Genomic DNA, 72,089 nt, shown 5'->3' on the forward strand with positions numbered 1-72,089 from the left:
GTTTGTTTATTATCCCCTAGGGGTGTTCATGTGCATTTCAGGTGTACACGCTCGTGCGCTCTTGAAGGGAAATGGGTTAAAAGTAATAGTTTGCGTATTTGCTCCTAACATCGTATCAAAATTTCTATACATAGAATTAAATGTAACACAACATTGCTGCTTGAGGAGAAATTTTCATGGATCATGACAAGGATCCATGAAAATTTCTAAAATTTCTCCTCAGGATTTCGATGGATTTAAACGACTACTCTCCAGGTAAGCTTGGAGGCAATTCACCCTCTAGAAGGTATCTACAGCTCAATAAACAAACGATATACAAACGGTACTCAAAACCAACTTGACTTGGCAAATGTACAAACACTAATAAAACTCTAAGCCAACGAATCATGGCAGATTGTGTCGATAAGTACCAAGAATATGGCAAATTTTCCATCGAATCCTTATTCAAAAACTTCAACGTTAACTTCCACCTAAGCAGCTTAACAATTATCCTAGATCTAATAGTCATTGTGAAGAATAATGACAGAGATCTAACACTAAGGACTTAACGAAATGAAATTAGGTGGTACTGAATTTTTACTGGTTAAAACAAAGCAACAGAAGTCTAGGGAAAAGAGGGATTTAGTCCTCTAAGTTACGAAGAGCTCAAGATAGAGGTTTTACCGCGCCTCCAGATCGCGTTCCTTTTGAATTTTCTTGGCAACCCCCTTTGACAACTGTGCATGATCCTTAATATTCGAATATCATGCGATTTCGCATTGGTAGAGACAGTTTGACTGTCGGCACTTATTCTAAACGATGTTTCTCTACGTATTTCATGGCTCTGGCCTCAGTAGGTCTCGTGATTCTTGTAGATGATATTGGCAGATTCTTGATTGGTTCGACGTCCAATTCCCTGTGACCTGTTTCCAGTCCACAGGGTGCGATTTTTCTCGCTTCGCGAACGGCGCACGCTATGGCGTGTCTAGACGCTTCAATCCGATAATGTCTCGGCTTCCTTGGCTTACAGTGGTAGTTGCCAAAGGTACCGAAGATGTCGGTGGACTTAGTCGGGAGGTCTTAATCAGGAGTTCTTTATCGGGAGTTCAAGATAAGTTGAAGATGGTCATGATCGGGTAGTCTTAATCGGGAAGTCTCAATCGGGAGTTCATGGTTGGTTGAAGATATTTTGATCGGGTAGTCTTAATCGGGATGACTTAATCGGGAGTTCATGGTTGGTTGAAGATATTCTTGATCGGGTAGTCTTAATCGGGTTGTCGTAATCGGGATTGTTTATGGATGTCACAATTCGGTTCTTCTTTCATCCAGGATGCTTGGTCGAATTATGGTCCTCCGGACTAGGAGAAAGTCAAAAGGAAACTTGCAACCTCTTTCAAGCAACACTGGGCGTTGTCCTGTTGATACTGTGCTTGTTCAGCAGTGTTCGTGTTTGTGGGATAAGATCGGATGTTGCTGCTGCTGCGAATGAGCTCCCTCAGATGGCGTCTTCTTCCGGAGTCGTCGAGCAAAGCAGATGGTTGTGGTGCTGACGATAAACGTGTTTTTTGCATCGGCGATGCTTTTGTTGGCAACCTTGGGTGGCGGACATAGCTAGACTTGTTACTGTACTCACGAGGAGGTAGATGAGAGATATTGCTCGCTGCGTTTTCCAGATGCACGATTTTTCCCGATCGGCCTAACGGTATTTTCTGCGCTGTTGCGCTTGGTTGACAGGCTTTGGCTACAGGGTTTTTGTATTGATTCGGAGATTGTTAGGTTTGGTGGGTGATCTCCTGTTTGTGGTAGTAACGACTGGCGTGTTTTGACCTCGTTAGGCTGTTGTTGACTACCTTGGGTAGCGGTCATAGCTGGATTATGATAGGCGTGTGGATTTCGACAGTTAGCGAGAGAGAGTCGATATGGTAGTAGCGGCCGTCATGATGTCTACTCCTCACAACTTCTTCGCATAACTGTATTCTATGGTGCTGAATCCTCTTCTTGATGTCCTGACAATCCTTTCAATTGCAGCGACGTGGTGTTTGGAGCTGCTGTACTTGACTTTCCGAACATTCCAATATCCCGAACCTGGATGGGTTCTCTGCGATGGTGTGTAGCGCCTGGCTACGGTGGCTCACCAGTACTACTATCCCCCGCGCTGCTACGCTGCTTCAAGATTACAGGATTGCATTCTGGACAATGAGTGGCGGCAATCCCACGCAAGGTTGCCAGCCCTCTCCAAATTCTGATGAACTTCCTGGCAGAGTTCTCAGAGTCCATTCAGCCGACGCTGGTCCCGCGCAAGGCCGTTGTCTCCTTCATAAACGCCTACTTCGTGGTGTTCGTCTGTATCCTAGTGACGAATTAGCATCCGCTGTGTTCCGTTGAATAGTTCGAATGGAAGAGTTCTGCATAATTTACTCCGAGTTGTTGGGGGCGAGGTTTCAAAGATGATGTTGGTCCTTCAGCCTTCTCCATTTCGTGTTTTGTGCTCCGAGTGAGCTTGTGGTCAGCGTTGTTGCTTACATAGCTTGAATATTTAATCAGGTTTGATGTCCTTCGCATGGTAGCGCCCACGCTTTCCTGTGACGACATCTTCTAACACATACAAATTCGCTCCCAGTTTCTCCTTCACGATGGCAGCGATGAACTTCGGATCCAGCTTCTTGTTTATATGATCCGCCTTCGACGATAGTATAAATGAACGACGCCATACTAGCTCGCCTGGTTGGAACGAGACAATCCGCTTTCGTAGATCGTAGCGTTCCTTCGTTTTCTCGTGGTTCTTCTTGATTCGCTGCTGGATGAACTTGTGAATCCTGTTGATCGTGGACAACCGCATCTCCTGCGCGACCTTTGGATCATCTGACACGTTTAAGTCCTGCTGAGTGTATAGATCCGTATGCAGCAAAAGTTCCCGGCCGAAGTTGGCGAAGTGTGGGCTGACCCCAGTGGATTCGTGCTTCGCACTGTTGATAGCGGCGGTAATGGCTGCCAGGTTCTTGTCCCATTCGCGGTGATCTTCTTCCAGCAAAGAACGAATGCATGTAATGAGAACTCTGTTCACCCGCTCGGCGTTGTTGACCTGCGGTGCGTAGAATGCTGTCTTCATATGGATAATGTTGTGACGGCTAAGCAGCGCTCGAAAGACTTGTGACTCGAACTGCTTCCCGTTATCTGACAGTACTATCCTCGGCCTGGAGAATTTCAGGAAAACCTTTTCCTCGAGAAATTCGACCATCTTAGTTGAATCGGCTGCTCGCATCGGGTGGGCAATGACGTATTTGGTAATCCAGTCGACGATGACCAGAAGAACTGTGTTGCCCTTCTTGGATCTGGTGAGTGGTCCGACGAAGTCAATGGATATTAACTCCCACGGTACCTTTGCTGGCTTGAGTTTCCCCATCTGCGGCATCATTTGTTTGTTGGGAGCTTTGCTGGCTTTGCACGTAGCGCAAGCCTTCACGTAACGAGCGACGGTGTCCTGCATCTTCGGCCAATAATAGTGTTGTTGAAGTTTGTGCCATGTTTTGTGGAAACCTAGGTGCGCGGCTGAAGGCGAATCGTGAAAACGACGAATCAATTCTGCTCGCTCTTCCTCTGGAACGATCTTCTTCCAACGATGACTGATGACACCCATTTCGTCTTTGACCTGGCAATTCTTGTAGAGTTCTTCGTTTGCTATTCGGAAGTCTGGATACTTTCCGCCTTGATTCTGCACCTGCGTGATGAGGTTTTTGTACCATGGATCGTGTACTTGCGTGATTGAGAAGACCAACGAACAAACTATCCTGGACAATGCGTCTGGAACGATATTACAGCTGCCTTTCCTGTATCGTATCTCGAAATCGAACGCGTTGAGCCTCAACAACCACCTGCTCATCAGGGCCGTTGGATTCTTCAGAGTCTTCAGATAACTGAGGGCGGAATGGTCACAGTAGACCACAAAGCGTACTCCTTCGACGTAGCCACGGAACTTTTCAATCGCTCGTATTACGGCCAGGCATTCCTTCTCAGTTACGGTGTATTTTCTTTCCGAAGAAGAGAGTTTTTGTGAAAAGTAGCAGATTGGGTGTTCGCCTCCGTCGATTGTCTGCGTCAACACGGCTCCAATTGCCATATCGCTGGCATCGCAAGAGATAGAAAATGTCTTCGTATAGTCCGGCATGGCTAAGACCGGAGCTGTTACTAGGGCCGACTTAAGTTTTAGAAAGGATTCCTCGGCTGCTGCTGTCCAACGAAACTTCGTTTTGGTTTTCGTAAGCTCGGTGATGGGAGCGGCAATACGGGAGAAATCGGAGATGAAACGACGGTACCACCCACACATTCCCAGAAACCGTTGGACTTCCTTCCTGGTTGTAGGTACGGGGAATTTGACAATACACTCTACTTTCTCGTCGTCCACCTTCCAGCCTACTTCGCTGAGAATATAACCGAGATACTTTATCTGCTGGCGACAAAACTTGGACTTCTCGGCCGAAATAGTAAGCTTAGCTCTATGTAGTCTGGCTGCGACTTCCTTAAGAGCTGAGATGTGTTCCTCAAACGATTTCGAACATATAATGATGTCGTCTAAATAATGGAAGACGTACGGCTCCATGTCCGCGAACAAGTGAGTCATAATCCTCGCAAGACCTTGGCTGGCTGTGCAGAGCCCAAAAGGGACCACCTTAAATTGAAAGTGCCCTCGGGAAGGTACAGTAAATGCCGTCAATGGCCTTGATTCCTTGTGAAGCGGCATTTGCCAAAAAGCATCTTTGAGATCGATCGAAGATATGAATGAACAACCTCCTAGATTGTTGATGATCGAAGAAATTTGTGGGATGGGGTAGCCCTCGTTGACCATAATGGAATTAAGATGCCTTGCATCCAAGCAGACGCGGTAGCTCCCGTTTTTCTTCTTAACTGCCACAAGAGGGTTGTTCCATGGCGAGAAAACTGCCTCCTCGATCACATCCAGCGAGATCATCCTGTCTACTTCACGGTTAACCTCCTCCAGGACATATTGAGACATTGGATAATATCGCTGCTTCCGTGGCGTGGCGTTGCCCACATCTATACGGTGTTCATAAAGCTCCGTTCTTCCCAATTTCCCCTCCTCGTCTTTCGGGAATAGCTTAATTGTCTTGTTCAGTATCTGGCGTTGTTCTACCGATAGTTCCTTCATCGGCTCTGCTTCAAATTCTTGCTCAGTAATCATTGAACAGCATACTGCTTTGACTCCGAACGTTTGCCAAAAGTTCATGCCCATGATGGCGCAGTCAGGCAGACTTGGCACAAGAAGGACTGGTAAAATTTCATTTCGATTATTGTATGATATCGGTAGACGTGTGAAGTGATTGATTTTGTGTGGAGTTCCATCCGCTGTCTTGATCCCACTATTCAGTGCTTCTTTTCGCAGTCCAAGCTCTTCTACAATCTGTGCTTTACTGCCACCTAACAAAGAACAGTTCGCACCACTGTCCAACAAAGCTGTGATTTTCTTTCCTAAGATGTCCAGAACGGCGTGTGGACGATTGTCATGTCCGGGATTAATTATAATAGAGTTGATGTTTTGTAAATCGGGAGGTATTGAAGGTTGATTGATGTGTTGCGAAGAATCTGGCCCTTCATCTACCACTTCCTCGCTGCAGCGTTTTCCGCTTCGCTGTTACAAACACGACAGCTGCGTAACGTGTAAGCTTTTCGACCGCATCTGTAGCAAAAGAGAATTGCCTGTGCCTTCGTGCAATCCGGAAACCTATGCCCCTCCTCATCGCAGTTCCAGCAAAGCGCTGGACGGTACGCTGTATGCTGAACAGGATCTAGATCGTACATGTTGCTAGCTGCTTGCTGAAGCTGCTGGTTCTGGAGCTGTGGTTGATGGTGCTGTTGGAAATGCCGTTGAGGCTGCTCCTGTTGAGGCTGCTGCTGTTGAAGCTGCTGCTGCCGCGGCGCCCATTTAGCTTGTTGTTGCAACGGATGTTGTATTCGATAGTTTTCCGCTTGACTGCCTTGCCGATTCGAAAAATTGTTCTGACCTGTCGAAGTTGTAGGCGGTTGCAAACGTTGTTCCTGACGCTGTGGAGAGTTTTGCTGCTGTAGCCCTGTGTTGAAACGATTCGGTCTGCGCTCCAGTTGAAGCTTCATGGCACAAACTTGCTCGTACAACTGTTCGTATTTCTCCTGCCAATCGACGAAGTCTTGTGGAGTCGTGTGCTCCTCTGCCTGTTGATAAGACGTATTCGGTTGCTCCGTTACAACTCTTTCTCGATTATCGGCTTCCACTGCATGAACCCTGTTGAAACGCTGCTGTTGATGCTGCGTCGCTTGTGCACGACCCGGCGCCGGTGTAGCGAAGTTTGGTTCCAAAAGAGCTGTATGGGGTATTGGAATCCTGCGCTGTCTGCTTAACAACAGCCTGGTCTCATCGAAGTTGCTGCATACATCCAATAACTCCACCAGTGTTCTCGGTTGCCGTGCTGTAACGATGGTAGCGTACTCCATGTTCATGTTCTTCTTCACCATGAACATCATTTCCTCCTCGGTGAGTGGCGGCTCGATGAAACGAAATAATGTTGAAATGTCACGGTACAATTTGCCAAAGGGTTCATCGGGACCTTGATATCGAAAACTGGCTTCTTGACGCAGTATTTGTGCATATCCACTCGGCAAGAACTCACGACGAATCTCTCGCTTAAATGCTGACCACGAAAGAAGAAGACCTTGGGCTAACGCCCTAGAATACCAATCAAGTGCGTCCTCCAACAGAAGATGCTTTACTGAAGCAAGAATGGTTCGATCGCTGAGCCCTTCGGATCTGGCAAACGTCTCGACCCTGTCGAGGAAGATGTTGAGTGAAGTTGTGTCCTTTTCACCCCGGAACTTGAATGGCCAGTTGTGAATCGCCTTCACCATCCGCTGCTCCTCGTGTCCGAAGCTTCGGCTGGAGTGTGGAGAACTGCCACCCAAATTTCGCTGCCTCCTCTGCCGATGTTGAAGATCCACACGCAGCTCGTCGATAACGTCTACGGACCTTGAACACCCTTCCGCTTCAATGTTGAAGTTCGTTGGACTCCGGACGTCCTCCTGCGCTTGCTGCTTTCCAGCTAACCCTTCGACCTGCTCTCGTGCTGGATTCTGTTGACCTGTGGCCCCTCTTCGTCGATTTGTAACTGCTTGACCCCAGCTCGGATTGTCGTCTTCATCTCTGCCTTCCGCTATCTCACTGCTAGGCTCACTTAATCTACCACTTAAATTTCCCGAATCACTGCGCACCACTTTGTTGACAGCGCTGCTGATTTCGGAAATCAACATCTCGACCAAATCGCTTAAAATCTTCCGCGCTTCCTTCACCGAAGAGACCGGAGGTATTATTGACAAACGTTGCCGGTAATGTAGCAGCCTCGACCGAGCGCAAGCCATTTGCTCCGAGTTGCCATTCAGTATTGCCGAATCTACAAGATTTTTTAATTCCTGAAGTGCCATCTGACAGGCTTCAATATTTGATTCCGGAGACACCGCGTATTCAGAACTAACGTAATTGGTTTCTCTTAAAATGTCCTCTTGGACCAGTGCCTTTAATTTGACCACCTTAGCACGTCTGGTGCCAGGGGCTAGGTTTGTTGCATGGCGCAAGGCCAATTCATATGATATTTCCTCGTCATTGAGGTGCAGTAATTCTATTCGAGAATTCATAATAATGGATCAAAACACCAGTAAAAGTGTGTTACTAAACGAAATTTAACGACGAACGATACGATGTTTTTCAAAAAGAGAGCAATAATAATAATAATCAACGAATAATAATAATGATTATTAATTAATGATAATAATCATAAGTATTCATAAGCATCCCGAATAGAACAAAACCATGGTATCACATTCATTTTCCATTGAATTTAAATGTGACCATGAACTTAATGGTAAAAAGATCATCCGGCGAGCGTAATTTTTCAAGAATTTACATTTCCAGGTTTATCGTGTATGAGTGGTTTTTGACAACTTCAGCTTGCGGCACGTTTTTTTTCGTGCCGGCAATCATTCTCGGTTGGCAATCGGGTTTTCAAGAATTTTTCGGAGATGGGCGAAAAGGTGAGTTAATAAATATCCAATTTAACAAGAGACAATCATGTTTATAATATTTTTCTATCGATTCTAGCTAAATACAACCGAAACACTGCGCATATGGCACAGGAGGCGATTGCCAATGGATACTGGGGGCGGCTACGGAATGCTGGAATTCACCTCAGAACGACGGAATGCCGGAACTCGCCTCAGACCGGCCGTTGAATAATGAAATGTGTGAGTACGGTGTTAAATTATTAGAATAAATAATAAATGTTATTAAATTCATTTGTATTTCTATTAACACAAAATAAGAAAATGATGACAAAGCCAAAAGAAAATGATGAAAAAACCAAAAACCCCACCATGAGCGAAAATTTTCATTACAGCGGTTTAACAATGAAAATCATCGGACTTTTATGGTTTTACTATGAAAAACTGGAAGTTGTTTCAACCATGAACTTTATATTTTTAGGCTTCTCAATGTATGGAAAATCGCCATTTTTTTCATGGTCACGCTGCATAACAATCCCCATTTTTCATGGTTATTTTCGCCAAAACGATGAAATGTATGGTCGAAAACTATGAATTCCAAAGTGCATTCACGGTATCGAGGACTATTATAATCATTGTGTAAACCATAAAATTTATAGTTTGTGAACATGGAATTCATGGTTTTTTCACGATGCAATTCTATTCGGGATATCCACAAAATAATTACAATATTTGTGACTAGCTCATAGTAAATTAATCGAACAATCAAAACTTAACAAGGTTCGATTTAGTTGGGCGCCATTTGTGACGGGATAATAAATGGCTTTGTGCCACAAATAAAACAAACGCAAACATAATTATGATGGCAACATTAATGTGTTGCTAAATTCAGAAAAGCCCATTATATTTCCCTTAAAAATGATCAAAAGACGAGCGACTTACATTGTTTCCTTTCTGCATGCTGCTGACCCGACTTCCGGGAACCTTTTGTCGGAGCACCTCTCCGAGTGCCCTGCCATCCGTAACCGTGACGATGATCAACTCGTGGTTCGCTGACACGCGACCCTGCGCGTTCCGGCTTGGGCCGCTGAACCCGCAGTTCCTCCTGCTGGATCCTGTTGATCCGGTGGTTCTCCGGAATAAATGCCGCTTCTTTGTTGTCATCCGATGACCAAGGATGTTTTCCCCGGTTGCAACCATGAACGCCTTCCGCTGATCCCTCGACGCCACTCGCTCCTCTCGCGCGTACCTTCCCTTGGGGAACCTTGGCGCTTCTCGACGCCTTGGGTGCAATGAGCACCGCGAGCACAACTGCATAGGCGGCAAAAACTTGAGGTTTTCCGGCAGTGGCTTTCTGGCCAAAAAACGCTCCCCCGACTGGCGAAGAGGATAGCGCACCAAGTGCTGAACCCGGAGCCGATGTGTCACCAGAGGGTGCCAAAAGGTGTCAACAAAAGTGTCCAAAAAATGTGGTGTCAAAAGGTGTCAAAAAAGTGTCCAAAAGGCGTCGAAAAAAGGGGTCCTATTGGGACGGAAAAGTGGGGTTAGAAAAAGGATTTGTTGAAAGAATCCAACCTCTACTCACTTCCGACCCCTTTCCGATATTGCTGTGCCGAGTGCCTTTGCTGGCGGATGGTGATTTTCGGCCTATGGTGCCTTTTGGTGCTTTTCGGCACTTTCCCCTTGGGGAATTTTCTTAAGCCCTGTGTGGCTGACGCGTGAGCGCTACCTGCAATTGAGGGCTGTAGTTGGATGTGCTGGGGATTTTTTTTTTTTAAGTTTTCGGCCGCTTACCTTTCTCCGGGTGGTCCTTCTTGGGCCTTCTCCCCTCGGGCAATTTCCGATGCGGGTGGACTTTTGCGTCGGCTCTGTAAAGGAGATTTGGTGAGCCTTTTCTTAAGTGCATTTTGCTGTCTGTCGCTTACCTACACAGAAAAAAATAATGACAATTACGTGTCATTGAAAACGGTGACCTGTAAAATGAAACATCCTGTAATCAAAAAAACATGTAATGTTAAGTTGATTTGGTTGAAATCTAATGAAAAATCATTAATAATTATAGCAATAGACCTGTAACAAAAAGGAGCATGACATTTACCGTAGTTTTACAGGTCACAGTCAATTATTTTTAAGTGAGCAGATTATTTTCAGGTTAGTTTCAAATAACAGGTCTGTGAAATTTATGAGATTGGTAATCAAAACAAAAAAGAATCCTTTGTGTTAGCAACTGTTCGTTCCGTAAAGTGGAAGTGCTTTGAGGATGAACCGGAATTACATCCGGTGGATAAGCTTCGCGTATGCGTAGCGATAATACGTTACACAGCCGTCATCTTGACAAAAAAAAACAGCTCCTGACAAAAATGGTCTTGCTCCGCAAAGAGCAAGCCAAAAACGACAACATCAACAAAAAGCTAGCGATCAACTAAACTCGACGGAATCCTTCTGTGCGCTCTCTTTTCTTCGTTTTCTGAACTGGATGGACTTTGCGTAAGTAAAATATTGGCTGCGAACCAAGTCCTAACAATTTCATACGCCACCTTTGTCCAGAAATAATCAGATTCCTATATTGTTTAGCATTCGTGGCGTGATAAAAACAAACACCTCAGCGGAAGTGTTATGCAATACCCGGGATTAAACTGAACGCGATGTCCGACAAAGGTCGCTGGAGTTTGCCCTCGGGCATAGGAGTTATCGATTGTCGACTCCCAGAAGCACTGGAACTGCATCGGTTGGAATTCCCTCTCAAAATTTACCGGGAGATATTCCCTTTATATCAAGGCGTACGGTAATGGAGAAGTGCTTTCAAAATTGGCCGCGAGTAAGTAGCTTCTAGCCTCAATTTTGTTAAACTATTTTGAATTTAACAAATGTTAATCAATTTTAGTTTTAACCAGTACGATCGAGAATTTGGTACTGAAAAGGAATTTGGAAACAGTTTAACTGGACCTACGACTATCGCTGCTCTTCATTACCGGGTGTTCAGAAGTTATTTCGATACCCCCAAACTCGTCCATGGCAAATGAACCGGAATCCAGTTTGTGGAAATCATTTGGTTGTTTTATTGAATAAATACCAAAGTGAAGAGCAGGAGGAATTTTCTGGTGAATCCAGAATGAAGCAGCTAGAGATGACGGTCATTATTCAACGAGCTCTTGTGTGATGCCGAATTATAACAAGCATCACCATCGTCATCATTTCAACAATCAATTTCACGAGATAGACCAGACTGGTAATTTTTTTTCCCCAAATTTTTTAATTTCATATAACAAAATCATAACATTAATTCATAACTCATCTTACTCACAGTGGATCAGTATCGACCTGGATAGTGAAATCAAAAAAATCCATTTCACACTCCAATAACTTCGCTGGAGGTCTCCAAGAAGCTCTCGCGGAAGCAGCTGGGTCAACCTCATCTGTACTATCCGATATGACGAGCACAACATCGCAAATGTTGCTTTATCAACCGCCTAAATATTTTGATAACAACAGCTAGCAATTGAAGATTTTCCCGTACAATCGCCCGTCCATCCACCCCAGGCCAACATTCTCCACAATAGCGAAAGAAACACATAAGTCATATTTATAATAGTGTCAACTATCCAGAAGCGAAAGTGACAATTACTCCGAAAACAGCAGATAGATCAATTGGTTAAACCAATGAGGAGAAAAAAGAGGTAACTTGTTTTTTTTAATTAAAGTTCATAACAGGCTGATAACTTTGAAAAAAAATTTCTAGCTCAAAATAAACCTGATGAAAGATGAATCGGAAAAAGTGTTTACGGTTGGCCTTTTCAAGAGTCTTTCCAATACGTTTTCTACGCTCGGTTCGACGCATGGATTTATTTGCACGTTGGAGATAGTCTGACGACCGACAACCTACCTGATTTGGCTAAATTCTAGCGGATTTTTACGTGTCCACCTGTATGAAGATAGATGCGTTCTGTTCAAGGTGGGATCCCACCCAAGCGTATGCTAAATCTGCATAGTATGTAGGAGGAAACTCTTTAGAATGCGATTAAATAAAAAATAATATTCATCACAAAAAGATTGTTTTTATTTTGAAAAGAAAAATCACCATTGAATGAGGAAAAAAATAAACAAAACAAATTCCAATAGGAATTTTCTTTCCACATTTACAGTCCTGTAATTTTAGAAAAGCCTGTAAAAAATTTCGTCACTTTAAAAATAAACAACACGTAAATTTTTTTGCGTCCTGTAAAATTACGGTAATTGTCCTGCTCCTTTTTGTTACAGGGCATTTACTGTAATTTTACAGAAAATAATTTTTGCTGTGTAGTTCCTCCTGTGCCTTACGCACTTTGTCCCTCTTGGAGGGAAGCTTTTTATTCCCCTTTGTGTCCTGGTGGCGGATGCACAAGGAGCAGCAAACAGGAGTAGTTGGCACCTCCTATTGAGCCAGAATAGGGTTTTTTTGTTTGATTTCGGCACCACAAAGAAATCACACCCGACGCACGCGAGTCTTTTTCCACGCCACTTTTTCCCGGTACGCTGGGGGAGGAAGACTGAATAAAAAAAGCAAAAAAAAATTCAAACGTCAAATTTCTCTCATTAATCTACCGACCAGTGCGAAGGTTCAAAATTTTACTTTCTTATTTAGTAATTTTTAATAAAAATTTTTTCATGCTGAAAAGCACTTGTTTTGCATAAAACAATGATTTAATTAGGTTTTGTTTTGCTCTGGCAAATTCCTGCATGATCAGGCGTATTATGTCGCTCAAATTTCGTCAAAGTTTTGGAGCTGATAAATAAAAATGGCTTGATTAATGGTTGTTCTTAAAATATAGCAAAATCTAAATTTAGCACCTAAACAACTGAGTTACATGACTCACTACACGAAACTGATCATCTAAAGTTAAAATTTGAACGATTACAAATCTTTTCAACAATTGCTGGTTTTTCCCGAACAGTGAAAAAACGATGCAGCAAATTTCAGTCTTCCTCCCCCAGCCGGTACGGTTATATTTCGCGGTTTCGTCCCGAACTTTCTGCCCAAGGCGGGTAAAGCTTCAGGTGTGTTCTTATACCAATGCACGGAATCGTCCATCTTGTGACAGGCGTGACAGGCAATCGTAATCGTAGGCATGGTAGGCGAACAATTCGCTGTCAAAAAGCGCACCGTCTCCACCCCCCACCAATGAGAAACTTTTGGTACCCCTTGCCTACTTTTCCTCAATATGCACCCACCCTACTGGAGGCACTCTGTTTCTGCCCGACGCGCAAGTACTGCCAACTTGCAGAATCAAAATCCTCCGCGGGTGAAAATTCACGCCTCCTTTTCTTGTGGCCGATATTCTTGTTGCTCAATCCAACAGTGTACCGATGTTTGGCTGACAAGCCATCATCCCTCTGGATTTCTTTCAGCTGTTTTGGTTCAGTGTCTGAGTGTTTGTTTATTATCCCCCAAGATAGGTAGATCAAAAGGTATGACATTGCGCTTAACCTCAATCGACAAAGCCGTGTAAACACAGGGTCAAAAATAGCTACGAAATTTCGAACAATATGTATGGGATTTGAAACATAATTTCAATTTATGGAAGATTGAGGGGTCTTATTGTCCGAATAAGTAATCAGTCGCATTCTTTGAAATACGTTGTGTAGCAATTCGTAAAATTTATGTTCAAATGCTTTCTTTATTTTGACTACGAGATAGTTTTTCTTTGGCAATATTGCAGTATTTCTGCAAAATATTCGTATTTCGGAGAGCATTTTTTCAGATGTAGTTGTAAACATATGGTGAAAAAATGACTTGTTATAACTTGTAATGATTGCTTCTTTATTTTAGATACTAAAAAAATTAATAAAGTTTCAGTTATAAGGAATTTAGCAAAAAGCAATTTTTTTTAACTGTATAAAAAATCCGCTTAAGAAATATATTTTCCATCCGCAGAGCGCTTAATGCATTGTAAATACTTTGGTAAACATTTCTATATTTTTTGCAGAATTTTAAAATTAGTAGTTTTATAATAAAACTAGTATTTAAAAAAATTTCCATACATTTCTGTGGAATTTCTATAACTATTTTTCGGTTGGCCTACTAATACATATGCAAGCAACGGAGTAGTATACCTCAGGAATCTAGCTATCCTGATTATCCCCTAGGGGTGTTCATGTGCATTTCAGGTGTACACGCTCGTGCGCTCTTGAAGGGAAATGGGTTAAAAGTAATAGTTTGAGTATTTGCTCCTAACATCGTATCAAAATTTCTATACATAGAATTAAATGTAACATATTCCCAGCCGATTCTACCAAACCAGTGGCATCCGGAACTGCATAACCTTAAAAAACAAAATAAATTTTCAATAACATTTATAATTAATTACTAACCTTACAACTCCTACCGCCATCAAAAGGTAACTCAGGGATATTTCACAGTGCCGATGAAGCCGATTCCCTTTCCTCGAGGATTCCGGTCTTCCGCGAGGTAACATTTTATTTTTGTTCCGTGCGATTCTCGCTCTTGCTTTTTGTTGACTGACAGTGAAGACACACGATACACTCGGATGCACTTATATTGAGTTAATATTTAAGATTATTACCCGTATCTTTCAATAATATTTTTATATCGTTTTTAGCGAAGACGCATAAAAACGCAAAAGATTGGTGAAAATGAGAAGATTCTAGAACGATTACACGGATAGTTACCATACATGTAATCAGAACAGAATAATATTGAAGATTAAGTGTATGATATTTGATTATGCGGGTTATCATAAACTTTTTTCTTCTCACCAAAAACTCACAATGAACTTTCAAAATGTCACCATATACTTTCTTCCTCTGAGAATAGGCGATGATAGCGAAATATTGCCTTTTCACTACTCAGGAAACACCCGTAAGATCTTCAAAAACCATCTATTTTTTATCCGACACAACAAAGATCTTGAGTAGACTCAGAACAATATGCAAACTTAAAACTGCTTTTTAGATTTTTATCAATTTTTCATATGTCCTTAGTAAGGCCCCCTATCACATAAACCGGCTGCCACTATGCAATTCACTTTTTCTCGCTTACCAATCGTAGCAAGCTTTGATTTTTTTCCCTTTTCATTGCTAGAATGAAACAAGCTTTTCAGCCAGCCGCGACTGTAGTCAACCTTTACAAACACTTGATGGTGGCTGTCTCCGTGCAATACTTCTGTGCTACGAAACATGTTCAAACATGTTTCGACTTTGCTGACGCTTGCCTCAAATGTTGCACACTCCCCCTCTTCACGACCCTCGACCATTCGCTACTCTCGCTTCGAAGAAACTCCAGTTTTTCCAGGCCATTTTTTCAGATCACTGTTATCCACCCACCACACAATCTTAAAATCCACTTTAAAATATGAATCAATCCGTTCATTCACCCATTGGTGATTGCAAATTTCGAGAAGCTCCTTGAGCAAAATTTTCAAACAAGATATAGGGCTGTATATCATGAATTCATGTCTATGCAGGTTAATCCTTCATCGTATTCTTCCATCCGTGTTTTTCTCCCTGATTACGACATTTCCTCTGTCCAGTTTGATTTGTCCATGCAGCAGGAAATCCGCGGGATCCCTGAACAACACCGTCCCTTCGTTGTTCCAAGGATTTTTTATGCAAAGTATGGACACGTCAATGCTGAACAAATGTACTTTACTGATGGATCTCTTATAAACGAGTGTACCGGGTTTGGAGTGTACAATCAAATATCCTGTGCATCTTATAGTCTGCAATCTCCATGCTCCGTGTATATCGCTGAATTAGCAGCCATTCATTGGGCACTGGATAACATAGCTACGCGAACCGTTGAACACTATTTCATTGTAACGGACAGTCTCAGCTCAGTTGAGGCTATTCGATCAATAAAGCCCGGAAAGCACTCACCGTACTTCCTTGAGAAGATACGGATAACGTTGAGTGCTTTATCAAGACGCTGCTTTAGCATCACCTTCGTCTGGGTTCCTTCACATTGCTCGATAGTGGGCAATGAGAAGGCAGACTCACTAGCGAAGGTGGGTGCAACTGAAGGCGATATTTATCAGCGTCAAATTGCCTTCAATGAGTTCTATTTTTTGATTCGTCGAAACGCTCTCGTCAACTGGCAGCGCAAATGGTACGAAGATGAGAAGGGCCGCTGGCTCCACTCGATTATTCCAAAGGTAAGCCTCAAACCCTGGTTTAATAGGTTGGACCTGAGTCGGGATTTTATTCGTATATTCTCCCGTCTCATGTCCAATCATTATTCCATGGATGCGGTACTCTATCGTTTAAATATTGCTGGCAGCAATTTGTGTGGCTGTGGCCAAGGTTACCACGACATCGAGCATATCGTTTGGTCATGTGAGGTCCATCTAGCCGCCAGAGCGGATTTATTGGACTCCCTTCGGGCCCGAGGGAAACCACCCTACACCCCAGTAAGAGATGTATTAGCTGCGATAGACCTTGATTACATGTTCGAAATCTACCTCTTCTTGAAAGCTATCAACCTCTGTCTTTAAACAATCCTTTACTATTTTCCCTATATCTATTCTAGTTCTTAACAATGAATTGTAAATACAAAAAAAAAACAGACTTTGGCTCCTTAAAACCTTCGGTATGAGCCGTTTCAAATAAACGATTTATAAAATAAAATCCGTTCATTCAATATCAGGCTACCAAAATTGCGACACGACAGCACACAGAAAGATCCTATGCCCAACGCAGCACGAATGCAGTGTAGAAAAAAAAAAACGACCGTTCGGCTAATCACACTGACATAAGACTTAGAACAAAATTCTTCTCAGTTTTTGGCTAGAAGCCTCCCATCGTCGACATTGCGCGGCAGCAATTCGAGCATGAAAAAATTTTACTGGTATCGACATTCTCGTTAATTTTCGAGCAGCGCCAAAAATTGAAATCGAGTGTCCAGTCAGTGTGGTTGAATTTTCATAATTTGATACTTGAAACATCTAATTTTCTTTTTAAGTTTATTTTTATCCCAAAATTGTGCTGAAAACTTTTGCTAAAACGTGTGATTGAGAATTGAATGAGGACACAAATGTTTGCTTTGTTTCCTCAGCGTGTAGAATTGGAAAATAAGGAATCAAAACAGGAATCGCGAAATGTCAAAACCAGTGAGGCCAGGCAGTGCGTGAATCGACCTATAGTCCTATTCGCCGCTGGTAGTGTTCGTGATATTGTGCTGGTTGTTTCACCAACATTTTTCAGTATTGGGACAATCAACCTCAAAAACTACCATGTGCGTCGGCCGGCTGCCCGTTTTTTGTACCGAGAGTTTTTGAGGTTAATTGTCCCGTCTCATCTGTACACGCTCAGCAAGTGTGCGTAAGAAATGTCAAAAACAACTCTATACCGCAGGAAAACCCTCCACCCCCTCTCCCCCCGCTCACAGGCACCGTCAAATGTCTTTGTTTAGTACCAAATTTGTGATCTTCCCTGTGCACAGACAAACACAGACTTTTTTTTCAAAATTGCCCAGATTTTTTCTCCTCAACACCTGGCATCCCTTTTGTCAAATGGCAATGATCACGCTCGTTTTCATCTAACCATATTTGGTTCAAAAATAACCATTTTATGACATTTGCCTCAGAACATATTGGGATTGGGCCTGCTAAAAAGAATAAAGCTTGCTCTTTACTCTTACAGAGATTTCCATAAGAATGACAGCTAATCGGAGTGAAATTGGAGTGAAGGCTGTAGCTTTCTCTGTTTAACACACGAGAAACCGTATACCAGGATTGCGAGCGCGCCCATCGCCCATAGGTAATATCCTGAATATGATATCTGTTCACCAACTGCTTGGCTTAGTCGTCCGTGATTCGTCGAAACTGACACTGTCATCACAGTGTCCACACAGAAAAAAATAATGACTATTACGTGTCACTGAAATCGATTGCCTTTAAAATAAAACAACCTGTAATCAAAGAAACAATTAATTTTAAATTAATTTACACGCAATTTAACCGGATATCATTTGATATTTCAGCCAATGCCCTGTAACAAAAAAGAGCACGACATTCGTCGTAGTTTTACAGGCGGACAAAAAATTACGTGATGAAAAATTACGTACCGTCCAATAATTTTCAAATTGCAAGTAGGAAATTAATGTGTTCCTGGTGTCGTAGCTACAATCTCAGATTTCACATTTGCGTCTCCCGGATGGAGAAAGCATCACTTCGGTCTAAAACTCGTTCAAAGACTGACTCGACCAACCGTCATCCAGCTCCCACCAATTTTTCCATCCACGATTTACTAAAGTAGTAGTGATACTTTGTGCTGTTTCTACGAGCTCACTACTACAAACAATATACATTCCGCCAATCATAGCAGTAGTTTCATTGCCACAGTTCATTCACATTCTCATCCGCCGTCCAAGTATGCGTTGTTCAAAGCATACACATTTTTTGCCAACAAGGAATGATAAGTCTGTTCATTGATTTTATACTATAGCATCTATCTACCACATTCGCCTACTACTCTACTCTAGTATTTTATAAAACTGGTAAATCTTGAGTGGTTGCTAGATGTTAATAACAATCGTCCTACTATAACAACAAATTTTGTTACACCGGAATCTGAAGAACGTGTCAACGAAGTTTTCCAAGTGCAGGTTATCTAACATTTCACAAAAAAATAATTCGAAACTTCATATACTAAATTCAAATCTGAAAATAATCAACTCCGAAGATTTTCAACAATTTTCACCATCTTAGTTTTTTTTTTACCATTCAAAGATTCTTAATAAATACGAAACAACTGACTTAATTAATCATATTTAGAAACAATACAGCACTTCTTAATCGAATCAAATGTGACAGACCAGACTTTTTCGTTTTAAGTAATTCTCTTCCGTCAGCAATGCATGTTTGCAACTCTATATAGTCATTACAAGACAAAAAACAACTCACGTTGTTGTTGACCTTCAATAATACAAATGCACATAAAATCAAATTAAATCTTTATTCTTCAGTGCTCTTCTATTCAAGATGCTTCAACATTGAAATATTTATTCATATATTGAACGTTTTAAATTTATATTTGACTACCCGCATACTAAAAAACTACATCTCAAATAGTCTGCACGATACATCTACAGCTCCAGAAATAGTGATTGTCTCTGAAAAAGTAGCGGTTATATTAAACTTTACTTCGACAACGTTAAAAACGAAACATAAACGTTCATGTGAAAAGGTGAATGGTATCTAGAAACGTGATCAAATGGTATTCACGATCTTTCACGATTAACTTCAACTTTTCTTTAATCGTACAAAAAAGATGCTGAACCGTTACCCATAGCGTTCATACCTTCTGTCAAACTCACGTCAAAAATGACCGAAATGCGGATCATAGATGCCATTTGATTTTGCAAAAAAACAGAACAAATTTATGAAATCTTTAATTTTTTTTATTATTCTTTTACGACTGTATAGAGTAGATTCAACGACGCAAAACTTGGAAATACTGGCTGAGGTACCGAGTGATTTTAAAATAATGTTTATTGATAACACCAACATATTCTTGATGTGAATATGTTCACGAAAACATGCCACAATGTTTAATGTAATTTCCCACATATTCATGAAGTAAATATGTCCACGAAAACAATCCCCTTTCCCACTTGCGTTAACAAGTGTGAACGTTCGAAAACTCTCTTATTATTAATATCTTCATTTGAAACGGCTCATACCTTAGAGTTTTAAAGAGCCAAACCCTTAACAATTTTTTACTTAGGTCAAAAAAAGAGTATAGAAAAAGATAGAAGGGGAAGAAAACTCTCTTTTTACCACTAGTTTTCCAGTAGTTGAAAGTCTCCTTACATAATTAGAAAATGTTTAAAGCAGTCTTAGATTGAAGTCGGAAAACTTTATTTGAATTTTAAAAATATATAAATAGTGGAAATAATAGAAAAACTCTTTGATATTTTATTCTACACTAAACTCTGCAATACAACATACGCATTCAGTTGACTTTGTTTTGTCACATTATACGCATTGTCAAATATATTGTCAAAAGTTTCCGAAATTTTTTTGACAAGAAAAATCTTAGTAATTTAAATTGATTTCATTTGTTATTTTTAGTCTCTAAATTCAAAAGTCAGCAAATCTGGCACCACTGACTATTTACCGCTATTAATTTGTTTTGTTCGCGGTAATTTTTTTGCTACTCTTCGGGATCGTGTGGCAAAAAACTGAAAGTTCTCTGTGCTGAAAAGGAGCAGCACCAGTACTCAGGAGCTCAACAACAGCACCGGCAAACTGGTACGCGAAAGATTGAAACACCCGCACCAGCTCTTCCGGATAAGGCAACGAAAATGCCCAAGAAAATATCAGCATCGCGACTACCGAGGCAGTACCGGAAATCATTGGACGGTTGTTTCAGTGGTTGTTTGTTACAGGTGGGTTTAATACAAAATTTAGTTGTTCTGAGATATTGATATATTTAAAAGTAGGTGGCCAATATTGGGAACTTTTTTTTTTGCTTTAGGTTATGGCTGCCCGCATACTAAAAAACCATATCTCAAACAGTCTATACGATACATCTACGGCTTCAGAAACAGTGATTTTCTTTGGAAACGTAGCTGTTCAACTAAACTTTACTTCGACAACGATAAAAACAAAATATGAACGATTATGGGAAAAATTGATGGTATCTGAAAAGGTAATAGAATGGTATAAACGATTTCCTTTCATATTGTCTTTAATCGTATGAATGATTTCGAACCGTTACCCATATCGTTCATGCATAATGTCAAAATCAGATCAAGAATGAAAGAAACGCCGAGCAGAGATGCCAACTGGTTTAAGACAACAATCTTTACATATTTATTTTTTTTGTCATCTTGTTTATTCTGATAAGACTCTATTCTCTCTCATTCACGTCTCACGTTCCGATTGTTGGTTTTATTACATCTGCTCTCCGCTTAAAAAGTGCCCGTTGGTGTTGCAAAACTTACCTGGCGCATAGTTAGCTGTTCCCATCTTGGTTCGTTGGATCTGAGGCCCATCATCCGTCCGGAATACACATGCAGGACATCCCATCGGACACTCTAACTGGATTTTGGTGCAGTACACGCTCATTTTTATTTAACCATTTATGGTTCAAAAATAACCATTTTATGGTTTTAGCCTCAAAACTGCCAATATGGTTATTTTTTAAGAATTTTTACAGCTACAAAATCAACCATAATTGAAGTTTTCGAGAAGTAACCAAATATGGTTAAAATCCGATAGGAAATCTCCGCCATTTTATTTTGGAAGTGGACAATGGCGAAGATGTACGCGTAAGTCTTTTTTAATCCAAGGTTTAATCAAGATTTGGATTCCACCGGATTTGATAAATCTAATGTCCTTCGACTGGAGAATGCGAACTCTACTGAAAGGTAATTTTAATTGATAGCTTATGGAATATGATTTTCTAATTTAATAATAAATTTTTTTGCAGGAAAACTGAACGAATCTTTATACCGTCTTCTGTTTCGTCGTCAGCTTTCAACGGATTGACGTTTCTGATAGTATCGGACACCCTGCTTGGGCTCAAAAACATTTACAGAATCGGAACGGGCACGCATAAAAGAAAACCGGCAGCAATCCTTGAGCCTCCGTCAATCCGCGCTAACCGCACCTCCCACCGGATGGTGCCACCACCGGAGACCGTGGTCGTCGTTACCAAAGTCTACAGAACCAAGTTCAACGACAGCGGTGGTGGTTTTTTGACCGAGCAAAGCACCTTCCCGGATCGCAAGGAAGATGCAATTTCGTATCGATGAGAAGAACATTTAACCGGGAGCTATTCCGGTTCCGATAGAGAACGACAAATTTATGTACAACATCCACAATGGCATCGATTGATATTCCTGAGAAACTCCGTGTACGGTACCATGGTAAGTAAAAACCTATCGTTAGACAACAACAATACTGATGCCATTTTAAAATACCTTTTGTAGAAATTCCGGTACTGGAGAAGGATAAAACGATAATTCCGAGATGGACGACCCGTTCGATCAGCTGACCTGTTCGCATGGCGCTCCGGATTGATGCTACCCAGCTATGATTCCAGTCCGACACCACTGCAGTTTGCCACCCGCTGGAACTCAACTTCAGCAGAAACATTCAAAATATTTCTACCACTCCCGGCACTTTTATGGTTTTGATGCCGTGGAGGAAACGGAGTAGTTCTTGTTCAGAGTGAAAATTGTACATATGCATGTATAACAATTAAGAAATCAAATAAACATTATGAAAACTCGAATTATTTCTTAATTTATTCCATAATTTGAAATTTGTGAAATCGTGCCAAGCTGCTATACAAATAAATAACCACTTTCGAACTTCTCCGCAATAATTCCTTGCGGTTAAAAAGTAACCACATTCCCACTTCTCAAGAGAAGTCAAAAAATGACTTCTATGGAAAAAGTCAAAAAATGACTTAACGCGGAAAGGTGTGAAAATGGTTACTTTTTAACGATAATTGGTTAAAGAATTTCGAGCGTGTATCAAAAACGAAATTTCTTTTCCGTCTCTTCTTCTATTGTAAACAAACAACTGCTGTCAACAATCTCACTGCTCACTTTCATCAGCGATCGTTCCCGGTAACTGAGTCAATCGGGTGTTGTGCTTTTACACTACCGGCCAAAAGTTTTTGCACATAGTGGAAATATTATAAAATGGAAGACGAGAAAAATATATTCTGTTTTATTTGCGAGAGTTTGGTGCAAGATACAACGAAAGTGGTTGAGTGCGTGCACTGCCACCGAGCAGTACACTTCCGATGTAAGAAAATTTATGGCAACAGTATTATGAAAACCAAGAAGAACCCGTTTTTCTGTTCACCGGAGTGCATCGATATGTTTACCCGTGTTTCCCAAGCAGTAAATCGTACCGATTCTGTTAGTGACGATATTAGGAAGCTAACAGAATATGTGCGAGGAATCAAAGAGGATCAGTCGTCAGTTCGGAGTGAAGTTCGAGATGAATTGCTGAAAACCCGTGCCGTAGTGGACAGTTTGGTTGAAACTAACAGAAATATAGAAGAATCGCAGGAATTTCTTTCGAACAAGTTTGAGGAACTTAGAGGAAATTTCAAATCTATTGGGAAGGCAATAAGAGAAATACAATCCGATAACGAGAAGCTTAAAAACACGGTTAGTGTCTGGCAGCAAAAACATTATGATTTGTCGACGAAGGTGGAACGATTAGAGATGGAAGTGGATAAAGCTAACAGAAGTGCTTTAGAAAAGAACGCGGTCGTGCTTGGACTACCGATGAGCGCCCAGGAGAATGCCATAGACACTGTTAAAAAAATAGCAGTTGCAGTAGGATGCCCCCTGAAGGATGGAGACGTTAGTGAGGCGAGACGATTGGTGAGCAGGAATTCATCGACCAGAACTGCACCGCTTCTTGTGTCTTTTGAGTCCACTACTACCAAGGAGCTCCTATTTCAGAAAAAGCGTGAACATGGAGTGTTGCAAGCAGCGCAGATTGATGGTGTATTCGCAGGATCGACAAACAAAATAACAATCCGAGATGAACTAACAACTTTTGGGAAAGAATTGTTGACGGAGACAAAAAACGTGCAGAACGAGCTCGGTATAAAATTTGTCTGGCCAGGCCGAGATGGAAAAATTTTATATAAACGCCACGAAGGGGCAAAAATTGAACAGATTGGGAACAGAAATGACATTCGCATGCTTGCCAAATCCACCCAAAAACGCTCTTTGAACCACTCGGCTGATTTTGAAACATCCAATACTACACTGCCAGAAATGTCTTCACCGAAGCGTGTCAATAGAGCAGGAGACGCGTAGAAAACCTGTTTTTTTATCTGCTTTTTATGATGCTACCTAAACTTTAAGAAAATAATGGAAAATAAAAATATATATCACGATTCATTAAACTCTTTACGTGAGAATAACCGAAATAAAAACAATCGTAATTTTATAAGATTTCTTCAGTTAAATGTGAGAGGCCTAAATGATCCCACCAAAATGGATTTTATTAAAATATTCCTAGAGCAATTCCCTGTACCAGTAGATGTTTTGGTCCTGGGGGAGACATGTTTGAAAGATGAAAGAAAATATCTAGCAACAGTTAATGGATACCGCAGTTTTCATTCATGTCGTCCTGAATCGAGCAGCGGAGGACTTGCAATTCTTATTAAAGATTCGCTCATATTTAGTATCAGAGATTGAAAATGTACACGATGATGGCTTTCATTACATACATTTGCGCATTGAACCTGGTGGCTCACCAATCGAATTCCATGCAGTTTACCGACCCCCTTCTCAAGATCCACGTATCTTTTTTGAAAAACTAGACTCCATAATCACATCTTTGAAGCCTCACTCCCAATTATTGATGCTTGGCGATGTCAACATTCCAGTTAATAAAACAAACTGTCCGGTAGTCGAGCGATACTTAGATCTTCTGAGATGCTACGGCTGCCAAGTCTCCAACACAAATATAACCCGTCCAGCAAGCTGCAACATTCTTGACCACGTTGTGTGCTCAGATTCGATAGCCGAAAAAACCTTAAACGAAACAGCAGCACTCGATATAAGCGATCATAGCCTAGTGTTGACTACAATAAATTTAAAAAAACCAATAGCTTATCGAAAACTAGAAAAGGTTATTGTCCAGCATGAACAGATCAATGAGGCCTTCCAAACCGAGATCCATAACATACAGGCGAACAGTCCCGCAGAAAAACTAAAAAAACTCTGCTTGTTATACAATCAACTGAAAGATAGATATTCCAAGACAGTATCTGCCGAAGTTAAAATCAGGGGTTACTGTCCATGGATGACACTAGATGTATGGAAGCTGATGCGGATTAAGGAAAAAGCTTTTGCGCGATGTAAGAAGTACCCTACCAATGGCGACTTAAAGGACATTCTGTTCCAGGTATCAAAACAACTTAATAGTGCTAAAGCTGCGGCGAAGAAGAGTTTTTATCACAAGGTTTTCCAGAAATCCACCCATAAGGAAATATGGAAAAACTTAAATAACCTGATAGGAGCAAATGAAACACAAACAGAGAGGATTAGGATTGAATTGAATGGAGTAATCACGGAGGAAGGGAAAGCAGTTGCCGATGCGTTCAACCATTACTTTTGTAGCATTGGAACTCAACTCGCAGCTACGATTCCTCGAAATGTTCAGAGTGGTGTAGAACATACCACTAGCAGTAACAGTATATACCTTCGACCATCAACTGAGCAAGAAGTTATAATAAAAATCGGGAAGCTAGATCCTTCAAAAAGCCCGGGATCAGATGGAATTCCACCTCAGTTTGTTAAAACCAACCATCTTATTTTCGCACCTTTAATATGCGAAATTTTCAACCAATGTATTCAAAATGGAGAATTTCCGGAGTTCCTTAAGATAGCACGAGTTATACCTATCTTCAAAACAGGCAAGAAAACCGATTGTAGCAACTACCGCCCCATATCAGTACTTTCGGTTTTCAGCAAGATTTTGGAACAGCTTATAGCAGATCGTGTCTTGACATTTTTGAAGCACCATAGAATACTGTATAGTTACCAATACGGGTTCCGTGAAGGATCGAGTACTCTGACAGCTGCAACTGAACTGGTCGATACCATCCATGAAGCTTTTGACAATCGAAAGTTTTTAGGAGTCTTGTTTCTGGACTTAAAAAAAGCTTTCGATACGATTGACCACGCCATTATGCTTCGGAAACTGAGTGATCTTGGAATCAGAGGCAACGCGAATGCTCTTTTCGCCAGTTTTCTTGCCAATCGGAAGCAGTACGTGCAAACAAACCAGTCATCTAGTGACCTCGGAGACCTGTGTGTAGGAGTTCCCCAGGGCAGTAATCTAGGGCCACTTCTTTTCATTCTATATGTGAACGATTTGCACAAACTACGTTTGCATGGTAAGCCTAGGTTATTTGCTGACGATACATCGTTGTCATACGAGAACTCTGATGCTACGACAATAATTTGCCAGATGTCAACGGATCTAGAAAAGTTGAAAGCTTACTTCGATGTCAACCTTCTTTCACTTGACCTGGATAAGACCAAGTACGTTATCTTCAGCTCAACCAATCGGCTCTCTTCCTACCATGGACAGCTTCAAGTTGATACAACTGTCATAGAGCAGGTGAAAACCTTTAAATACCTGGGTCTTCATTTCGATGAACGCTTGAGATGGGACACACATATTGATTGTCTCAGAAAAGACCTTAGTGCCATACACAGTATTATATGGAAGATATCTCGATTTGTACCTACTAAACAACTAGCTACCCTGTATCATGCATTTGTGCAATCCAAGCTGCAATACATGGTCTCTATTTGGGGAGCTGCAAGAAAAAATGACATCAAACTACTACAAGCTATGCAGAACCGATGCCTCAAAGCTGTGTACAAACGCCCCAGACTTTTTTCCACATACAATCTATTCCACGAAGCCCCTCCATCCATATTACCAATAGCCGCATTACGCGAACTTCAAAGCGTAATTCAAATCCACAATAAGCTACACAACCCACTTTTCCACCACAACCAACAAATCCAGCAGCTAAATCACCGATTTCCCACAAGGTCAAGAGGAAATCTGATACATAGAAGAGCTAATACAGAAAAAATGAAGAAATCTCCAAACTACTTCAGCAAAATTAAGTATAATGCTCTACCAGCGTACTTGAAAGTCATATCAAACAAAATAAGCTTTAAACGCCAAGTCAAAGCTTACCTAAAAACCAACTTAGCAAGCTACTTAGTATGATGGAGAAATAAAACCAACAAAACTGTGAACTAGGTGACACACAGTCCGTAAAAAGCCCCCTTAACAGAGTGTAATCTCACTGGGGGCCTTGCTTACTCAAGTTCCTCACTCGTATTATATCCGTCACTAATCTCCACAATATCACTATTTTCTGTATTTCCTTCTCTGCCAGCCACCTCCGCCACAAAACCACCCGCCACGAAACCGCCCACCAACCCACCTCAACACCGCCTACCACGAAACCACCGACCACAACGAAAAGTTTACGAAAGAAGAAGAAATAGTGTAAAAAAAGAAAATTGTGTAATCCAAGATCTGTAAACCTTTATTTTTTGAAAAAAAAAAGATGAATAAATGTGAGGAGGTTTTATGCCTTCGGGAGAATGGTTGGAGAACAAGACCAACTCCCGGGGGCTTTTCCCTGCTCAATTAAAATAAAAAAAAAAAGTATATATATACTATACTTACGAATGCGTGAATTTATTGTACTTTTAAATAGTTTATTCCTGAATTAGGCTCAGCTTAATTGAATTTATTTGTCTAGTCTCTCAGTTTTTCATATCATATTTGACATTATTTACATGATTTTCATTGTGCTTTATTCACGAAAAGTTTATTTGAAAACCTTGCGGCTGAATTGAAACAAGGTAATCGATATTCTTTACACAGTACTTTGAAGAAAACTTTTAAATTATACTGTTCCGCTATGTTACTTGTTAACAAAAAAAAATAGTAGGTACATGTTACAAGACATAATACATTATAACATATTAATGTATATGTATGAACTTCATCCTTCTCAGGTTGATAATTCGAATAGGAAGAATAAAAATTTATATTTATACTCATATAAAAATAAGTCAAAACTCATAAGATCCATAAATCTGGCATCACTGTCTGAGCGCGCTTTGTTTTGTTTTGCTGCGGTGCAAATTTTTTTGCGTTATCGCGATTTCCGCTGGCGTTTCTGGAGTTTCTGGCCTAGAATCAGCCCCGCTTTCACCCGAATAGAAGCCTCGCAGAAGCAGCTACCCACTTGTGTGAGAAGAACCCGAACGGTGTGAGGCGGAAAAACTAAAAATGGATTTGTTAGTGAAGGACCCATCCCCCAGTAGCCGGGCCCGAGTGTGTCAGCTATATTTGGTTCCCTTTGAGCTACCGGATGATCACGTAAGTTGAAATGTTAAGTAATCTCTAGCGTGAATGTATATTGACTGTAAATTAATAATTTCAGTTCACCGATCAATCGTAATCCAAAGGAGGATAGCGCTGGAACAACGACGCTGGAGCAGCTATTCACCTATCGTGGGATGGAACCGTCGATCTTTGGCACTTTCTGTTCAAGACGGGTGAGACAGCAGCCGATTGGAACAGGTCAATTTCCGCGCACATTCATCGCCTGAAGACGGTGGAAACGAAGGTTTCCGGTAGCACAGGAGCAATGATTGCACCAATTCCGTGTACCCGCGACACAGTTGTCGGGTGGGACAGTTGAATTTGTAGCCGATAAAATGTCATTGAATGAAAATGTAAGTAAGAAATTTCAGTTATAAATAAATTCATTTCGTCAAACAAAAATGGCTTAATAAAAAGATCCGAAACCCCTGTATAAAAATTTGCACATGTGTGCGTGTCACGTTCCCGTATGATTCTATTAAACGTAGGCATACCTTCGGAATAAACGTTTTGTCAAATCGTATTGTACCTATTACTGGAAATGTTTGTTTACAAGAGAACTTTAAAAAAACTATAACGGAAACAGTTTGATGTCCAGAATACGTTTTCCACAAGCGTTGTTTGGACGTTATCTCAACCTTTTGCAAAACAGTTCTTCCATATAAGTGTTTTAATAGTTTTTAACAGTAACATAACTTAACGCCATATTCAACAGACCGTCGTTTTGGATTTCACAATTAGTGGAATGTTTTTTACGATGTCAGTTATCGTTTTCTAAAAGTATTTTTACGATGTTCCAAATAGTTTTATAACTATTTTAGTAACGGTTTGGTAACAGTATTTTTTTATTCGGGTGCTAGCTGCCTTCATAGCGGAAGTTCGGTTGGGGGAATGGTTGACCGGCGAACCAGACGAATAATAATTCCACATCAATCGAGTGTTCAGATTCCCCGGGGTCGTTATTAGACCAGATAATGTACTTCGAAGGCCCGCGAAAATTGCCGGAAAGGAAATCCCTCCACAATGCCTGCAGCGGTGATTACGGATAAATACATGTCCCATGGAACCTAGCACTTAGTGCATCAATCGCCACATTCATCCGGAATACAAGCAAATGTAAGTAGACACCATTCGAATAAATAAAAGTGAAAAACATTTTCGATTTAATGTTATTTTGAAATCCGAAAATCTCAATATTATTCTGTGTGTGTGCCATCCACGTACGATTCCAAAACCGTGTGCGTGCCCTTTTAACGAACGGTTCCTAAAACGGTCCGCATTGCGTTGGACTAAAAAAAGTGAAACCGATACGAAACTTTTAACGTTGACTCTTAGGCATGATAGCTCCTCAAAATAACTGTAATGAAACGATTCGTACAATATTCATTCCGATTTCTGTAACAGTTCGATTAACGGTTTGATAAATCGTTTAAAATATGCCTACACATGTTCATTCTAGAAACAGTTTAATGCCCTGAAAACGTTATTCATAAGCGTTTTATAAACCATACTCTGACTGTTACTAGAACAGTGTCTCCATATAGAAGTTTTAACAGTTTTAAACAGTAACATAACTTAACGCCATATTCAACAGACCGTCGTTTTGGAATTCAAGATAAGTGCAATGTTTTTTATGGTTTCTGATATCATTTTCTAAACGTTTTTTTACGCTGTTTCTAATCGTTTTATAACTACTACAGGAACTGTTATGTTACAATATTTTCGTATTCGGGTAGCTATAATCCAGATTTACTCGAGTAAAACTTTTCAGTATCAGTTTATTGATTGTTCCTTAGCTTACCAAAACATTGAGATTAAAAATTTATTTTTATTTTGCTTTTGATACTCAAAAGAAAATTAATCCATCAATTTGAAACTTTCGTTAAAAAATCCAATAGGCGCATGGAATTTAAAAAAAATTCTTTTCTCATAAACCAGATTTTACATTTATTTTGAGGTTCCAATTTTTTTTTTTTTTTTTACTATCACCAAACCATTTGCTTTTCTATCGGGTACTGCCATGCAATCATTTTTCCGCCTTTTGTATCTCGACCAGTTAGATTAGTTATTATTTCTTCTAGTTCTAATGTTTGGGACGCTCCAGAAGATCATTATTTATCGTAATGACACAGGAACTTTTTTTTTTTTTGCCACACAATTTTCCTCTGTCTGTCATAATTATTCTCATTTTATTTTCCAGTGAGTACTGACATTTTTTTAGATCTGCCACCCAACCATATCCATCTATTCACATGCCAGTTTATCATCAAACATCTTAACCATTTTTTTTTACTATTAAACTGTCACCCTCATATTTTTGTGTAGGTTCAACTGAGTTTTTATTTTAACTGGTTAATTATACAAAATTTTTTCCATAGTTTCTGTCAGTCCGTTTTTTTTTTTTTGCTTAGGTACCTCTTGGATGCCCCTTAGCAAAAAAAATCACCACTTTAACTTCAATTTTGTTTTTGTATGGATCTTTCCATAATTTTCTTTTTAAATTTCAGTATTTGTTTTATAACTTTTGCCACCCAGCGGTTTTCTTAAGCAATCTGAGATTCTATCACCCCATCAGCTTTTTCCAGGTATTACCATTCGAATTTTTTTTTTCATTAGCTGATTGATGCATCCTCTTATTCATTTTTCTTCAGCTTTTATGACATCCTTTCAGCATTTTTTTTATTGTTTAGGTTCTGCCATCCTTTCAAATTTTTTTTTTGTTTAGGTTTTGCCACCCAACAATGCTTTTTTTTTATAATTTAGGGTACTGTCACACTATTGATTTTCGTATGGGTACTGCCACCCAATATTTTGTTTAATTCAGGGGTTCTGTCACCCTATACTTTTTTCTGCCTGGGTACTGCCACCCAGCATTTTCCATTTTCATTCTTGGGTACTGCCACCCATTATCAATTTTTTTTTGTTCGCTCGGGTACTGCCACCCAGCAACTTTTAATTACGTCTCTGGGTACTGCCACCCAATTACACTTTATAGCCACAATAATATCATACATTATATTTACTACCATCGTTCTCAATTTCGGCGTTTCGAATTCACTTTATACTCACCCATGTTTTGAAGTTTTCATCCTTATTTAGGATACCTTGTTCCAGGGAGCGTAAACCACGCCATTGTCGTAGCTACAATCTCAGATTTCACATTTGCGTCTCCCGGATGGAGAAAGCATCACTTCGGTCTAAAACTCGTTCAAAGACTGACTCGACCAACCGTCATCCAGCTCCCACCAATTTTTCCATCCACGATTTACTAAAGTAGTAGTGATACTTTGTGCTGTTTCTACGAGCTCACTACTACAAACAATATTATAGCGCCAGCACTAAATTTTACTTCGGAAGTCCGGACTTCCGATCCCGAACTTACTTCCGAACTTTTGACAGTTGTGTTTAAAAAAAAAACAGTGTATTATATGCAACGTTGCCACACATAAATTTGTATCCACCAGATTATCTCTACATACATTAAGCGGGCCACAGACTACACAACATTATGTGAATTTGAAAACAGAAAATTTCTTGGCGCACGCTTAAATAAAACGACTCAATATGTTTTCGTCGGAAGTCAGCCATGATGCCAGTTCACCAACGACGTTTATAAAATTTTTATCTAAACGCACAATATACATTCCGCCAATCATAGCAGTAGTTTCATTGCCACAGTTCATTCACATTCTCATCCGCCGTCCAAGTATGCGTTGTTCAAAGCATACACATTTTTTGCCAACAAGGAATGATAAGTCTGTTCATTGATTTTATACTATAGCATCTATCTACCACACCTGGCAGCCCAGCCCATCAAAAAGAAAACGTCAAAAAGAGCGAGTCGAGCATTTTTTTGTTTTGATTTGGTTATTTATTGTTTTGTGCCGATGCAACTCCGCAGGAAAAGAGATTATTTACCGGATTTACCCGTTTTTTTCTTGTCGGTCGCGTTTCGGAGGACAACAAAGTATCTGCAGCAGCGGCAAAAAGTAAGGTGCGAATCAAAAAGTACGTCGGATACTTTTTCGCAAGCAGCAAAATCTGTTTTGATCCTGTTAAAACAATGGCCTGTACGAGTTCACCAGCTGTCGACCGCTAGTAACAGTTCCGTGGTTGTGGCCTGAGCTGGAGAGCATCGGGAACATGCATCTATTGGAATCGGGGCCTGCATCAAGCGAAAAAAAACTTGATCTTCCAGATTCTGCTACGGGAACTTTTCGAGTTTGTACCATCAGCGAGTTTTATTCATTGGCATGGTTTAGCAACACGTAGACATTGCGCTTGTTGCACTACCGACCGGGGGATGACGGTAAGTCTACACAAATTTAGTAGAAGAGAATATTCTGTCAATATTTGACAAATCCAAGCCAAGTTATTTACTCAATTTGTATTTAAATTCTCCCCACAGACCGGAATCTCGGAACAGCAAAAAAAAAAATCATTACCCAGACTACCTATTACTTTCTGAGGAGCACCAGCAACATGTTCTGATGATCGTCAACCAGGTGAAGCTGACATTATCTAAAATGCATGGGGGTGAGTTTTCTTTAAATATTTTATTTTTACTCCAGAAATATAATCCCTTCTTTCGATCACAGGCAGCAGCTACGGTCGGACCAGGTAATGATTTTTCCGTTTTTCAAGTACCGCACATCTACGAGACATTGGCTGGCACACGTGGGTCAGAACAATATCGCTCCGATTGCATCGGTTGCTCTGTGATCCAACATTGTTTAAAAAACGACTGTAACAACATGAGCAACATATAACACCCCACCTGCTGTATCTGACGCTTAGCCATCATTTGAAAATGCTGACAATCGATCCATCTTCATAGTGACGGTATCACATAAAGGTTTTATTTGAACCAATATATCCTGTCTATTAAACACCGGGATTAATTTTGGCTGCTGGAAGTAAATCGAAGCGATTGTTTCAGGTAAAGCATATCGATTAATTTACTTATTGGAATAATTATTAAACAGCTATGTTATTTTTTTAGGTGGCATCAACCAAAAAAGTGTGATCAGAAGTACCACTAGATCTTGTAAATGCGCAATCTGCGCATGATTCCTGTATGGAACATTTTACGGATCATTGGTTCGAAAATCATAACTCTCGAACCATGAGATTAAGAAGTTTTCCATTGATTCTCGGGATCGTGCACCGTACAAACGGCACCACACCAGTAGCAAAACTGTTGGCGTAACTACGAAAAACAAGGTACTGAATTTGATTGCTCAATAAGAATCCAAAATGATAATATCTTCTTTTACCCCTTCTAGTTGCCATGCGACTAAACATAAAACCGATGACGAGGAATGACAACTGGTAATTTCAAAGGAGGAGTCGAGCTGTGGCGTTTTGCTGCTGAATCCAGCAACTTGTACACCAACAATGCCAGTCTGCCAACATTCAGAGATGTAGGCTGTCTATTTCACTATTGACAGTATTTCAGTTTTTTTTATTTCGAAATTAATAACTACCGAAGCTTAAAACCCCTGATAAAATGAGGAAAAATTAATAGTCCATTTCCAATCGCTTGTTGCCGATTAAGTTGAAAATTCATGATAAGTAATGTTGCGAAGGGATCTGAAATATTGATAATAAAATAATCTATCATTGTTCTGGCATCACTGAGCCGGACAACTGTATCAGAGATGTTAAAATCGCGAGTCTACATACTCGCACTTTGCCCTTCTTTGCAGAACGATTTTATTTCGTTAAACTCAATCTGCAATGATGCTATCTAAAGTTCTACTCGGAAAGCATCAGGAAGCAAGCTTCGGGTAAACTCGGCAGGAGTAAACAGCAATCGGGGGGGAAACATCAGCGAAGCAAACGAACAGTTCTGCGAATTAAAAAAAAATCGTTTTCGTTCGGCAGCCGAACACATCAATCGGACAACGCATGGGGGCGTGGCTTAAATTGATAGATACAAGGGAACGGGAAACGAGCGAGAGAAGGGTGCGAGGAATGTTAACTCGGTCCGTCGGGCAACGATCGCTCGTGAGCATTCGTGTACGGTAAGCTTCGTTCTGTTGTTTCGTTGGTATGATTTTATTCCTGCGAGGCATGGGAAACATCAATTCGGAAATGTTCTCTTCGTTTTGTGTGCAATCGCGTCATTTTGGAACGAAGATAAAATCAATCTGCACACAACAAGTTAAACTCGGAAAAAATCAGCCGAATGATTCTTTCCGAAGCGAGTCTACACACCGCTGAACTGTATCTGATGATTGCGATCATTGTCATTGTTCTGATGCCGAACCTGTCAGATTGATCGAGAAGCAAGACTGAAAACAGGAAGTTTAAAGAACACTATTCGAAAGGCAGAAGTGAAGTGAATATTTTCCCAGTTGAATTATATAATTAAAATCCCTATTTTGTGAGTATTATATCATTTATTGTACGAGGTTAAAAACTACATAAAACTTTCTTAGGCTTAGAGTTTGGATTACTCAAAACGAAGGCAGGATTTAGTTTAGAGGCGACAGAAAGATTTAAAGGTTAGTTGTACATGTGCCTAGAAAAACTCTGTACTACTTTGTAATAATCATATAATCAAATCAGGTTCTCGAAAACACTGTCCCGGACGCCTAGATTACAAAATACCTCTCGAACAGATGAGAGCGAGACAATAATGTAGGTATTCAATCTTATAAGCCTGAAATGCGATAATTGAAATACAACTTCTTTTTAGCTTTGAGCTACTGTCATAAAAATTGCTACAAAGAATCTCGCTGATCTATCCGAACAATCTCAAAGATTATTCCGTTGAATAATGGAATCTACTGAGCCGGGAGGTATACCCAAAGATACCGAAGATGGTCATGATTGTCGGAAATGTAACCAACTGAATTCAGTTGAAAAAGAGATGGTCGCCTGCGATTCATGTTCCGGATGGTGGCATTTGGCATGTGCCAATGTATCGCCTGGTGTTTCCAAACGTCCTTGGGATTGTGAGGATTGTGTGAAGCTGAAGAGCCTACCACTGACTGTAACTAAGCTTACTTTGGCGAGGAACAACGGAACGAAAAAAAAGGAAACGAAAAAGGAAGTCCAAAAGTCTAAAACCGATCCTCGTAACACTATCGGCAAAATAGCTGGAGCGATAAAAGTACGAACTGCTGGTGGATCTATGAAATTGAAACCATCGAGCGACTCATGTTCGACCGCTGAGTCTAAGACGTCGGAGTGTGCTAAGGAGGCAGAAAATAAAGCGGTAATGCTGAAAGACACTTGGTCTCCTTCGAGCGACAACACTGTCAAACAAATCCCAAACAGCCAACGAAAACCATCGAGATCCGAAAAGTCGATCAAATCCAACGCCTCATCCTGTGCCCGGATGCAGCTTAAACTTCTACAAGAGGATAAAGAATTAGAAGATCGGAAATTAATGGAAAAGCGAAGAAATTTGGAAGAGGAAAAAGTTTTACGAGAAAAGGAGCGTGAACTGCGAGAAGAAGAGCTCAAGATTCAGGAAAAGTACTTACAGAAGAAAAGAGAACTTGAAGAAATAGTCGAAAGTGAAAATTCTATGAGTTCCGTATCCGTGTCCTGCAAAAGTAAAATGGCAGAAGAATGGATCAATAAGCAACGAAAATCGAACCAGACTATTCCAAATATTTCTGATGAATTAGAGTCTGACCACTTGGAATCAGACAACGAGGGTATGGGCAACAATCGCAGTCATCAAGAGCGGAATTTCAATCGTGGCCAATTATTACCAGTCAAAAATATGGATCCATTCAAGCCTGAAAAGAATTTTGGGCCAACGTTTGAACAATCCGCTGCAAGGCAAATATGGCCAAAGACACTCCCATCATTTTCCGGTGATCCCGAGGAGTGGCCAATCTTCTTAAATAGCTTCGAGGACTCCAACAGAGCCTGCGGATTTTCGAACGTGGAAAATTTGATGCGGTTAAGGGAATGCTTGCGGGGTGCCGCAAAAGATGCCGTGGCCACCAAACTGATGTTCCCGGAAAGCGTCCCCGTTATTATGGAAACTTTAAAGCGAATGTATGGGAGACCAGAGCTCATAGTGAAAACCATGTTAGCAAAGGTTCGGAGATTAGAAGCGCCGAAACCAGAGCGCCTGGATAGTTTGATTCGTTTCGGGACGTCAGTCGAACAACTTTGCGATCATCTAAAAGCTGCAAACCTTCGAAATCATTTCTCGAATCCGTCACTTTTAGCGGAACTGGTTGAGAAGCTACCGACCTCCAATCAAATAGAGTGGGTACGTTTCAAACGAAGTTTTGACGATCCAACGTTAATGGAATTTGGTCAATTTATGAAAGAACTTGTGATCGATGCTTGCGAAGTGACTACCGTTACTACCCTGAAGCATGACAATAGAAGTGAAAAAATGAAACCTAGAGAAAGGGGTCATTTGAATACGCACATTCAAACATCTGAAGAGTCACGAACGCAACACTGCGAAAAGAAGCCTTGCCTGGTCTGTGGGATGACCAATCATCGTCTGCGTAATTGCGAAAGGTTTAAAAAGTTGAGTCTGGAAGCGAGATTAAAGGTGGTCGAGCAATGGAAGTTGTGCGAAACTTGTCTCTACGACCATGGAAAGTGGAAATGTCGGTCGAGGTATTATTGTACAGTCGATAACTGCAAAAGAAAACATCATTACCTCCTTCATCCTGAAAATCGCCCAATAACAGCAACGACTGCGTTTTGCAATACCCACAGAGATGTCAATGCCTCAGTTCTACTAAGAATTATTCCAATCCTCTTGCGCAACGCAGATCGAGTAGTCGAGACATTCGGATTTATTGATGAAGGTTCGTCTCTGACCCTGATGGATTCAGAGTTAGCTGATTTCCTTAGATTGGAGGGATCAACAGAGCCATTACAATTAAGATGGACCTCAAACATCGTGCGTGATGAAAATTATTCGAAGCGTGTTAAAGTCGCCATTGCCGGAAGAGAATTTTCGAATAAGTACCATTTCATAGTAGCTCGTACAATTGCGAACCTTGATTTACCAGAGCAAAATCTACCGTACGAGAATCTGGTTGGAAAGTATGGGCACTTACAGAATATAGAAGTGTCTCCATATGTGAGAGCGAAGCCACAAATCCTTATTGGTTTGGATAACCTAGAAATGTTCGCACCTTTAGAGAGCCGTATAGGACATCGAGGACAACCAATCGCCGTAAGATCAGTACTAGGATGGTCGGTTTACGGACCTATCAGCTCCGGTTCTCAACACGGTGGCAGAGTTAACGTTCACTCTTGTAACTGTAACGCAGATTTTGAACTTACAGACCTAGTGCGCCAACAGTTCGTACTCGAAGAAAACATAACGTTTCATGGCACACTCCCACGATCAAAGGAAGATACTCGTGCTCTTGAAATCCTAGATCGAACGACCACTTTCAAAAATGGAAGATACGAAACAGGACTTCTTTGGAAGAAAGAAGAAATACGCTTCCCTGACAGCCGGCAAATGGCGATGAGTCGCCTGAAAGGATTTGAAGGCAAGCTGACGAAAAACCCAGATCTCCGATCTAATGTCCACGAGCAGATCAAAGAATATATACGCAAAGGCTATGCACACAAGACAACGGAACTTGAGCTAACGGAAGTGCCATCCGAACGAGTGTGGTATTTGCCACTGAACATTGTTAGCAACGCGAAAAAACCCAACAAAAAGAGGTTGATTTGGGATGCAGCAGCAATAGCTAATGGAGTTTCATTGAATTCAGTACTGCTTAAGGGCCCAGATCTCCTTGTCAATTTACCGTCTGTCATCTACAAATTTAGAGAAAAGATCGTGGGCTTTGGAGGCGACGTGAAAGAAATGTTTCACCAGGTTCGCATTAGGTCCGAGGACAAACATGCTCAGCGCTTTCTATTCCGGTTCGATCCTGAACACCCACCCGATGTTTACACGATGGATGTCATGATTTTTGGGGCCGCCTGCTCACCATGTGCTGCTTTATATGTCATGCAACTGAACGCCGACAACTGTCAAAAATATTACCCTGAGGCAACAAATGCTATCAAGAGCAATACTTACATGGACGACTATTTCGATAGCGCGGACACGCCGGAAGAAGCCGCTAACAGAGCAATGCAAGTCAAATTAGCTCTTGAGCGAGGTGGCTTCGAAATGAAAAATTGGGTGAGTAATAGCAAATGTGTCCTATCAAAGTTGGGTGAAATAGTTACCCCGGAAATAGTTCCTCTTCCGAATGATGAAGCAGGCCATTCTGAGCGCGTTTTGGGTATAACGTGGGACCCAGTAAAAGACAGATTTTCTTTCCCTATCCAATTCTCCGGGGAATTGACTCGATATATCGAGACCAGCGAGAGGCCCACTAAAAGAACAGCCCTTCGTTGCCTGATGAGCCTTTTTGACCCTCTGGGTTTACTGTCCCCTTATATGATACACGGAAAAATAATCATGCAAGATCTCTGGCGAAGCGGTGTTCAGTGGGATGAACAAATGCGCGATGCAGAATTTGAGAAATGGACTCGATGGACTCGCTTACTTAGAAAGGTGGACGAACTTACAATTCCACGACACTATTTTGGTGGAATAGCAGTCAACGACACCATTCAACTGCATATTTTCACGGACGCCAGTGAGTATGGCTACGGATGTGCAGCTTATTTCCGGATTTCCAATGGAGCTCGTGTCGTCGTAAACCTAGTGCGCGGAGTATCGAAAGTAGCTCCATTGAAACATCTATCTATCCCTCGAATGGAACTCCAGGCAGCAGTATGCGGTGCTCGATTGATGGCCAACGTTTGCGATGGACATTCGATCGAGATAAAAGAAAGATTCATCTGGACGGACTCAACCACTGTGCTTAGCTGGATAAAAGCAGATCAACGAAAGTATAAACAGTTTGTTGCTGTGCGTATCGGTCTGATACTATCGCTTTCCGAACCGGGAAATTGGCGTTGGGTACCGACCAAAGAAAATATAGCCGATTGCCTGACTAAATGGGGGAAAGATACGGAACCTGAATCGAACGGACGTTGGTTTATGGGACCTTCATTCTTGTACGAGAATCCGGAGATTTGGCCGAAACAACGATGTCATCGAGAAGATCCAACAGAAGAACGAAAGGTCCATGTTCTTCTACATCTTCCGCAATTTTCCTCGCCCTTGATAGACCCCGCTCGTATCTCTAAATGGAATGTTCTAGTGCGAACCATAGCAACTGTGCTCCGATTTATATCAAATTGTCAACGGAGAGTTAAAGGTTTGCCAATCGAATCCGTGCTGACCGAAGATAAAATGAAAAAGCTCGTCAAACGATTCGTTCCCTCAGTTGTTGTACCGTTGAAACAAACTGAGTACAGTCGAGCAGAAACCGTATTGTGGCGTATCGTCCAAGTGGAATCATTTCCTGACGAAGTTGAAATTCTTACGAAAAATCGTAATCTGCCCATGGCGAAATGGGCGAGAATCGAAAAATCTAGTCCCCTCCATAAATTCTGCCCATTTTCCGACGAATATGGGGTGGTTAGAGTCGAAGGAAGAACTGCTAACGCCAAATATGCCAGCTTCGATGCACGTTTCCCGATTATTCTGAACCGAAATCATATTATCACTCAACGACTTCTGGAACATCATCATTCAACATTCGGTCATGGTAATAGAGAGACCATATTCAACGAGCTTCGTCAGCGATTTGAAATAAGTAAGCTACGTACAGCTATCGATAGAGTTGCAAAAGGATGTCAGCGATGTAAAATAAGGAAATGTGAACCACGAGCGCCTCGAATGGCACCACTACCGCAGGAACGTTTAACCCCTTACATCAGGCCGTTCAAATATGTTGGGATAGATTATTTGGGGCCGATTGAGGTGACTGTAGGTAGAAGAAGAGAGAAAAGATATATAGCAGTATTTACTTGTCTTGTTGTACGAGCTGTACACCTTGAGTTAGCATACAGTCTCTCAAAAGATTCGTGCATTATGGCAATTAGAAGATTTGTACAAAAAAGAGGTCCACCTCTTGAGATTTTTTCAGACAATGGAACCAACTTTGTTGGTTCAAATCGAGAATTGTTAGAACAGGTTAAGCATTTACATGAATATTGCGCAGACACGTTTACCAACGCACGCACCAGCTGGCACTTCAACCCTCCCGCAACCCCCCACATGGGGGGAGTTTGGGAGCGGATGGTGCGAAGCGTCAAATCGGGTTTAGAAGCGCTCGACGATGGGAGAAAATTGAACGACGAAACATTAATAACTGCTTTAGCCGAAACAGAAGCGCTGATTAATTCTCGACCACTCACCTATATGCCTCAGGATTCCACTGAAGCCCTTACACCCAATCATTTTATTCGAGGATGCTCGTCGCAGGACCATGATCCTCAACGTGGTTCCATCTGCCTAGGAGAAGCGCTAAAGAGTAGTTATTTGAGATCCTTGTATCTGGCGAACGAAGCCTGGGCCCGATGGTTAAAAGAATACTTCCCTACACTCAACCGACGTCCTAAATGGTTCGAAGAAGCGGATCCTATAAAAATCGGAGACTTAGTTTACCTGGCCGAAGGTCCTCGGAGAACATGGGTGAGAGGAAGAGTAATAGAGTTACTCCCGAATCGTGACGGAAGGATACGAAGAGTTGTCGTACAAACAGCATCAGGAAAGCTGAAAAGGGCGGTGGCGAATTTGGCAGTGATGGAGATAAAGGATAGTGAACCTGGTTCCTATCAGGACGAGCTGGAACCTGCTTCACGGGGCGGAGGATGTTCTGGCATCACTGAGCCGGACAACTGTATCTGATGATTGCGATCATTGTCATTGTTCTGATGCCGAACCTGTCAGATTGATCGAGAAGCAAGACTGAAAACAGGAAGTTTAAAGAACACTATTCGAAAGGCAGAAGTGAAGTGAATATTTTCCCAGTTGAATTATATAATTAAAATCCCTATTTTGTGAGTATTATATCATTTATTGTACGAGGTTAAAAACTACATAAAACTTTCTTAGGCTTAGAGTTTGGATTACTCAAAACGAAGGCAGGATTTAGTTTAGAGGCGACAGAAAGATTTAAAGGTTAGTTGTACATGTGCCTAGAAAAACTCTGTACTACTTTGTAATAATCATATAATCAAATCAGGTTCTCGAAAACACTGTCCCGGACGCCTAGATTACAAAATACCTCTCGAACAGATGAGAGCGAGACAATAATGTAGGTATTCAATCTTATGAGCCTGAAATGCGATAATTGAAATACAACTTCTTTTTAGCTTTGAGCTACTGTCATAAAAATTGCTACAAAGAATCTCGCTGATCTATCCGAACAATCATAGAATTGGAATATGGTTGCGTTTCAGTTGAAATCAGTGTCATTCGCCATTTATTTCATCAATAAATTTAACCTATAAATTCAAAGTAAGCATGAAGCACGGTTTGAAATTTCAGGCCTGTAATTTCAAAGAAACCTGTAAAAAAATTGTTCACTGAAAAGTAAATGTCACGTGATTTTTTTCCGACCTGTAAAATTACGGTAAATGTCCTGCTCCTTTTTGTTACAGGATACTTGCCGTAATTTTACAGTAAATAATTTTTTCTGTGCAGATTTGCAATGGGTGATGACGGTGCCGGATGGTTTCTTCTCCAGCAACATAGCCAAAAAACCCCGCTGTTCGATCGTAATAGCTTCCGGAACTATTACGCAGCTGCGGTGAAGCGTGTGCACCGGGAGATGATTTTTCCACCTGGACAACCAGCCTGTTATCATTTCGGAGCTGTTGCAATGGACCTTAATGATAGCCAACATGGGAAAAAATCCCACGAGAAGCAACTACAGAGTCTGTTGAGTCCGGATTGAAAGGTATAGCGTCACATAAATATTTTTTGAATAAAAAGTGAATCGTACTCTGGGGTTTTTTATTTTTAATTCAAGTATCACGCATGATGACCATTTTCTGATGGAATTAGAAAATGTTGAGAAAATAATTCTCATAACTGTGAAGCATATTTTTGAATAAAAATACAACAACTCATCATATTCGCATACACATAGTATAAAACACTGACAATTTGAGCATATTTACAGGAATTTGGTGGTATTTTATTTGTTTAAAAATATATATTTATATATTTAAGTCTTTTATTTCGCAAAACTGCACTGGGGCGTGTATTTTTCACACCTTTTTCTAAAAATCAATCGATAAACTTTCAAGCGCATCAGATTTTTGCATGTTTGATGCGGGAAATATCGTAAATATAAATTGAGTTGATCGATTATTTATTATGCTGTTGATTCTTGACTAAATGAAACCATCTTATTTTGTTTGCAACTCAGTTCTCAGTTTTTTCCTTTTTTTAATCAATTCAAAACCGCTGTCAAGAAATTAAAAATTCAGTCAACTGAAATTTGACAGCTACCATCAGCTCTTGACGAAACCCTTGGTTGTATAAGGCACTTGTGAAATGTTCTCCAGAACCTTCTGTAGGTCCCGCATAAATGAGGATTGTAGCCAAACGATTTCTCAAATAGTCAAACGACAATAATATGAAGTGTAAAAAAACGTTAAACAAACGATTATTCAAACTGTGAAATACGTTGGATAAATTGTGAATTCCAAATTCACAGTATTTTTAATATGTCGTTAGGTTATGTAATTGTTAAAAACTGTTAAAGCACTTGTATGGAAGAACTGTTTCACAAGCAGTTCGGTTAAGGTTGAAAAACCGAACGTAGAAAACATATTGAGCTCATCGAACTGTAGTCGTTAATAGTTATTTTGAAGAGCCTTCATATCCCGAATAGAAAAACATTGTGAAAAAACCATGAGTTGCATTTTCACATTACCATGTATTTTATGGTTGCCGCTATGAATATCATGGTACAAGAAACCTTGAATATACTGTCAAATTCATCGTTTTTAACAGTGAAATATACGGTTTAGACCAAAATTACCATGAAAAAAGGGGGTTGTTAAGCAACTTAACCATGAAAAAATGGACTTTTTTCCATACAGTTCAGAGAACACATAAATATATAGTTCATGGTAATTACAGCTTCCAGATTTTCTCAGGAAAGCTATGAAATTCAATGTTATTTAATGATTTTTTATGGTTTTAAGGAAGATTAAATGCAATGTTATTTCGTGATCTTATTAAATAATTGTTGTGTTTAGTTTTCGTTTATATTATATTTATTTCATTATCATGTTTCACACATCTCATATTCAAACATATTTATATATTTTGTAATAAAAAAAAACTTAATAACACAACTCTGCACCAGAATGCTGCCAACTTTCCCACCAGCTGGAATACATTACGTATTACGAGACTCCGGTCAAGTGGTTCCTTACAATTTCTTCACAGGCTTGTGGGAAGGGATTATGTCGCTGGAAATGATAAAAAAAAGATTATAAATATGATTCTTTCTTTCAAGCTTCTATAATACTCACCATTTTAATCATATTGACTGTTATTTTTGGCAAAAATCATCGAAAAATGTGCCGACCAAAATTCTTTGAGCAAAACAAAATTGCCGTGGCTGTCAAAATCCCACACGAAAAATTGAAGATGTGTAAATTTTTGTACTAAAGGCTAGGATGTACTTTTTACCTTGAAGTACATGATCACCCAAGGAATATTGAAAGAAGGTAGTGCCGAGAGCCATATTGGATTTTTTTCGTGACGTCACTGTTGCCAAGCTGTCGAAGGTTTATACTGGTAGAACTCAAATTTCAAAGTTAAACACATTAAAGAACTAAATTAAAATCCAATTTGATTCGGATTATGTTGTAAGGCCACTAGTTGATTGTGCTATGAGGTTTCTTTGTGTTTAATAGACTGCAGTGTGTATTATTCTTGAATTTGTTATTGAGTGCACAGTCATGCTCTATGTGAAACGAGCAAAAATAATAATTTTCCCCTTTCAAAAGGTCTGATTGGTAGTTTATGGCAGTGCACCTCATCGTCATGATTTAAATCTAACATGGTGTACCATATGAATTTGTAATTTAGAACAATTAACCCCAATAAAACCATTGCAACTTTGGTTTACTAAATTCCAATAAAAGATTGTGGTTGGATTCGAAAAATACTATTTTTGGTTATTTTATACCTCAGCAACTTCAATCGTCTGAATTAAAGCAAAACAATTACTACATTCAACTTTTTTAGTATCAGTCTTGAAGAACAATAATATTTCTAGAATTGTGTGCCTTCAAAGTTGAAAAAATCTTCAATTTTTTTTAATTGCTAACAAAAATTGAAAAAATTCCATATCAATCCACAGATTATTGGCAACAGTGACGTCACAGGCGGTACTAATACTAAAGCAAGGCTGCCTCGGCACTACCTCCTTTAAATATTCCTTGATGATCACCTTCGAATTCATTATAAAATTAATGTGACGACCATGGTTCCTGCTATTCGGGATCTAAACCATTACGTTGTTACGTTCAAAAACAATTTTACCTTACGTTATTCCAACTTTATGCAGACCATTGTAGGTACCATTTGTGGAAAAGCACGCACACAAACGCTTATGTTTTTGCAATGTAAATTGGGAATATTTCGGACAAGAATGCAAAACATTTTAATTTTAATTATTTTATTAAATAACTTAGTTCATATTACCAAAAAAAACTTGTTCCATGCAGCTGGGCCTTTTCATTTTGCTTCATCCTGTCGAACAGCACCTCCTGTAGATAATTTCAGCGCCAGCATCATTCATGTCCGTGTGTGGTCCGTAGAGATTCTGCATGGATGAAATCGCCATAATAATGGGCCAATTATTTCCACCTTTCATCAAGTGACCAAAAAGTCGATCCTTGTATGTAGCTGAAGACGATCTCTCTCCCACGGAGCAAAACTATGGGAAGTTCCGGTAACACAACCTGAAACATGTGAAACGGGATCGTTAGCACAGAAAACAGACGTACAAGCTCGAACAAAAAACCGTCAAAAAAGTGTGTAAAATTTCAAATGCTATCACCAAAAATACGTTAGAAATTGACTGCAAACAGTGTCATCTATTGCGCCGTTTAAGAGTTACAAATCATCTTTTAAGTGCCCAGTTTTCGAAAAGGCGTAATCGTAGCCAAAAAACAAAAATTAGTTCAAAAAGGGTGTTGGGATTTTTACACAAGTTTCGTGGGCTAGCTTGTACGTCTGTTCTCTGTGTCGTTAGTTTTGATTTCTTCTGAATTTTATATTTACACTCAGGCAAATTTTTATTATAATTTTTATAAAATGCGTCTTATGAACCGCTTTTTAGAGTGCAAAATTGGTTTTCATAAGAGTCTTATGAAATTCTTTCTATTTTCATAAGAAGTTCTTATGAAAAACACAAGAAGCGGCATTATGAAAAATAATGAACACATTCACTTCATTAGTCTGTTTTTCATCGTCATACAAAGGACTCTCTAGTTGTGGAGTTATAAGTTTTTGTAATAGTTAAATGTGATTTCGATCTTCTAAATCGTAAGTTTGAGAAGAAAATCATTTTTTGTAAACGTTGAAAACAATTATTTACTCAAGTACTTTTTTTGTTTACTTTTCAGCATGCTGACCACCGACTAAAATAATTTTATGAATGGACCGGTTGCTACCGAATAACTTTATTGGTATCGAGTGTTGATGTGCTGCTGATAGTGATATAATTTGAAATAAGTCGGCCGAATAATAAAATTAAAGTTTTAAACATCAAATTTCTTGAATTATTTTCACCAAACGTGACATTTCATGTTTTCATAAGACCCTCTTATGAAATGCGAAAATTTCTTATTGGAGTAGGTGTTCATTTCAGAATTCATTCGCGTCATAAGACAATCTTATGAATTTCAATGATTTTTCTTATGGCGCCACTTCATAAGAGAACCTTATGGCATATATAAGAGTATTTTTCTGAGTGTACATACCTGTTGAACAATAATTCCACTGGGATTTTGCATTCCAGCAAATAAGAATGCCCTGGCGTACAAATTGTATCTGATAAACCTGCTGGATAGCCGCGAAAAAAAATTTTGCCGGCGCACCAAAACAAACACCGTAAGTTTCAGTGGTGCCAGGTTCAGTGTTTTAACAATGTTTGTAGAGATATTGAGATGCGATATTTCATTTTTAATATTTTAGGTAATCAGGATTGGTTGTACCTCTGTCCGCGTTTTATAGTATAGTGTTTTGCGGTATGCTATTTTGGCGGTTTACCATTTGGCAAAAGGCCATAAAACGCGTCATGCCAATCGACGATTTGGCGGTTTACCATTTGGCAAATAGCCTTGTTTGGCGGTGTTTTTTGCGGTATGAGTCTTTCCGCGGTTTGTCTTTTTGGCGATGCGATATGCAACATTTCGCGGTAAGATATTTGCTCAGAAATATACTGAGCTGAACCACTGAAAGGCAAACCGCCAAAAGGGCCATATGCCAAATGAGAAACCGCAAAGTGTTACAAACCGCCAAATGGTAAACCGCCAAACAAGTTCGCACGAGAAATATCATACCGCCAAAACGAATACCGCGAAATGGTTAACCGGGAGCTGTGATACAATCATCTGGATTTAATTATGTTCAATTATTTAAAGATGTCCATGGAGCGGTCTGTCATCTGGTTGAATGCTGCTTGGTATCGAATTAATATTCTTATAGATTTAATGTTTAAGTGTTTTGTTTATAAATATTTTCATAATGTGTGCTGATTTTTTGTAAAACCCTCTGGCATCTCTAAGTCGCGACTCGGCAAATTTTTGACGTGAATTTGACATAAAGCATGGACGGTATGGGTAACGGTTCGAGATAATTTTAACGATTATGAAAAATGGAAGTAAATCGTTTAAACCATTTGTTCACCGTTCCAGGTGAAATCACTTCTTCACATGAACGTTCATGTTTTGTTCTTATCGTTTTTAAAGAAAAGTTTAACATAATAACTACCTTTACAGAGACAATCACACAACCTGGAGCTGTAGATGTATCATATAGACTGTTTGAGATATAGTTTTTTAGTATGCGGGGGGCCTTTTTACACTTGTAAGTGTTTTAAAGATGTTTTAATGCAGGTTATATAACTAAATGTTGTTTTATAACGAAGTTTTGGAGAACACTTCCAGATTCTTAAAAAACTAAAATTGTTACTTGGGGCAGTTTATCGTGTAACAGTGTAATCGTTTTTCGGTCTGAGGGATAAATAAATTGTTCGTGTGCAGATTTTTTTTACGCGCTATTTATCCGGACAGTTTTTTTTTGTTTTCAACAATTTTCAAACCAAAATTAATACGGTAAGTACTTTTCAAGACTATACACTCAGAAAAATACTATTATGTATGCCATAAGATTCTCTTATGAAGTGGCGCCATAAGAAAAATTAATGAAATTCATAAGATTGTCTTATGACGCGAATGAATTCTGAAGATGAACGCCTACTTCAATGAGAGGTTGTTGCTTTTCATAAGAGATTGTTATGGAAACAGTAAATCACTTTCTAATAAGAAAAATTCTCGATATTTCATGCTGAAAACATTCACTTTATTGTTTTCCAAATTCGTTTAAAATTAAATCCTTCATTGTCACCATCAGCAGCGCATCAACAGACGGCTCCATCAAGGTTTTTTTTGCCGCATCTGAATCTTCGACCTTTCGTTTTTTGCCGATCAGCTTGCTGAAAAGTAAACAAATAATGTATTTTAGTTTATTAATATATTCAACGTTCACACCAAAAACAGCAAATCGAACTTACCATTCCGGAGATAACAATAACATTTAACATTGAAGGAAAACTATAATAACTATGAACTGGCGATTGCTTCGTACTGTTAGATGATGAAAAAAAAACTGATGCTATGAATGAATGTGTTCATCATTTTTTCACAATGCCGTTTCTTCTATTTTTCATAAGAACATCGTATGAAAATTGAAAGAATTTCATAAGACTCTTATGAAAAATTAGTTTGGACGCAAAAAAGTGGTTCATAAGATGTATCTTATGAAATTTATAATAAGATTTCCTCTGAGTGTATAATTTTGTCTTTTTTATTTACAATATTTATTTTTTTTTTTAATTTAGGAGCTGATACAAAGTCTGTTCTGCAGGGTCCATCGTACGAGAGTTTTGCGACGGTCGGATGAGAATGGATTCGATTTTTACGCCCAGGCATCCAAACATGCTTGGAAAAAGCAATTCTCTATCCAGGAAGAGGAGAAGTGAACGATATCAAAATGTAAGTAAGTTTATGTTTTAATAAAATTAATAAAAATTAAAAATTTTGATTTGTCAAAATTATCCGAAAACCCCCTATGTCAAAATATAAATAAATGTCAACCATGAAATTCTACCGTCAAAACATATTCAAAAACCGATGAAAATTCATTGGAGGACGATAAATTCCACAGTTCCTATTAGAAAAACTGGATGCTGAAATAACCATCAACTTTGAAGTTTTGTGTTTTCAAATGTATGGAAAAAAGTTGATTTTTTCATGGTTAAGTTGCTTAACAACCCCTCTTTTTCATGGTAATTTGTGCAAAACCATGAATATCATACTAAAAAACGATGAATTTGACAGTGCATTCAAGGTTTCAATACCGTGTTATTCATATTATCAACCATAAAATCCACGATAGAGTGAAAATGAACTTCATGGTTTTTTCACCTTACTTTTCTATTCGGGTAGTACTTCAACAAAATTTGGGACACTTTTAAATGCACTGAACTTGATTTTTTTCATGAGAGGAACTTTAGCGGCATTTCAAAATTGAAAAACTGCATGTTCGTCAAATTGACTGTCCACATTTGCCTTTTGCAGCAAAATTTCTTCACCTCATCATAAAATTTCATTGTTGTAGGTTCGATCTTTCGGTCCGGTCTTGGAAGATTCGATTTTTCGGATCCGGAACTCCGCTGGCTATTGGCACCTTCAGCTTCCGATGGAATTCTAGAATTTGTTTCCGATCTTGGAAGATTCGATTTTTCGGATCCGGAACTCCACTAGCTATTGGCACCTTCAGCTTCCGATGGAATTCTAGAATTTGTGTTTCCATAGGCACCATCGGAAATCGTTCCTCCTAAAACTCCTGTGGACTTCCAGTGAAGGAATTTGTGATCCGGAATTGGAAAAAAGTTTTTCAATCTGCCGCAAAAAACTAAATATTTGAAACAAAATTTACTTCTTTTTTATGTTTTTGTTTGTGTTTCATCAAAACTCAGATGTCAAATACAAAGCCGCAAACTAGCACTGACGGTCATCTCACCAAGCTTCATATATCAGGGCTTGAAAGCACTGAAGCAGCTGTACGAACCAATGGAACCAATACACGACCTTCTTCGCTGCTTGATTCCCACAGTGCCTATTAACAATTAAAAACATTCAACACGGCTAACAGGCACTGAAGTTCTGTTGTATAGTCATTATTCGGCTTAATACAGGGCTTAATGGTTTCCCAGACAACCAGAAGTCGTATTTTCTTTTACAGATTACATCGTATAGAATGTTATTTATACTCATTTTCGTATATCTGCACCTACAAAGTGCGGTCCATTCTTATTTTTTATCGTATTTAAAAGCATTGCATGATTTTATTACGACAAGAAGAGAGACTCGTATTTATGTACATATGAACTCGACCTTTATGTACGACCATTCGCAAAAAAATCCGTGAAACGACCGATATACGGTGATCAGCCGTGACTGAGAGATTTTGTCGTGCTATGCATAAAATAATTCGAAATAATGAAACGTATATAACTGCATTGATTCGTAATAATGTGCATGCAATCGTATACCTTTGCAAATTAATTCACATGTCTGATTTTCAAAAAACATATTTGCTGGCTATCGTAAAACAATACAAAAAAGTTCAATAAAATCGTTTATGATAATGGGACATCGATAATTGGAATCGTATTAAAGGAGGCTTCAAAATGTTGGTCTATTTTTAGATCATCGATGACGTGTTCTACGATTTAAAAGATTTTAGTTATAGAAATATACGATTTGCTTTTGGTTTAATGCCTTTGAAGCAAATCCCCTTGAATTTATATATTCCAGATAGCGTCGAGGAACCATCATGAGCTGCAGATCGTATGGTCAGGGGATCAAGTCCAGGTACTAACAATAACTTCATTAACGTTAAAAAAAATCAGCAATCAGGCAAATAATAAATTTGTACGATTTAAACTTGAATTTTACAGCAAAAAAAGCATTTCTTTGAAATAATCTTATTTTTATTATTTTTGGGGATGAATAAACCAATTGGTTTTAAGTACAAAAAAAAATATTATCTTATTTTTATTCAACTGACGGAAAATGAGAGCCCTGCACTCAAGTCGCAAAAGACGACCAAATAAGTCGTCAAACTTTCCATATTGTTACGAAAAATGTCGTATATTACAAACTCAATCATCTATATGATGATGTAAATTGTCATAGTATATTCCAAAAAGAATCAGGGTAGTCATAAATGATGTGCATGACAAGTCGTGCAAATCGTAGTTTAATACAATCCAAATCAAGAATATGTTTGCTAATGTACCTATATGGCCTCCAAAATGATACGTATATACTGGTTTTGCAACATTATATACGATATGTTTACACGTATATTTGCACGTATATTTGCGTTGCAAATTCAAATACCCACCAAATGGTTGTCTGGGTTGTTGGGTAGTATTAAATTAGTCAAGGTAACCCAAGTAACCGTTAAGCCGTTTAAAACGGCCCTTAGCTCGCTTTATAGTGGAATATAGAAAATGTATCACTAAGCCTAATGGCTTTGAAAGCCAATTAAGTGCTAATTAAAAGCCGCATTTGGCCTGCAATTCGGCTCATATAAGGCTTAAGAAGAGCTGTCAAAAATAATTTCCAGTGGGTACAACCCACTGGATAAAAAATAAATAAAGAAAAGTATTGCTTTTGTTTTTGTCTTTTTTCCCCCAACGCTGTTTTGTTACCTATCTCTATTATTGCATTTTTCCAGCTGTAATTTTTTTGCCAAATGGAATGTTGCTGAAGAATCGAACCCTTGATAGTTCTTGACTTGCCATTTTTCAGTGCCTCAGCTAGATGAACCATTTCATCCATCCATCAGTCAAGCATATTTTGGCGTATTTAAACTTACATCTGATGCACCAAATTATTATTTTTTCTTTTACCACCCAACAAACCAAGAAGCACTGTTATAAGCCGCGTAAGGACAGTATAAAAGCATTTCAGTGTCAATTGGCTGTTAAAAATTTTTACAAATGCCAATAAGCCCCGCGACACTCAAAAGTCAAATAAGCCCTGTCAAACCCCAGTTGGTTAAATATCGGACCTTTAACCGGCTTGCGTATGACATTTTCGATAAACGTGAACAACGATGGGTACCTAATACTTCAAACAAAAAAAAAAAGACTCCACGTTAGTGATGCGCGAGCGCTCAAGAGCCGCTCATTTGAACCGGTTCTTCAAAAAGAACGAACGACCCAGTGATTTTTAAGTTCACTTTTCGCTTCGCAGTGAAATAAATTCGAGGCGGGCCGCTTCGGATTTATTTCGCTGCGAAGCGGAAAATGAACGGTAATGAATATTTTTCTTGCTGGGGACCCGTGGCTCTTAAAAAAAGAGCCGTGGTTCAAAAATGAACCGTGACCCGCCGCTCAACACCGATTGAAATATTTAACCGCTACAATATGCAAGAGCGGAAAGTGGAGAGCCGTCCGTTCTTCGAATCAAACGAGTCACGGTTCGTTCGTTCTTTCCAAAAGAGCCGGTTCAAATAAACAGCTCTTGGTTGCTCTCCCATCACCAAACAAGCAACACAAACTGAAGAGCGGAGAACAGCAGAAATCCGTTCGTTTGCTCTCCCGAACCAAAAGAACCGAGGTGGGTGGTGGGTGGTTAAAAAAGAGCTACAGGACGGCTCGAAAAAAAAAACCGAACAGAGCATCCGAGCCGAGCCGTTTATTGGGCTTGGGCCTGCTAAAAAGAATAAAGCTTGCTCTTTACTCTTACACAGTTTTCCATAAGAATGACAGCTAATCGGAGTGAAATTGGAGTGAAGGCTATTGCTTTCTCTGTTTAACACACGAGAAATCGTATACCGGGATCGCGAGCGCGCCCATCGCCCATTTGATCAAATTGAACGGCTCTCCATACTCCGCTCTTGCCGTTCAGATTGTGAACCAGAGTTGAGCGAGTCGCGGTTCTTTTTTGAGCGGTTCTTTTTTGAGCCGTTCTTTTTCGAGCCGTTCTTTTGCGAGCCGTTTTTCGACTCTTTTTTGAACCACCACCCAGCACGGTTCCTTTGGTTCGAGAGAACGATCGAACGGCTTTCTGCTGTTCTTCGCTCCTCAGTCTATGTTACCATGTGATTTGATGGGCGAAGAATCAAAAGCTGCTAATTTGAAGCAAAAGCAGATCAACACACAAAATAGGGATGCGATGTATTCTTTGATTTTTCAGTCATATCTCGTGTTCCGTATACGTATTCGAATACAAAACTAACAAAATTCAGACACTCGAAAAATGTGAGCCTATAATGTAATTTTAACTTTAATTTGGATAATGTGAGAAAGCTGCTAAAGTGTGTTAGAGATAAATGAACGAAAATTGAGGACTCCAGCGGACATGTTTCTGTGTAATTGAACATGTTTTTTTATAACATTAAACATTAATCCCGATTGCTTTGAATTTAGCACTTTTAAAAAAAGTTATTTATAATTTTCATTAAAATGCTAGACGTGGACATGACTCAAACTCCTACCCTCCTCTACATGGAAATTTCCAAACCAGCCACCACTCCCCCCCCCACCCCCTTCCCTTAGGTTGACCACGTGGTATGTGAACGGCTCCAGTGTTAGCCGCGTGACACGGTTCATTTTTGAGCCGTTCAAATGAACCGGCTCATTGAATTGAGCGAACGGCTCTGAGCCGCTCATTGAAATGAGCCGTTTTGCCCACCTCTACTCCAAGGAATATTTAAAGGAGGTAGTGTCGAGGCAGCCCTGCTTTTGTATTAGTACATACTGCGACGTCACAATCACGAAAAATCTGTTAATTTACTAGGAAATTTGCCTTTTTCGTTGATAATTTGAAGAATTCGCTGCTTCCACTTTTTATAGCTGTTATTCCAGAATGATTCTTGCTCTTCAAGATCGGTATGAAAAAAGTTGGATTTTCGAGTAATTTTTGTATGCAATTGACCATCGAAGTTAGAAAAAATGGTGGATTTTCCCTATCTAAATTTGCAAAACTAAAATTAGTTCAAAGTCTTCCATGAAAATGATCAAGTCAGTGCAGTTTAAGATCCTTATAACAAAAAAGTTATCAAAAAACAAACTTTCATACAAAATCACAATTATTTATTGGTACTTTAGTAAATCTAGTTAACAATGTTAATTGTTCTACATAAGAATTGAATATGGTAAACCGATAAGATAAAAATCATGACAATCAGTTGAACACTCAATAACTACCAGCTAAAGCTTTTTAAGTAGATTTTTTCTTCGTTTTTGAACGTTTTAGCTTTAAGATGGCATTGCGTTCATTATTAAAATGAGAAAAAAAATATAATGCAATCTTCAAAGGACCAGAAAATTTCATAACATAGTGAAATAGAAGTCTTACAACACAATCAAAATTAAATTGGAATTCATTTTCGTTCTAAAACATGTTTTTCTTCGAAATTTCTGCCATTCGCATATAAATTCTCGATACAGTCGTTTTTGTGACGTCACAAAAAAAAATCCAATATGGCTCTCGACACTACCTTATTTAAATATTCCTTGCCTCTACTCCACGTAAGTTTCCTATTTGCGGAGCCGAAGCAAATTTTACCGGCGCGGCGACGAATGGTTTTTGAAATAGAGGTGAGGATAAGAAACCGCAAAAGCCACGACTAATAAGACCACGCGATTTATCTCGGAGATATGGATAAGCATACCAAGTGGAAGGATCAGCGGAAAGCCGGAGCCGGGAGTACGAGCCATTGGATCTGCACCAGAAGAAATCCTGCACCGTGTCTTCGAACGAAACCACCCGATGAGCCGTATAGCGGCGGAGCAAACGTACAAGTTTCAGAAGCGGGGAAATTTTCTGCAGCTAGTAAAAAAATTTCTCTTAATAAAATGTGTGAAAGTTAATTTTGAAAGGTTACTAGAGCAAAATCTTCATACCAGATTTATGTCTATATACCATGTTCTCATGTCAATGCAGGTAAACCCTTCTTCGTACTCTTCAACTCGTGTTTTCATCCCAGACTACGATAATTCTTCTGTCCAGTTTGATTTGTCTATGCAGCAGGAAATTCGTGGAATCCCGGATTCGCATCGCCCACTTCAGATTCCAAGAATTTTCGAAGCTAAATATAGACACGTCGATGCTGACAAAATGTACTTTACCGATGGGTCTCTAATTGAGGAATCAACGGGATTTGGAGTTTTCAACGAAACAACTAGCGCCTCTTATAACCTCCAGTCACCATGCTCTGTATATATAGCAGAGTTAGCTGCTATTCACTGGGCCTTGGACAGCATCGCCTCACGGCCTGTTGGGCACTACTACATTGTAACGGATAGCCTAAGCTCAGTTGACGCAATACGCTCAATACGACCGGGAAAGCACTCGCCGTTCTTCCTAGAGAAGATACGGGATATTTTGAGTGCTTTAACAAGACGTCGCTTTTCCATCACCTTTGTTTGGGTTCCCTCGCATTGCTCGATAGTGGGCAATGAGAAGGCAGACTCTCTGGCAAAGGTGGGGGCGACGGAAGGCGACACGTATCCACGTGAAATCGTCTTCAACGAATTCTACTTCTTGGTACGAGGGAACTCTCTTGTCAACTGGCAGCGCAAATGGGACGAGGATGACAATGGTCGGTGGTTCCACTCGATTATCCCAAAGGTAAGCCTTAAACCATGGTTCAATAGATTGAACTTGAGTCGGGATTTTATTCGTATATTTTCCCGTCTCATGTCCAATCATTGTTCCTTAGACGCGGTACTCTATCGTTTTGACATTGCTGGCAGCAATTTGTGTAGTTGCGGCCAAGGTTACCATGACATCGAGCATATTGTTTGGTCGTGTGAGGTCCATCTTGTCGCCAGAACGAATTTAATAGACTCCCTTAGGGCCCGAGGAAAACCACCTAATGTTCCAGTTAGAGATGTACTAGCTGTGCTAGATTTGGACTACATGTTCGAAATCTACCTTTTTCTAAAAGCTATCGATCTTCGTCTATAATTTCTTTTTTTATTTTCATATTTCCCTTTTCTACCTTCCTTCCTCCTCTCACAAAGTGTTAAGTTAAGAAATCAATTGTAAACAACAAAATCGATTTTGGCTCCTTAAAGCCTAAAGGTATGAGCCGTTTCAAATAAAGAATTGTTAAAAAAAAAAAAAAATGTGTGAAAAAAATTTAAAAAGTGAATAAAAATTGAAAGAAAACATTGTGCTGCAAAAAAACTATTCAAAGGTTTATTAATAAATGTAAGATTTTAAAAGTCAGCTGTTTCATTTATTTTTGTAAATATTACGAAATATCCTTTTGGTGCTATATCAGCGTTGTGATAGTTGGGGGCATCGGATATGGAATTCATAGTTCAAATATGTGAAATTTTGCTCGACTGATGCGTGGATGAGATGGTGCATCAAGCAAAGGCGCTGATAATAGTAAGAACAAGAGCCGCCAAGAGTTCGATTCTTCGGTCATATTCCATTCGGCAAAAAAAATCAACAGCTGGGAAAGTGGGTGATGGAGATAGGAAACAAAAGAAGCTTTGGATGGAAAACGACAAAAACATAAACAATATTTTTCTCATTATTTTTTTTTTTGCAGTGGGCTGTATTGGTTGTACCCACTGGAAAATTATTTTGACAACCAGTATACCCAGAGGACTGAACCAGCTGTCAAATCGCATACAAACGCACCGTACCAAATTTTTTGGTACCAGAACGTCAGTGTGGTTCCCGAAATTAAACACTTCACCCCAAAACAGACTCGAAATAGGGTAACATTTTTGTTGCCAAACGCATCTGTTGTTGTCATACTGCAGATTTAGAATGAATTTTTAGAAGGATTATGCTGAAAACTCTGCATTTTGTGCCCAACCATAATTAATTAATGTTACCAAAGATCCCTTTGATTGACATTCTCGAGCCGCAGATATCATTTTAAGGATTATTAAAAATTGCCTCTGGTTGAAATTTTTGCAATGAGGACGCCATGTTGCCCCTATACGTGTTTCACTCGTTTCATTTTTCTTCTTCCTGCGGGTTTCTCGACTGAAAAAATTGGTACGGGAATTTTTGTTTTCTTCAGCCCCTTGAGTATACCAGCCGAATTGCAGGCCAAAACTGGCTTTTAATTAGCCCTTAAGAGGAATGCAAAGCTTACCGGCTCTGTTGGGCATATTCTATATCCAACTATAATCTATTATATAAAGATGAGTTGGACTATATATGTTTGTTTGTTTGTATGCACCTCATACAAATCCACACCGCTTAACCGATCAGCCTGAAATTTTGTACAGTTATGTGTTTGGACCATGGTAAGGTTTTAGTAATAGTTGTGAGCCCCTCCCACCTAAGAAAAGGAACCCTCCCATACAACTTTCGTTTTTTCTCCCACGAATCAAAAGTCATGGCACCCATTTTGTCGACCGATTTTCGTTTCCTTTGGCGGTTTTTTTTCCACCATCACCATGGGCTGGGCATTAGAAACGACCAACCAGAGTTTACGTGTACTGAATAGCAGCAAATCGAAGCTTGCTGAGCATTAAAAATTTGAAAGGGAAAATTTTGGCTGGTGTTTTTTGTCCTTCTACTGTTCAAAGCACGTGGAACCGGTACGAGATATTGGGATGCAAAATATGCCTACATTTTGAATTGAAAAATACAACTAGCCTGTGAGGAATACTAAAATTGTAGTGGCTTTCGAAGTGCATTTTAACGCCGCTGGCGGGTCTACAAAAACATACAGTGAACTGCAGCCGAATTCCGGTACTTGAAGAAAATCTCCGAAAATCTCTTCTAGAAAAGAAATTCTAAAATTGTCGTTCTCTTCATAAAAATGTCTTTTCTTCTTGCTGATTCCGAAAAAGTAAAGAGAAAGAAAAAAAAAACCAAATGTAAGAGAAGAAAAAAGTATAGTTCACCTATTCACCGCTAGACGTCTTTGACGTTTGTTGTCGGTGAGACTTTTCAAAACGACTTTTTGTTGGCACCGTTTTTCTCCCATGTTTCCCGATATTGAGCATGGTAATTAGAATAAAATTATATTTGTAATACTGAAAACTATTTGTAACAGCAATATTCAATATTGTTAGATAAAATACTTCAAATCTTGCTCATCGTGCATGCAATTAAATATGAAAAAACATATCGTTGAGTGTTGAAGGCATAATTGGAAGTTTTGAAAAATGAATCTAGAAAGTTACGTGTTTGTAAACAATCGGATGTGTTGATATGATGAAGTATGTTATAGTTGTATATTCGAAAGTGTCATACTTATTGATTTTGATTAATTAGGTTTAATCAGAGGTGCAAAGAGATCCCTTTACGCTACATGCAGTGCCGATTCTTACAGCCCGACGTCAGCCACGAAAGAATCATCTTGAAAAGTTGCAAACTGATTCTTTTCCCCTTAGGGGAGAGGAAGGCTATATGCGCATATTAAGGAAAGCACTCATTTTCTCCTATACTCCAAAAGATAGGAGTCTGAAAACTATATGCACATGAGCGGACATCTGTTTTATATACGTTAGTGAAATTTTTCTGTTAAAATCTCTTACAGTTTTTGTAAAAATAATTTTATAATAAAAGAAGTCAAAATAGCCGATTTCCGAAACTGGCGGGCTAAATGCGCATATTTATGTTTTAAGCTATATTTCATTACCACTTGCAATATTTTGATATTATTTAATTGAAAATGGTAGAAACGGATGTTAATCATACGTCAAGGCCGAAATTTTGGTGAAATTTTTTACATCACTAGTTCTTTTACATGAAATATAGTTAAGTATGCCATATGGCCATATTTCGGGGTAATATTTTTTCCATATTGTATTTTTATCGGATCAGTAGGAAGTTCGTCTTTTTTCGCTGTAAGATCGTGATTTGAGCGTAGATTTCATGTTTAAATGATAGAAAGTAAAAAATTTATAAGACTTATCTATTTTTCTTGATATAGGCATTTAACCTGCCTTGATATGGGCATTCAGAACCTGTCTCTTATTCCAATATCTTATCATTTACAACTTTGCCAAAAGCTTCGATTTGTTGAATTTCCGATTTCCAGATGAATAAGAAAGAAAAACCACTAAAATATTTGTTCACAGAATCTGTATGCACAATAATTAAAGTTCAATATATTATATCAAAACTGACAAAAATCTTGTTTGAATTTTTAAATTTTTTTTACTTTATATAATAATTTAATTTTTTTATGCCATGTGTTAAAAGCGTATTACCCTCAAACTGCACTAATTAGATATGATGAATCTCCAGCCATATCGTCAATCGGCTGTATGCGCATATTACCCAATATGCGCATATAGGAACACTTCCCCCTACGTGCAGAACGTCGAACGTGTCTGCAAGTAAAAGTCAACCGCGCGATGACTGCACGTTCCGAAAATTACAAACGATTCTCCGAAGTTAGGAACAGTTGCAAACTTGCAAGCCCGAAGATAAAATCCCTTGAGCCGAACAGAAAGAATCATTTCCGAAGATAGCTACAGTCTGCAAGTTGCTTGCTTGCAGACTTGCAGCGCGGCGATGTACGTTTGCAAACTTGCAAGTTGCAAGTTACAGAACGGTGGACTCGTTCTTGTGCGGATGGATTCGTTCCACTAACCTAAGCTAAGACCGACCGAACCGAATCCACGGAGGAAGAAAGTGATAGGGTAAATGATCTTGAGCGGAACTAGTCAAAATCTGATCTTGAGCGGAACCATTTACTTTTCCTAAGATCTAGGCAATGATTGTTTATGAATCTTATCAAATTGTTGAAAAAACACTTTTTCAAGATCTTTTCATACAAGCATTGACATTTTTGCTTAAATTTATTAACTGAAATAATGATATTAGAAGATTTAAAAACATACCCATTTCTGCAGCAATTTCCATCAATCTACGCTGACTTTGAACGTCAATTTATGTCATCCTTGACCGTTGAAAATTGATTCTCAATGAATAAAACGGTAGAAAAACTCATAAAAAAGCATTATTCGGGTTTTTGTTACAAGTTTTCTATCAAAATATCAAATAATGGCGTAGTTTTTAAAAGTAAAATATGATCTAATTAATTGGTGTAACAGCGTACCAAAATAGGCACACAAAAAGTTTAATTTCTTGGGGTACAAGAAATGTGTTTTTGATTCTTTTTTTTTTTCAGAGTGACGACGAGAAGAAAGAGGAAGGCTTTCATACATGTTTTTTGGCATAATTCGAGAACTAATGAAGCCAATAAAGTTAAGTCATTATTTCAGAATAAGAATCAATCTTCATTGCCATTACTATTCGTACTTTAAGAAGTAACTTTCTTTTAAAGAGGTTGTTCTAGATGTTCACATTCCAATTGAAAACGATATACTATCTTGTAAACAAAAATTCAAATTGTTTTACACACATTCCTTCAGTTTTACAAAGTGTAGCAAAGCACACCGGGTTAGTTATTTTATAATACTCCACGATTCAATTGGTGGCATGGTATTGAAAACATATCCGATTCCTCTGTGTTTGACTTTACACTTGAGCTTGAACTAGAAATCGGTTTGAGAAATACTTGTTTTATCAGTTGAGCTAAATAATGAATGTTTCCATAAATTTTTAATATAAATAAATATTAACGTGATTCATAAGAAACTGAAATTTATTATAAACTTTATTCTATGAATGAGTTGCTTAGAGCAAAGTTGCCGAAATCACAGAAAAGTCTGTTATTTCACAGAATTTTGAGGAAACTTTTCAACACCACTCTTATGATTTGTCTTGGTACATCTTTATACCGGAGATTGCGGGTTCAAGTCCTGTCGGTGAGCCTTTGTATCTTCTTCGAAAATTTCATGATATTTACGGCTTGTGTTCTTTCATTCTTTGATACCTCATGTTTCTCTAATACTTTCCATCACCTTCGAAAATTAGGAAACTTTTATCACAGCATCTGTGTCACAGAACACGAGATTTTGAAATATTTACAGAGTTCACAGATTTTTTTTTTACGCAAAAACATTAATTTTTTTTAACTTTAAAATCTTCAAAGATGAAATTTAATTGAAGTTTTCACAGTTACACATGTATTAGGAATAAGAGCTATTAAAGATGTTGACAGAAGAAAATGGTTCCGCTCAAGATCATATTTTAGTTCCGCTCAAGATCAGCGTGGTTCCGCTCAAGATCAGAATTCTTACTTCAGTAAAACAGCTCTAGAGTTATAAGGATTTACTCTAAAATATTCTAAAAATCATCATTAGAAAGTAGAAACCAAGATCTATCCGCTGAACTGAAAAAAAATTTGTTCGGGTATAACCCAAACCCATACCGCTTGATCAACTGTTCCGAGTTGCGTCGAATTGAGCCAATTAGTTCCGCTCAAGATCATTTACCCTAGGCCGAAGAACCACCGCCACCGACCATCAATTCAGTTGCCGTTCAGCCATCGAAGCGTGCGCGCGTAGCGTATGTACATGGCTATCAGCATAACGCTCGGCGCGCCGTACTACAAAAGTAAGGACATGATGGAGTTGTTGTTGGTGCCTTCGTGCTCGTTTCGTTTCCTTCTAAGACGGATTCGAAAGGAAGTGGTGCCCAAATTTTATGGTCGAAAGCGTGATATGTTGAACCGTGAAACGTCCAGCTTTTTATAAGCAGTTTCGTAATATCTGAAATATATACAACTGTAGAGTAAGATTTTTAAAATTAAAGTTTCTACGAAGATTGCAAGTAATTTTGGCTTTGAAGTCAAAGAAATTTTGTTGGTTTTTTCCTTCTGTTGAAACGAAATTCTGATGAAAATTTGTACCAAAATGAATCATAGATATTTTTCAAAGTATAACTTAAAACGCTTTACAGTCTTCAGCAAAGAAGTAAAACATAATATATAGTCAATGATTGATTTATCATAGAACTGTTTTTCAAAAGCCTTATCAGTAAAACTGGATGCGATAGACAAAATCTCACCAAATATTCGAGTTCAGTACGCCAAAATCATTCAAAACCAGTTATAAAACATTGATAGAAGATTTGAATCAAACAGAGTGTGGAGTTTTTGAGTTCAAGGTTGGAATGACGACGAACAAGCACTGAATTTCTATTGAGTTTTGAACTGAGCTGTACAAACTTGACTCCCAAGATTACTTGGTAAAGATGACATGATTCTTATACATGTCTAAGCAAATGAAACTGAATTCTAAATTTGAAATTTACACAATTTAATCTATGATCCTACTAATCAAGTGATCCTGCCTTCGGAAAATCGATTGAATTTTCGGGACGTAACTTCAAAGAAGTTTACGGGACGAAACTTCAAAGAATTTTAACGCAGCACTGTTTTAAAACATCATAGATGATTTTTCAACATAGTTTGGATAAGTTTTATTTAACAACTTTGTGTTCATAAATAACTTGTAAGATGACAAAGTTATAATCAAAACTAATTTGCTTGTATTAGCTTTGATGATTTATATCAATCACCCTGGTATGATAATTGAAAACTAAAATAACAGTTGGGCACCACTTCCTTTCGAATCCGTCTTCGAAGAAAACGAAACGAACACGAAGGCATCAACAACAACAACTCCATCATGTCCTTGCTCTTGTTGTACGGCATGCCGCGCGTTATGCGGATAGCCATGTACATACGCTACGCACGCACGCTTCGATGGCTGAACGGCAACTGAATGGATAGTCGACGGCACCTCGGCCTATCACTTTCTTCCTCCATGGATTCGGTTCGGTCGGTCTTAGGTTAGTGGAACGAATCCAACCACACAAGAACGGGTCCACCGTTCTGTAACTTGCAAGTTTGAAAACGTACATCGCACCATGGGCGATGGGCGCGCTCGCAGTCCCGGTATACGATTTTTCGTGTGTTAAACAGAGAGAGAAATAGCCTTCACTCCAATTTCACTCCGATTAGCTGTCATTCTTATGGAAATCTGTGCAGGAGTAAAGAGCAGGCTTTTTTCTTTTGAGCAGGCCCAATCCCAATCCCGCTGCATGCAAGCAACTTGCAGACTGTAGCTATCTTCGGAAATGATTCTTTCTGTTCGGCTCAAGGGATTTTATCTTCGGGCTTGCAAGTTTGCAACTGTTCCTAACCAGTGATGTCAACCTTCCAGATTTTGTCTGGATCTTCCAGACTTTTTGGACTTCTGTCAGACATTTTTTCAGGTTTCCAGACTTCTAGACTTTTGCCATTTCTGCCAGACAATTCCAGACTTTTGTGTTAGGACGTAAATTGTTCTTAGAAACTATGAAAATTCAAAATGGTCATGGTAGAAAATGACAGGAAATGCTTAGAATTTATGAATTATGAATTCAGAAGTGGTTGAAAAAGCTTTCAATTATGGCAAATGCTTCAAGATGTAGTCCAACAGAACATGTAACTGCCCAAGTAATCATTAAGCCGTTAAAATTGACCCTAATTTAGCCTTATAGTCGAATGTAGAACCTGCTTTCAAAGCCTATGATAGCTCTATATTTGACTTAAGGGCTGCTCAAAAGCCTTGTTTGATGTGTATTTCGGCAGATATACGGCTTGACCCCACTTTCGAAACACGCCAAGGAGAAGATGTCAAAATATTTTCCGGCAAAAAAATGTACACTGCATTTTGAAACACTTAACTTCATGTCTCCGAAGTAATGGTCCAGAACCTGGCACCCCACTCCACCTGATAAACAGTAATCCTAGTGAACATCGGAAATCTGCAACAAAAGTTCTTCCAGCTCTTCTAGTTTCCGGTTGGGTTCGATGTTTGGGTTGACCATGTTTTACGAGGAACATTGCTGGCCAAATCGGAAACTCTGTCCATGGGTATAGGATAGAGTTTGCGAAATTCCTGTTTTGCGATGGAATTTTCCATCAGGAACGACTCCAAGAATACCTAGACAAAATAAAAATTCCCATTTCGATCGCGAAAACTTTATTCAACGTTTGTTTACAGTTCTTCTTTTCGTTCCATATTTTTTTTTTCTTCAGGTCCCAAATAACATGTAGTACAAAGCCGCAGACTTTTAAGTCACTTGACTTCTGCAGGGCTTGGAAGCCCTATAGCACTGCTTAAAGAACCAATATACGGCTTATTTCGTTTTTTTCATCCCACAGTGCCTATAAAATGCGGCTTATAACCACTGACCATACTGACTGGACACTCGATTTCGTTTTCTGGATAATTTTTCCAACAGTACGCAATGTCGATTCCAGAGTGCGCATCGATCGATTTGAAGAAATGCTATCCCAGTTAGGAAATGCCACCCATCTTTAAAAATAAAACATGCATTTTCTACGATAAAATCGGGCTAAACAGGACCATTTTTCCTACAGGGCATTTTTTGTCAAATTTTGCAGGTTCGCCACCTGCCGTCGGTATTGCGAACCTGCAAAATCTGACAACAGAAAATTAGACAGAAAATGGTTGAATTTTTGTTCTAAGTGTCATGTCAGTGTGGTCAGTGTTATAACATCGCTAAATGGTTTATTGTGTTACAGAAACAAACGATCTGGGGCTATCTGCAACATGGAGATCCGGCGACTAAAAAAAAAGGTCACCACCTTCAAAAGTAAGCTATCCAGACATTTTCAGACATATCCAGACATTTTTGCAAAATCTTCCAGACTTTTTCGAAAAATAGTTGGCAACCCTGTTCCTAACTTCGGAGAATCGTTTGCATGCTTGTCCAACACCTCGCAAACAGAACAGAGCAGAGAACGAATTACACTTTTATCATTTCGGTTCCCGAGTGCACTGCTCAGCCGATCAACGTTCACTTATCTTTTTGCCGAGTGCGCCCGAATGCGGTTGCTCTGACGGTCGGGTGGACGTCGCTCGCTCTAAAGAAAAGAGAAGGAGCTGGCTAGAAAATTGTGCTCTAGCGACGCTGCTGAGTAGCTCAGTGTATCAAGCCAGAAAGATTTCAATGCAGGAATGTTTTCTTCAGAAAAGCCGTTATGCAGAGCGGAACAGAGCATCAGTCGAAGAGGTCCAATGTAGGTTTAGGTATGAACTATTTTTGTAGGTAGCCGGGTAGGGCACTTCCTGGCAAGTTATTTGAAAAACATGGGGAATACCGGGTCAATAATCTGAAATTTTCCATTCCAAAAACTGAGCAATATCCGTCAAAATCTGAGGAAATTCCAGACATTTATCTAGTGAAGAAAAACGACTTAAATTTTTTTGTCGCAACACATCAGCAGTGTTAAATTTAAGTTTAAAGCATACGAAGGAAAGTTTTGGTTTGATTTTTTATGAAACAAACTTTCACAAATCCAATTTTCAACAAACAATTTTAAACTGAATTCGATTTTCTTGTTTCATTTTCCAAATAATCAGGGCAAAATCCAAGTAGTTTTTTCACAATATCCGGGCATCCGCTAATTGCTGTATACTTAGGTTTATGTACTTTAAAATCGTACGTGGGTAGCATTAATTTACAAAAGCAGCGATTCGCAAAGTAACATTTACTAAAATTATCCAAAAATCTTTGTCTATTAAACAAACCGTAATTATGCAGGGATCTGGAACAAATTTTAGTAATAAAATGCAAAACTTTCACAAATCTTAAAAATTTAGGATTTATCTTCCTTTACCGCTACGTTTTTAATATTTTTCGACCGAAGAAAGCTTTCGTAGCTAATCATTGATCCTGGTGCAGAACATCAATCTAGAGGAACTCGCTTAGGAATGACCAGATAGGTGTTTTATAAAATTTAAAGTCGAGAGATTCAAAAATAGCGCGATAATAACAATAACTTTTAGAAAAGCATTTTTCAAGTATTTTTTTTTTAAATTTAACCGTATCTCCTTGGGTAAAGATTGTAGAACTTTGACATGTTAAACAAAGTTGTGTATTTTATTGAGATAAATAACTTTGTAGAAAAAACTTAAGCTCTAAAATGCTTAACAAGAAAGTTATGATTTATATCACGCTATCGGTGGACCTCTAAACTTTATTTTTCATATCAAAATATGCGCTATATTATACAGAGCAATGTTGTCGAAGACACCAGCATTCTATCTTGACTACCATTGGTGTTATTAATTTAGTTCCGTTAGATTTATGTTCTGCATTGTAAATTCCGACGCACTTCGAAACATCGATCCAGACGCAACCGATGAAGACAAACCGAGTTTTCTGGTAAGCGTCTCTTTCGCCCGAGTGCGAACGAATTTATCTGCACTGAGAACGCACTTCATCAGTTTGCTTGCTTCTCTGGCCCACACTTGGGTGGACGCTTGGTCGCTCTGGAGGTAACTGAGCATTTTTACAGATTCTCCGTTTGGGAAGAGCACAGCGAAAAAAATACACGCTCTTACTCTGAACGGGCTAATCTGAGGAGCGATGCCAAGCATGATCAAGAGAGACGTGTACTTCCGTTTTCAAGGTCAGGATGAATCGTTCATTGATTACTACAGGAACATTTTAGCATTGTGCGAAATAATAGAACCGCCATTATCATCGGAAGATTGTTTTTTCATAATGAAATCCAACTTGAATGCTGAATTTGCTGGAGTAGCTTCAGCTTCCAGAGTATCAACATTGAATGAACTCATCGAAGTTTGCAAGGATTATGATGGAGCTAGATATTTTTCAAATCGCAATAAATCAGCTATAATCCCTCGTGCAGCTCTAATGGAACCTAATTTTGGAACACCGTCTAGGCCAATTCGCAATCCAAATCCTCCTCAACAATGGAATAGCGGGTCAGGTGGGAGATTCAATCAAATAAACTTACTTCAAGATTGTGACTACGGCACCATGGAAGCAAATAATAATGGACCCATAAAAGAAGAAAGCACTGCTTTTGCGCAGACAGAGGAACAGGCTGACAATCCTCATGCTTCGGAGGTCAACGCAATTCGCGCACAAGGATGGCAACAGAAAAATCAAGGCGCGGATCAGCGAACCCATAACTGGAGCAACATCGTGTGTTGGCAGTGTGAGCAGAAAGGGCATATCTTTCCAAATTGCGTCAACCCTAAAACCTTCTTGTTCTGCTACAGATGTGGTAAAAAAGACGTGATTTCTCGAAACTGTTCGGATTGTTTTGCTCGCCTTGCTCAAGCTCTACCCGAAACATCACTTCAGGCGGGAAACGCTCAACCGAGGATCCCACACTGAAGGGAAAGGGTTTCTCGAATTCTTCTAACATCCCTTCTCTACAACAAACTATCTACTTCCGGGACGTGTCACTGATAAAGTTTGACGTATCATCGGGAGACAACAGACCCTATGCCGAAGTTAACATATTAGGTAAAAGATTACGTGCACTGTTAGATAGCGGCGCCACATGCAGTTTAATGGGAGGATCGCTGACAAACATTGTAGATGAATTAGGTCTCAAGAAATTTCCTGTTTTGGGCTTCATCCGAACCGCAGATAACACTTCGCATGCAGTTTCTTTTTATGCATTTTTTCCACTCCAGTACAACGACAAACTACACACCTTGCCGATTTTGTGTGTTCAATCCATGCCGGAGACTTTCATATTGGGAATGAATTTTTGGAACTGTTTCGGGGTCAAAATTTCTGTTTGTGGCATTGCTGTATCAGAGGAAACAGACTTATCAGTGATAAATTCTTTAAACGCAGAACAGCAAACTGAATTGCGCAACACCATCAACTTATTTCCAACCATGGAAAACACAGGTCGTTTAGGAAGAACAAATTTGTATTTTCACAAAATAGACACCGGAAACGCACCACCGTTCAAATTGAAGTACTACCCTGTTTCAAAGTTTCTTTTGTCGGACATCAATAAAGAAGTCGACAGAATGTTGAGCATGGACATAATTGAAGAAGCAATTTGTTGCCCCTGGAACAACCCAATCGTCGCGGTCAAGAAAAAAGACGACACCATCCGCTTATGCCTGGACGCACGGAGGCTTAATACCATAATTGTACAGGAGGCTTACCCAATTCCAATGATCGCCTCAATCATGAATAACCTCAGTGGCTCTAAATTTTTATCATCAATCGATCTTGAAGCTGCGTTTTGGCAGATACCACTTGAGGAGAATTCGAGATCCAAGACAGCATTTACCATTCCACAACGAGGGCACTTCCGATACAAAGTGGTTCCGATGGGTCTATCTACAGCAAGCCAAGCATTATCGAGAGTGATGAATCTCGAACCAAAAATCTTCGCATACTTGGATGACTTGATAGTAGCAACGAACACCTTTCAAGAACACATCGCTGTTTTAAGAGAAGCTGCGAGACGTCTGCGATCAGCTGGACTTACGATAAATGCGAAGAAATCCATCTTCTGCAGGCGATCCATCAAATACCTTGGCTATGTGCTGGATGAAAATGGCTGGAACACTGACAAAGAAAAAACATCAGCAATCAGCGAATTCCCTACTCCATCGACGAAAAAAGAGGTTCAACGATTCTTGGGTTTATGTGGGTGGTATAGAAGATTTATCAAAGATTTTTCAAGAACCGCTGCACCATTAACTGAGCTCACGAAAGCAAAAACTAAATTTTCCTGGACTCCAGACTGTGAAAAATCGTTCCAAAGTTTAAAACAACATCTGTGTTCAGCACCTGTTCTATCTACCCCGGACTACACCCGTCCCTTTTCCATCTCTTGCGACGCAAGCGACATGGCCGTAGGAGCAGTTTTGTCACAAGAGTTTGACGGTGGCGAAAAAGTTATTTGTTACATGTCACAGAAGCTGTCATCATCAGAAAGGAAATACTCCGTTACCCAAAGGGAATGTTTGGCCGTTATACGTGCCATTGAAAAATTTCGCGGGTACGTGGAAGGCAGTCGATTTACAGTTTACTGTGATCACTCCAGCTTACAGTACTTAAAATCCATGAAAAACCCAACTCCGTTGATGGCACGCTGGATTCTTAGACTAAATGCTTTTTCATTCGACATCAAATTCCGGAAAGGTTCCTCGAATGTTGTTCCGGACTGCCTCAGCCGAATCGGTCAAATAAACACAATCACGACTGCCGCAATTTGCAATACGGATGGCGCCGATCAGTGGTACGAGAAGCTGTTCAACCAGGTAAAGAACGATGCAGATAAATTCCCTGACTTTAGGATCTTGGAAGGCGTACTATACAAAAACTGCGTAGTAGTTGATGAAACCGGAGTTCGCTCTCACCGGTGGAAGCAGCTGGTACCGCATCCTAACCGGTCGGGCCTCATTAGACGTTATCATGATTTACCCACAGCTGCTCACCTCGGCTTTGATCGAACGTTGCATAAAATCCAGTTGGATCATTATTGGCCACAAATGGCACAAGATGTCAGAAAATACGTGCAATCCTGTAACATCTGTAAAGCAAGCAAAGCCCCAACAACAACTTTAACACCAGCTATGGGAGGAGTCAAGCCTGCTAAACAACCGTGGGAGCTCATATCTATAGATTGGGTTGGCCCCATGGTGCGATCCAGAAACGGAAACTCGGTGTTACTGGTGATAGTTGATTGGATAACCAAATACCTGATAGCAGAACCATTCAAGCAGGCCAATGCAAGTCAAATGTGCGATTTCCTAGAAAAATACGTTTTTCTGAAGTTTTCCACCCCCAGGATCATCATCTCGGACAACGGTCCCCAGTTTATATCCCAAGTCTATAATTCACTGTTGCGCCGTTATCAGATCGAACCAATGAGAACAGCTTTCTACACGCCGATGTGCAACCCAGCTGAGAGAAGCAACAGAACCTTAGTCACATGCATTCGTTCGCTCGTAGATGACAATCAGCAAAATTGGGATGAAAATCTTCAACAAATTGTGTTGGCCATAAACACAGCCAAACACGAATCCTTAGGATGCAGTCCGTTCTTTGCCAACTACAGCAGACACCATATTCTGTTTACAGATCAGTATCCCTTGACTTCATTGAACTCTAATCAAGACCCCAAATCGTCCTTCGAAGAACGAGCAAACATCGCTGAAAAGATTCAATCTTTTATAGTACACCGTATCAAAGAAGCTCATGAAAAAAGTAAAAACCGATATGACTTAAGAACACGCACCAGGAAATTGTCCGTAGGAGATTTAGTGTGGAGAAGATCGTTCGTCCAATCTTCAGCTATTGATCAGAGAACTAAAAAACTATGCCCAAAATTCATTCCTTGTTATGTTAAGGAAATAAAAGGACAAAATAACTACATGCTCGAGGATGTTAAAACATCAAATGTTGGAATATATCATCTGAAGGACATAAAGCTTGATTGATTAACTCTAAAATAATACAGCTATGTAGACAGTTAACTGTTAACAATCACACAGAAAAAACATGTAATTATGACAGCTCGAGAGCCCTAAACAACTGCACAGGAAACCTCGCTTCATAACATGGAACGAAACGGAATGGCGATCCTGAAAGCTAACCGAACTATTAGGCGACCGTGAGGAGTGGGTGTCATGATTTCTACCACTACCATATCTGGTCATATGTCGAAGAAGATCACCATCACATCATCATTAAGAAAACTTATCCATGAAAATACAAACAATAAGAGATAATGAAAACCCTACTAAAACAGAATTTAAGCCACTCTTCTAGTTAAACTATTCGCGATAAACAAGCCAATCAAAAGCCAATATTAAACTACATAATGAATCGACTAGTATATCAAATAAGCATGAGAACCCATAATCAAACAACATCTAATTAAGCGCATCCACTTAAACGCACAAAGTGCACTTGAACATAGTCCGAAGAGACTAGATTACAATCCACAAACTTGATTTTACTGCTACTTTACCGTAATGTTATGTAAAACATGATCCGACACAAACTAAAATAATCTCTCAGAGAGACTAGAGCTCAAGTGATACAAAAGTTCAGTTATAATTGTAAGCTACTTTGCACAACTCAACATGATTGTGGTTACACTTGGTACAAATTTGTCACTTCGTAAAGTGTGAGCATAGCATCTTAAATCAACAATTAGGATAGTTTTTGAGGAACACACATATGCGGAGTCTACTCATACGTTGGAGGATCTGTCGTCTGCATCTATTTATAAGGAGTAAAAGTTAACTGTTCTGGATAAGCTTAAGCCAACACACGGATATGAACCGGATTTGTCAGCAGCAGCTGTTTAATGTGGCCATCAATATCTATAAGCCAAATTTTACGAAATTTTTGTGAAGCTCACAGCTTCGCTTCACAAAAATTTCGTTGCCCTTTGCATACTGTTGTGTTACAATTTAGCCTAAGGTAACAGTTTTTATGGCAAATCACTAAAAGCAAATGACATCTAATTTGCTTGAAACCAAGAGCCAGAAGGATAATTTTCTGGAAAACTATCTAAAAGCGATGTCTATCAGCTCTCGGACAAGAGTTTCCGGTGGTAAATCGGTAGTGTAAACAGTCTAGGAAGGCCGGAGTTTTTGCGATGCGCTAACTCAAGGCAAAATTGTTTCGCGGACTGTGCTTTTAATTTCTTTGTGCGGCTCAAAAAACGGTTGTGAAATCGTAGTGCATGTGATCGTGTGAAATAAAACACGAATGTGGCTATATGATCAGCCTAGAGAATATCGAAAAAGGTCTTCTTCGTGGTGCATGCCGCATGCCACCGACCTACTCGATAAAGTAAGAAGCCTTCATCGAACACATTTCGATTTTAATCTAAATCTTCCCAAACCTAAATTACAGCCAAAAGCACCGATCGACTACCGATCAGCAAGCGGATTATTGATCGTGTCCGGCGCGAAATTCACGTAAGGCAAAACACATGCAAAACGCTCCACCAATTGCATTACACATTTTTCTGCAGATTAGGACGACCGCAGAGAAGGGCAGGAGAGAAGGGCCCCGTAGCCACTTTGTCGAACCCAGCTCCGTGCATGTCAACGGCCTTCCTCGAGAAGTAAGCGGAACTTATTAAGACTAATATGATTTGCCTAACACACTACATTTCACACTATAGGGCCGTTTTCGGGAGTTCAATCTTCTTCTTCGAGAACTCGAGTGAAGTCAACGAGTCTCAACAACGTTGAAATCTCAGATGTGACGGAGATCGAGTGCATGCGGGAACGTAGGAGAAGCCGAGTCGTCGTTGCATGAAGAAACGACAAAGCTGAAGAAGTTGCTGAAGTCGGGGATCGCCCTCTAAAAATTGTGCAAACCAAACAACAAGTGCATGCAAACTTGTTGTTGTTGTCGTCGTTGTCATCGAAGGGAATTCGCACAAGAGCGAAAAGTGCAGTAGCTGAAATAATCGGAGCAGTCATAGGAAAGCTTGCGCAAAAGCACGTGGAAAATAGTACATTCGATTTGTGGTTGCTCAACGGAGTACTTTTTTTGGATAAGCAGCATCGGGCTAGCGCGCCGAGGAAGTGAGTGACTTGGAACTCACCACCCAGCAGTGGGAGAAGGAAAATCGGGAGAGCGGAAGAATTTGTACCAGCACGATCTTATCAGCAGCATGCCGATGCATGCAGAATTCTACTAGCGCGCTAGTTGCGAGGAATTTGAACAGCCAGCAGGGATTGAAATCGCATCCAAGCGAACTCGAAAAGTGCCCCAGTAGCGGAGAACCGCTACTGGCTATCAATTAACTGTGTATCACTACAGATTTGAATGTTTGTTTAGTTCGTAAGTAGCACTTAGGTAAAATCATAGTTTATAAGATTATGTGGATTTGCATGCAATAATAAGCAACTTCAAGGACATGCAATCTGAATTTATTTATTTGCGCTATTTCATATTTTGAGCACCTTAACAACATAGAGAGTGCTTTAGCCGGGCGTGGACGATTATGCTACGGGGCTCGAATTGCAAATAGACTTAAAAATAGTTTAAATCCGAATAGCCACGGATAAGGCGAATCAAAGAACGAATTTGCTGGGGTTCTGAACGCAAAATCAAAAGTCGTTATAAACTGTATGTCAATTTTCATCTAAATCCAATGTAAAACATTATGAGTCATCTACAAATCTAACATTTGTCTTCATTCCTAGTAATAATTAGCACCCACTTATACCGAATTTCAGTTCTCTAGATCTTATCTTAACGCTAAAACTAGGACTGAGA

At 39.6% G+C, this 72,089-nt stretch overlaps 2 protein-coding genes and 3 long non-coding RNA genes across 6 annotated transcripts; 3 read left to right on the forward strand and 2 right to left on the reverse strand.

Annotated features, from left to right (window-relative positions):
- Nucleotides 1-8,762: 8,762 nt before the first annotated feature.
- LOC129739563 (uncharacterized) lies at nt 8,763-14,402 on the reverse strand. Its single transcript, XM_055731040.1, has 5 exons — nt 14,365-14,402; nt 9,942-9,989; nt 9,811-9,884; nt 9,602-9,745; nt 8,763-9,538 (listed from the first exon to the last, which is right to left on the reverse strand). The coding sequence occupies exons 1-5, from the start codon at nt 14,382-14,384 to the stop codon at nt 9,492-9,494; spliced, it is 333 nt and encodes a 110-aa protein (XP_055587015.1). The 5' UTR covers nt 14,385-14,402; the 3' UTR covers nt 8,763-9,491.
- A 5,733-nt stretch (nt 14,403-20,135) lies between these two features.
- On the forward strand, nt 20,136-22,269 carry LOC129739713 (uncharacterized). 2 transcript variants are annotated; one of them, XR_008735948.1, is made up of 5 exons: nt 20,136-20,398; nt 20,488-20,661; nt 20,932-21,382; nt 21,445-21,883; nt 21,947-22,267. It is a non-coding gene; the product is annotated as an uncharacterized LOC129739713 (long non-coding RNA). The 2 variants fall into 2 exon arrangements; XR_008735947.1 differs by having other exon boundaries at nt 20,488-21,382; nt 21,947-22,269.
- An 8,921-nt stretch (nt 22,270-31,190) lies between these two features.
- On the forward strand, nt 31,191-33,471 carry LOC129740192 (uncharacterized). The gene is made up of 4 exons (XR_008736139.1): nt 31,191-32,235; nt 32,335-32,865; nt 32,929-33,149; nt 33,212-33,471. It is a non-coding gene; the product is annotated as an uncharacterized LOC129740192 (long non-coding RNA).
- A 1,239-nt stretch (nt 33,472-34,710) lies between these two features.
- On the forward strand, nt 34,711-40,698 carry LOC129737844 (uncharacterized). The gene is made up of 2 exons (XM_055729004.1): nt 34,711-39,553; nt 40,010-40,698. The coding sequence occupies exons 1-2, from the start codon at nt 34,711-34,713 to the stop codon at nt 40,696-40,698; spliced, it is 5,532 nt and encodes a 1,843-aa protein (XP_055584979.1).
- A 3,782-nt stretch (nt 40,699-44,480) lies between these two features.
- Nucleotides 44,481-45,941, reverse strand: LOC129744213 (uncharacterized). Its single transcript, XR_008736863.1, has 2 exons — nt 45,807-45,941; nt 44,481-44,783 (listed from the first exon to the last, which is right to left on the reverse strand). It is a non-coding gene; the product is annotated as an uncharacterized LOC129744213 (long non-coding RNA).
- Between the last annotated feature and the right edge of the window lie 26,148 nt (nt 45,942-72,089).

The sequence above is a fragment of the Uranotaenia lowii genome, chromosome 1, assembly GCF_029784155.1.
Source record: "Uranotaenia lowii strain MFRU-FL chromosome 1, ASM2978415v1, whole genome shotgun sequence".
Classification (NCBI taxonomy): domain Eukaryota; kingdom Metazoa; phylum Arthropoda; class Insecta; order Diptera; family Culicidae; genus Uranotaenia; species Uranotaenia lowii.

Coding starts and splice junctions, on each gene's coding strand:
- LOC129739563 (XM_055731040.1), bottom strand. CDS start 14,384: ATGGCGGTAGGAGTTGTAAG. Junction 9,746..9,810: donor GAAGGACCACCCGGAGAAAG/GTAAGCGGCCGA, acceptor CCTCAATTGCAG/GTAGCGCTCACGCGTCAGCC. Junction 9,539..9,601: donor ATATCGGAAAGGGGTCGGAA/GTGAGTAGAGGT, acceptor CCGTCCCAATAG/GACCCCTTTTTTCGACGCCT.
- LOC129737844 (XM_055729004.1), top strand. CDS start 34,711: ATGGAATCTACTGAGCCGGGAGGTATACCCAAAGATACCGAAGATGGT. Junction 39,554..40,009: donor TCATTCAACATTCGGTCATG/GTAATAGAGAGA, acceptor AATATTGCGCAG/ACACGTTTACCAACGCACGC.